The sequence below is a fragment of the Electrophorus electricus genome, chromosome 6, assembly GCF_013358815.1.
Source record: "Electrophorus electricus isolate fEleEle1 chromosome 6, fEleEle1.pri, whole genome shotgun sequence".
Classification (NCBI taxonomy): Eukaryota; Metazoa; Chordata; class Actinopteri; order Gymnotiformes; family Gymnotidae; genus Electrophorus; species Electrophorus electricus.
In genome coordinates, this window is record NC_049540.1 from 9,323,938 (window position 1) to 9,390,798 (window position 66,861).

Here is a 66,861-nt window from a genome sequence, read left to right on the forward strand (position 1 = left end):
CGGTGGCTCCCCCTAATCAGACATGTGGAACCTCACCTTTGATGTGTCTCGGAGAGGCTTGTGACCCTTCACAAATGTGGAGTTAGCTAGTCCTCACTACAACGCTGACTCGCTTGAGTGCACGATGAACTGCCCGCCTATAAACTCGCATAGCATGAGCAGTCGTAACGTACGAGCAGTCACTGCTGGTCATTTGTGGCAGATAAATTTTAAAAATACTGTACCCAGTTGCGTAGTGACACTCTGAAAGCAGAGATGTTTTCATTGTCATTTTTAGCACGATCGCACGCTCATAGTTGGCTATGTGCTTCCCTTGATGAAGCATGCTTTACAGCTTACACAGTTCTTCTCAACTTAAGGGGGTAGGGCCGGCTGATCCAGAAATCCTTTCATAGCTGTGAACATCTCTGCCCCAGCACTGGCAGCATTACCCTTCTCTCTCTCTCTCTCTCTCTCTCTCTCTCTCTCTCTCTCTCTCTCTCTCTCTCTCTCTCTCTCTCTCTCTCTCTCTCTCTCTCTCTCTCTCTCTCTCTCTCTCTCTCTCTCTCTCTCTCTCTCTCTCTCTCTCTCTCTCTCTCTCTCTCTCTCTCGTCCTTCTGGGGCTGTGCGTCTAGCTGCTGTCTCTGGCGGCGGGCTCCACCTCGGCCTGCTGCTCGGCTTGGTCCTGGCTGTCTGAGGGCAGCTGCACTCTCTGCTCGTCCATGCGCTTGGCCTGCACCCTCTGGATCAGGCTGAAGAAGTCCTCGTCCGGCACGGTGGGGGCCCGCGGACTCCCCTCAGGCGGAGAGCAACGCTGGTCGTCTATCCGGGAGGACTGCACCCAGATCGGGGACACAAACAGACGTTTTCAGCACGCTGGAGGTACTGGAGATGTTATTTATCGCAAAGTAATGTAAGATAATAGACAGTCAAAAGAATTCCTTAAAATTAACAAAATGACATAACTTGGAGCGTAATCACTGTCCCTCAGTTTTGGGAGATGCATTTTAAATAGTGTCCCAGGCCCAGCCCACTCAACTGTGAAACCCTGGGTCCCTGAAGTGCAACTAAAAGCCCAGAAGCAGCGTGTTCAGCTCATCAGAGCCCTCACCTGGCACCTGATCAGCATGTTGAAGAAGTCGTCGCCGGGCTCCTGCAGGTCGGGTTCGGCGCAGAGGTGGCCCAGATTATTCTGGGTGATCCTGAGGCCCGGCAGGTTGCTGACGCTGACCCGCTGGTCATCCAGTCGTCTGCTCTGAGAGCTCGCGATCAGATCAAACAACTCCTCTGTTTGGGGAGATGTGAGGAGGCTGGCATCTGCACACACCACACACGCGGAGCCTTAGTGCAGCGTTCACGGCTGAGCAAAGACTTCATTAGGAAGGCCGCCGTATGTTTACATACATATGTTACAGTTAACTGGAAGATATAAAATTGTGGATTGTAGTTCACCACTGCTGGCACCATTACTGCAGTTCACCAGTTGACGGACTGTACAAGAGTTCTGTACCGTGTGTGTGCCGTGTCAACCTTCACTGGCTTGTTTCATGAATGGCCTGGTTTTGACCAAAGGCCCTGGGTCAGATAGGTGTTTTTGATGCATATTTATACTATAAATGCGCTTGTAAATACTGTTCAGTTTAAATAGTGTTCATGCAAATACTTATGAATACTGGAATAAACTGAGATCATTTATGAATCAGGTCATTCATAAATGAGGCCACATAAAACATGGAACTATAGTGGAATATACAGTACAAGCTTCCTTCGGTGAGTGAACTCCTGAGTACACAACTGAGCGAAACAGGAGAGCAACCCGAAAGGTTCATCTGTAGAGCTGGTGTGGCTAATGAACTAGCAGCTTTAGCAATGGTAGTGATATCTTTTTACCAGTGCTAATCTGTCAGAATATCTCAAGAAAAGATTTACATTATATTTGAATGAATTCAAATTCACCCCAGCAATTTTATAGTCATTAATTATTTACATTGATTTGATAATGATTTTAATTGACAGCCTTGTGTGTGGCAGACTGACCGCTGAGCATGTCGCTGAGGGCGGGGTCTCCGGCGGCTCCATGCCCTTCCTGCCCACTGGCACCTTCATCCAGGTGGCACCGCTGGTCATCCATGCGACTGCTCTGAAACTTGCTGAGTAGGTCAAAGAAGCAGTCCTCATCTGAGGGGTCACGACCCAGCTTCTGCACACAGCGGGTGGGGAGGGGGGCGAAGTCGACAAACAAACGCGCAGGTTTAGTTTCCAAAAGAGCCTGCAACGCAAACATTCTTACACGGGCCCATGAGCGCACAGATGTGCCCAAATCCTTTAAATCCTTGAAGTCTGTGAGGCTAATTATAGATTACTATTTGCAGTGTAAAGTAAAACACGGATACCGCTTGCGTTCCCATCCTAGAAGTAGTAATGGCAGGCACAAAAATAAGTTCTTCTAAACATCTAACAAAGCCTGTGTGCAGCTCATGTCATCTCGCCGAGCCTGAGAGCAGGTCCTGCTGCACCTCTTCATTGCCCCTGACTGCAGGTGAGCTGCTGCCAAGACCCCAGACACACCTGTGTTCCACCAATGTATCACTGTGACCTTTGTGTGGTCAGCTGCTGTAGCTCATGTGAGTATGTAGACACACACACACACACACACACACGAGCAAACAGAGCTGAAAGGCAGAGGCTACCATATCAGTGGTGAGGTGTCACTAGCACGGGTTTCCCTCTATCATAAGGGAGGTGGAATGAATAGCTGTATTTATCTGTAATGATAGCGATTGATCCTCCGGTCCATCATTCAGTGGGATTATTAATCTGTGTGTACCCAGTACCATCAACGCCATTCCATTTGCAATCACATCAAAAGAAAGGCAAGACACTTTGAAACACAGCTGACACTCTTTCAGCAAACGGAAGACAAACAGTAACACAAAGGCTTCTCGAAGTGTACGGCGGGTTGCCTAAACACCCCGAGTTCTCTGTGTCTCTGCGGGGGCCATTGTGTTGGGTCATGGAGCTGCTTTGCTGATAGACCTTCCATTCTGTGAGAGCAACACAATCTTTTCAATCAGGGTGCCAGAGGGTGGGCTGATAGGAAACCGAGGATATCAAAGTCAGAGTGGCACCAAAAAAAAAAAAAAAAAAAAAAAAAAAAAAAATCAATAGAACCCACTGCGCTGAAATTAGCAGACAAGCTGCTGCCCTCATGCGGCATCGACAGCCCCACCTGAGCTGTTCCCCTCACACATGCCTCCAATAACGCCCCACCTGAGCTGTTCCCACAACACACGGCACCAACGGAGCCCCGTGGAGCTGTTCCCGTAACACACGGCACCGATGGAGCCCTGCGGAGCTGTTCCCATAACACACGGCACTGACGGAGCCCTGTGGAACTGTTCCCGTAACACCCTGCACCAACAGAGCCCTGTGGAGCTGTTCCCGTAACACCCAGCACCAACAGAGCCCTGTGGAGCTGTTCCCATAACACACGGCACTGACGGAGCCCCGTGGAACTGTTCCCGTAACACCCAGCACCAACAGAGCCCTGTAGAGCTGTTCCCGTAACACCCAGCACCAACAGAGCCCTGTGGAGCTGTTCCCGTAACACCCAGCACCAACAGAGCCCTGTGTAACACACGGCACCGACGGAGCCCCGCCTGAGTTGTTCCCCTCACACACGGCTCCAATAAAGCCCCACCTGTGCTGTTCCCCTAAAACTCGGCACTGATAGAGGCCGGCCCGAGCTGTTCCCCTCACTTGCGCCATTGGCAGAGCCCAGACGGAGCTGTTCTCCTCACATGCAGTATCGACAGAGCCCGGCCCGAGCTGTTCTTCTCACACATAGCCTCGACCTTTTCCCCTTGCACATGGCACTGACACAACCCATCACGGACTGTTCTCACTGCCCCGATAAGCACATTGTATGCTCCCTGTTATCAGCATCTCATGAGAGATTTTTTAAATAAACCGCTTCTTGCTTCTGATGACTTTCGAGCACATACAAGTCGATCAGCAAGCTCCCTGTGGTAGACAGAGGCTCTTAACCATAGATATTCTGAAGTAGTCAGTATTGTCAACTGCATTTTGGTACAGTGGCTATTCATCAAAAGCCCCTCTGAAAACAGAACTGCCTTTTTATAGGAAACATACAGCAATACTTTGTCTGTATAAAGCTGATAACAGCACAACCAAGCTACTGACCAAAGCACATCCAGCTAAACTACTGACCAAAGCGCATCCAGCTAAACTACTGACCAAAGCCAACTTCTGCCCTTCACACCTAAGGTCTCTTCCTTTGTTTCCTTCTTCCTCTCTTGCTCTCTTTTCTCCCTCTTTTTCTCTCCCTGTTTCCCTCGCTCCTGCAGGCCATCTTTGTGCTACTGTGGGAAAACAGCTCATTATAAAAAGGGGGGTCTCACTGTCCAAGGTCACACTGTAAATGGCGACAGAGATAGAGACGGAGGGAATAAGAGAGATGGGGATGGAAGCAGGGGAAGGGGGCAGGGGAAGGGGGCAGGAGAAGGGGGCAGGAGAAGGGGGCAGGAGAAGGGGGCAGGGGAAGTAGAGGATTCCATCACTAATCACCACCTTCACAACCATCCATTACAAACCACACTATCTGCACATAAGCTTCCTGCATTTGAAAATGAAAATAATTCAACTACAGATAAATCATAGTGGCTGTAAAAACTCACCCAATGTCCATATAAATTTAAATCTAAGAGATAAAGTTTTCTTTTTAAATTATATTTACCCACCACTCTATGCCAGCCAGTTGTCCTGAGCTCTTAATCTGTGTCCGCCGATATCCGTGTGATTGGCTTTTCCCCCACCTTTACTATGTATTACCTCTCTCTCTCTCCCCCCACTCTTTCTTACATCACTTACTCTGCCTAGCTCTTACAACTGCCAATGCATTTGGTTTCATTATTCAATTATGTGATGGGTGAGAACGAGGGTGGAAGAGAGAGAGAGAGAGAGAGAGAGAGAGAGAGAGAGAGAGAGAGAGAGAGAGAGAGAGAGAGAGAGAGAATGGGCGGTCCTTGTCTACATTACATCACAGTTGCTATAGAAACCTCGACCCCAATCTTAGAGCCTTCAGTCTGTGCATACACGTATATACAGACATGCACACACACCTAAACAACGAACTGGACAAAAACAATAGACACATAGTTTGTAGCTCTCCCTTGATGATCAGTGTGTGTGTGTGTGTGAGTGTGTGAGTGTGTGTGTGAGTGTGAGTGTGTGTGTGTGTGTGTGTGTGTGTGTGTGTGTGAGTGTTTGTGTGTGTGTGTATGTATGTGTGTGTGTGTGTGTGTGTGTGTGTGTGTGTGTGTGTGTGTGTGTGTGTGTGTGTGTGAGAGAGAGAGTGTGTGTGTTTGCATGCATAAAGGCAGGTCAAAGGATACAAAGAGAGACTTAGGTGGCTCCATTTTCCTGGCCATGTCAAATGACGTTCTAAAAATATCTATGCCGCTCACATGACCTCTCTGTCAATACCTGCTTTTATGCACCAGAATGAGGCCAGTGGTACCTTCCTGTGAGACTCCCAAGATAAGAACCACAGAGGAGAGAAGAACCTATTTTCTGTAGCCTCTGTTCACATTACTAATCTATGGTGTCGAAGAGGACACGGCCAGTTTGGCGTCCTCTTGTGCCGGTGCTAATGAAGTCATCCACATTTCAAACGTAGCCAGCAAGTGTGGGCATCAGCACCTGCCCAAAGGCCAAGGATAAACGTACGGGCCCGCGAGGCCGTGTCAGATGATGGGGAGACGGCTTCCCGATCATATGTGATCCTGCCAGATCCATTAGGCAACTCCCGCAGCTTCAGGGTATTGATTGCATTCCCTGGCCACACATGGAGCGAGCATATTGCCTCCAGCTCAGTCTTTCAGAGGAGTGCTTTTATACTCGCACAAAGCTGCAAGATTCAATTAACAGCTTAAAGAGAGACAAACCTTTCAGACTATATTATCCTCCTCAGCAAAAAAAAAAGAGTGTTTTTAATGCCATGTCTAAGTCTGCTGAAGCCATTAGTAGCCTACATGTCTGGATGAACTATAGTACATAAATGGTATGTCCTGTGTAATGCTGAATTATGAATTTCATACAGCACAGTCTGAGAACCAAGCTAGTGTTTCCTCAGAAAAAACAGTAAAACTTTGACAGCAAACCTTACCAAGCTAAATATATTCTGGAATGGAAGTGGTTCAAAAGTTGTTTTAGTCCACTTATAGCACCAGCATCATCAAATACTGTGCTGTAGATTCCCAGCCGAATGATCAAATTCAAAGTACTTAGCAGAGGTAGTTTTACTGAGCAAAATCATATAGCTTCATGTATTAACAGGGTCACTGAGGTGCTTACCGGGGGCGGGACTTGCACTGTGATGTCATCTGTGTCCACAGGTGAGTCCAACCACTGCCTGTCATCTGATGACTGGCTTTCTGCATAGGTCTTTCTCCTGCTTGACTGAGACAGCTGGTTCTTAGACCCCCTGGACATGCTGTTCACGTCATGTCCGTTTCCATTCTAAGTTACAAAACAGCAGGTTAATGTTCATTCCGCACTTAAATACATAGTGAACACTTGAAACTCTTGCTTATGTTGATGACGTTAAAAAGCTGCATCAGTAAGTACTAATCTTTACTGGAATGTTTACGTTTAACTGGACGAAAAGCAGTAACGTGTCAACAGCCTATGTGACCATATCAGCGATGTGTTTTGTATTATTGAATTAGTCACTTCATGTGTACAACACTCTGAAATCCACACAGGTTTCTCAAAAATATAAGAAATAGCCCTCTACTGCAAAACACAAAACAGGTCATATTCCAAATAATTATATGCCTTCCTGAGATTTTAGAGTACTGAAGAGAAGCTTGCTACACCTCCTGTTGATGTGCTCCTTTTGAAAGCCTTGTAGCTTCGTGATGCGTAGTTCACAGTTCACACATAAAACCACCAATGTGGCAGTGGCTAAAAACAAACGCTTCAAAAGCTAATACCTTTTCAGAACTGTACTTCCAAAGGTCAACGCTGTCCATGCTGTTCCTCTTTGTGAACTTTGGCCTGGCACCTGGGGGGGAACAAAAGACCCTTAGCACTTCACATCCAGTCAGTTTTGGTTTTGTCCGATTTTCATCCATCGGCAGAGAAACAGCACAGGCCTAAAAGGAGTAGCTAGTGGCCTAGTGGCCGATCCAACTAGAACACACTGGGTTTTTAGAATCTATAACTGCGGTACACTCTTCTACTGCCTTACTGAATGACAAATCTAAAAAACATTTTCTAATCCAAATTTTGGAAGGCAACTACAATGGAGCTTTCAGACAGCTGTAATTTTACAGTGTGGGGAGGAGAAAGAAGTGTAGAATATTATTCAAGGGATTGCAGATCTCATGTTTAAATCTTTTAGAGCTGTCAACACCCTATGTGACCATATCAACGATGTGTGTTGTATTATTGAATTAGTCACTTCATGTGTACAACACTCTGAAATCCACACAGGTTTCTCAAAAATATAAGAAATAGCCCTCTACTGCAAAACACAAAACAGGTCATATTCCAAATTATTATATGCCTTCAGTAAGCACCTTTCACGTGTACCTGGTCCTTAAACTGACCTGCTGACCTCAAGAAAATCATTTTTCTTTCAGAGTAGCCAAGCAGCAGGTCCTGAAGTAGAATGCAAGTAAAAGAGGCTTTCACATGGTCAGATGCCAGCTGAAGGAGCCAGCCACCATGCAGTCACCTCTGACCCAAACGAAAAACTTAAAAACATAAAAATGTCATTTTTGTGCTGCGGTTTGCATTGAAGGGGAGAGCTAAGGTTGCAACTGGACCTTTAGACTGCAGATAGCACAATCGCTTTCAAGGTGCCATCACATAGCCTATTAAACACAGATTTGAATTAATCCCATCTCTCCAAGGCTCCTGATAACTCTGACAGGGAGTATGTAAAATACCCAGCAGTACTGCTTCCTCACACACCCTTCCAGTTTCAAAGAAACAGCCTTTCAGACATGCTCGCTCTGTCTCTGTGTGTGTGTGTATGTATGTATGTGTGTGTGTGTGTGTGTGTGTGTGTGTGTGTGTGTGTGTGTGTGTGTGTGTGTGTGTGTGTGTGTGTGTGTGTGTGTGTGTGTGTGTTTTCTGACTCACTGTTTCCTCCTGGGCAAAAGGAAGACTGTTCTGAGGTCACCCACCTGGAGCACAGGGCTAAAACAGGGCAGCACGAAGCCAGCCTATGCTCAACTCAGACCAACCAAAGCACTTCTGTCTAAACAAACCAGGCAGCCAGGAGGAATTTTAGCAGGCTGCAGTGACATGGAATTTTCCACCTTCTCACGAGCCTGTTTTTTTAAAAAAACAAAAACAAACAAAAACAAAACAAAAAAAACAAAAAACACACACCCCACTTCGTCCCTTCAGTTGGAAAACCAGATCCATGAGCTTTAACAACATGATCTGCTGTGTGTTTTTTCTACAAGACCGAATATAGCATGCTCTTACTAATGGATTCACTTTTTTTCCCCTTTTCACCTACCACGTTTTATATCTAATTATACATAAAAGGTAATTATGCTAAAATTGTTTAATATCTAATCACTCTCCTGATGAGAATGAACCTGTTATGCATCGACAGTACAGAACTGACCTCTGCTGACAACATCAATTCTCTTCCAGTCATCGACAAGATCAACAGCACAGGGTCATTATCTAACGCCTGTATAATTCTTCCTGCTTTATAATCAGTGGCAATTATTAACAATTACTGGTCAAAGTACAAAAAATGCATTAAATGCGAAAAGAGAGCCAGCCATTAGCGTCCATAACGAGCCCGCTTTGATGTTGCCTCTCTTAAACAGACTCGACCCTGTGCTGTCCTCCAGCACGCGTGCTCCACACGAGGGAATTATCCCTGGGGAGCTGAGAACAGCAGGCCGGGAGGACAGCACCACCCTTTTAGAGGCGGCCAGTGCAGGAGTATGGGCGGGAGAGGGAGCCATCGGGCACAGCAGCCCAGCACGCACACCACTCCAACAGCTAGCATGCAAGCAGCCCAACTCTGACTCTCCCTCACAGCGCAAGCTGGGGTGTGAAATGGTGCGTGTGTGTGTGTGTGTGTGTGTGTGTGTGTGTGTGTGTGTGTGTGTGTGTGTGTGTGTGTGTGATTATGTGACAACAGAGTGGAAGAGTTGTGAAAAGCGGTGGGACAGTTAAAGTGGACACATGCACAGTTGCAGTGCAATCCATCAGGCAGTATCTAAGTGAGTAAGGGATGCTGGGGTGGTGGTTTTTTTCTTCCTCTCTTTCGCTCTTACCCTGCATCTCGAATTCTGAACTACATGGAGAGAGATCTCCCTCCTTCATCCCTAGAGCCTCCATCAACTGCTCCACATTCATTCTAGCCGTTAACTCCCCATTCCTGTCCCCAATCTGAAACACAGAGAGAGAGAGAGAGAGAGAGAGAGAGAGAGAGAGAACGCAGAAGACTGCTATCATGTTCTGACATCACTATTTTAACCTCCCATCATATACTTACCAGGACAGCTATTTATTTATTTTTTTAGTCTCTTCATTTTTTATTCATTTGTGTTGCTGCATTATTATTATTATTACTATTTTTTATTATTTACATTTATTTAGCGCCTTTCTGAAACGCAAGGACGCTTTACGAAGGTATCAGCTTTTACAATCACTCACACATCATTACATGGCGAAACTGTTGTGTCTAAACTGTTGTGTTATCAGCTTATTACATAGTTCTGATATAAACAAGCACTTCCCAAATCTCCATTCTGACCTCTCTTGAGATATCGAGGTGTTTGCGGACGTAGTGCAGGGCTTGGCGGTGGTTCCCTAAGGAGACGTAGGCGTTGCCCAGACTCCAGCAAGCACGGCCTTCTCCAACCCTATGGCGAAACAGCCCATATTCAGCCCGCGAACATACGGCCTTGGATACTGGGCAAGTCAGTCTGAACACAATGAAATTCCAGCTGTTGCCAAAACGAATTCGGTGCCGTTGTCGTTTTAAAGAGTTGTTGCTGGTGGAGCTGCACTCACGATAAAGTTAAGGAAAGTTCAACGTCCGAAAGAGAAGCAGCTAAAGCGCAGCTGACCTGTCGTTGAGCTCCTGGGCGATGAGCAGGTGTTTGAGGTGGTAGTCGATGGCGCGGTCATACTGCTGCAGTAGTGTGTACGTGTTTCCCAAACTGTAACACGCCTGGGCTTCCATTGCCTGGTCCTTCAACTGCCGAGACAACTGCAGCGTCTTCCTAACGAGACATGAAGTGTAAAGAGATGCCAGTGAAGATCAGAAGCATATTTTAGTATCCTTCAAAAAACGACCTATTGCTACTGTTTTTCATGAAATGTTAGAACATATCGTTTGAACATATCTAACACATATATGTTGGAACAAAATGTTAGGAACATATTTCTCTTCCCACAACGTTGTCAGCAAAATGCACATTGGCTAGTACAATTCATGTTTTAATCCGGTGGACAATTGCGAATATTCTGCACCCGAAAGCACCTGAAAAATTGCGGTGCATGTTATACCTTGGTAGTCCTGTAGATGTCAGTGAAGTCAAGGCTTACCTGTAATAGTCTGTTGCCGAGTGGAACTGGCCCAGGAAAATGAGAGCGTTGCCAAGGTTACTGTACGCTCTTCGCTCAGCGGCTTTGTCGCCGAATTCTTTAGCAATGGAAAGTCTCTGCAAAAGAAAAAAATATCGGTGGCTTTTCTTTCTACTGATTGTTTAGGAACTGCCTGCATTAGTGATAGTCAAACAGGGGCCTTAATTATTTTAAATGTAACAAACGTTTATAGATGTTTGAAGGCTGCGTTTAAATGTTCGTATGTATCCTAGTATTGTGTATTTAACAGAAAAATTATTTTTCTTTATGTAATAGAACTATTAAATAATAGGATTATAGTTATTATTCTTTGTGCATTTATTAATATAAGAATAGTTTACAAATATGATGTATTATATGAGATTTTAAGATACATTTGTGGTGTTTATTACCATGGCAACAACATCAAATTGGTAGTGGTAGCTCAGTGGTTAAGGTACTTGACTTGTAATTTGCTCGTTCAAGCCCCACCACTGCCAAGTTGCCTGTTTGGCTGCTGAGCAAGACCCTTAACCCTCAATTCCTCAAGTTGTACTCAGTCATAATTGTAAGTTGCTTTGGACAAAAGCGTCAGCTAAATGCTGTAAATGTAAATAAAATGATCTGGGTGGGTGATGTGATGTGAGGTAGTCAGGGTCTTACCTCCCTGTGGAACGTGATGGCCTCAATGAAATTACCCAGCAGGTAGTGGGTATTGCCAAGGTTACCAAAAGCCCGGCCCTGGGCTGCCCGGTCCCCTAATTCCTTAACCAGTGAGAGGTTCATTCTAAAATACAGAGTAGGGGAGATAATCACTCATAGTTTACTGAGTCCAAGGCCACTTACAGTATATGGCAATGTATGCTATATGTATATGGGTACCTCCGCCCTGCACAGTTTCAGGTTCTCCTTTCCTCCAGCACACATGGCTAAGAGTCAAGCCCCTTATTTGGAGCTGGTTCGGGTGTGTTCAGGTGAGGAAAACTTCAAACTGTGCCAGGCACTGAAGTCCACAGGAATGGAGCTAAACAATTTACTGCAGTGAATACAGAATTTCAATGCAGTGAATATATCCTATATTAAATCTTCGATGTCGTATGTAGAACTTTGAGACATTAGCACATAGGAATATATAATTTTTTAAAAATTAAAATAACCTATAACCTTATTTTAACCTATAACCCGAATACATCTTGTCTGTGTTTTTGTGGGGCTTCAGCATTTGTCATTGACATGTTTACTTCTGATAACACAGGTCAGCGTTCCCACAGAGCCCATATTGTTTGAGGCCCTGTTTTCTCTTGGTAGTGCTTTCACATCAAACACCACCTTGGTGGAAACTCCTGCATTGCCAATTGTTTGTGGTCAGTTTTTCTTCCATAATACACACTGCTACCTGTGTGGAAGCCTTGAAACCTCTGACAAATGTGTTTCAACATGTACAACCCAGTGAGGCTACAGTGCGTAAACAATGTACACAATGTACCCTTAGCATTTAGTGACTAACATAGCACAGGAGTAAACAATAAGACCATCACTGTGGATCTGGAGTTGTATTTGGCCACTCACTCATAGAAAGCTGTAGCTCTCTGCAGAGTGTCTCGGACATCAGCTGGCAGGTCTCCCGGCTCCTGTGGGCAGCCCCAGAGCTGTTGCTTACCCTTGGCATGGAAAACGTTGCCAATGTTGTACAGCGCCCTCGCCTCTCCGACCTAACACAGAGGAAGTGGATATATATACACGTGATTATAGCACCTGTGTACATTTGGGTCTATTTGAGATTATTATGAATTGCTGGTGGAACTTGTGTGTTGCTCTAGTTTCAGTTCAGCCAAAAACTGGAATGCTGTAATAACAGTTTTAGAACAGGGCTGTAGGCACTGTGTAGCATATTAGCTTGCTATGTCATAATACACAGTGACAGACTACTATGGTAAGTTTTCTTCCATGGCCATTTTGCTGTCTTCTGAGAATTTTATTGAGTATGGTGATTGAATTTACAGAGGGCTTTGCCACCTGCTAATGTGCTGACATTCTCATGTTGATTGTGTGATAACACCCCTGAGTGAAGGGAAGAACCCCACCAGTTCTCAGCAGGTCGTCTGTGGGGTCACCTTGGGGAGGTAGATGGCAGGAAGAGGAATGCAATCTGGGACTTTAGCATCCTTATTGGCTGGGCCAGGTCCCATCACAGGACCGATGTTTAGAGAAGTGATTCACCGAAATTGTTGACTGATATGTGCAGATGCTTCATTTGATTGGCTGATACCGATTGCTGGCCAACATATTTGTGCATCCCCGGTTTAGAGTGAGGGTGAACCAACCCTGAGGTCTTCCTACCTTGTCTCCTTGCTCCTGGGAGATGTCCAGATGCCTCTGGCAGCAAACAATTGCCTCATCATAGCGTCCCAGCACTTTGAGAGTGTTGCCCAGGTTCCCACTCGCTTTTCCCTCCCCTATCCTGTCCCCTATTGTCCTGCAGCCAGACAACAAAGACACGGTCATCTGTTTTTCTCTGGATCACCATGTGCATGCAGTAGATCCATATCCTACTGTAGTACATTGGTAAGCTGCATTGAATTAGTTTACTAGCCCACTAGATATTTGTCCAAAAACACAGTGGATTTCAAATGGGATCAGTCCATGGCTGATCTCCAACATATAGCCACACACGCTATTAGTAAACATCCGATGAAGAAATTTATCCATGTTTCTTCTAACACGGACTCTAAATGCAGGTCCTTGTGGTGACCATGACACTTTCTGCAGCTGCTGATACGTTGAATAATAATTAATTTCTCTAGCCTTGAAGCTGTTCGTTAGTACCAAGTATATCATTTCCAGTGTATAATGTCATATTGGCCCCACGTACCTGGCCAGCGTGAGATCGTGTCTATGGTACTCCAGAGCTTTGCCGTACTCCTTAAGGTAGAAGTATGAATTCCCCAACTGGCTGTAGATGGCACTAAGAGTCTTCAGGTCTTCTGTCCCAACCTGGACTGCAGCCTCGAAGAATGCTGTCCCTCCCTTGAAGTCTCCTGCTTTGCACAACCTCTCGCCTTCTAGAGCCAGTTCCAGGCAAGATGCCTCCATTCTGAGGAGACCAAGAGAGGGACAGAAATTCACTTTAACATCAATATGTGGAAAGGCTCAAGGATTTTGGGAACTACTCCAGAAGTAGACGCTATCCAACAACTGTTGGCATTCAGAAGTAAGATTTGGACATAGGCAACCACCCTAACCATCATTATTTTTAACCTGTGCTGTTAGGAATGGCTACTAGTGAACAGACAAAAATATCTGTTCTCTGAAGAAATATATCATGCTGGCTTGATAACACTGTTATCAAGAGTGAAACCACTTGAGGTGGGGGGTTGTCTAATAATCTTAACCAGACATTTATATCCACATCAGCAATTTACAGTGTTTAAAAAACTAGACCGCTATGGCAAAACTCAGACATGAAGACAAAACATGCAGCTGTGCTATGGTTTTGGTGGTAAAGCTTCTGAAGTGTTATGCTGAAGTCTTATGCCTTAAGTCAGTTTAGTCCATTCCATCAGGAAGCTCATAAATATCTGAGGTCAGTTTTGATTTTTTATTTTCATGGAAAAATAAAATCACAGAGAAAAATATAGCATTTAGGGAGGACAAACACCATAAGTCAAACAGCATTCATTGAGAGTACATAGACAGCAATTCTTAACCGCATTCACTGTTTTTCTTTCATTTTTTAAATACAAAACATAATGACTGTAAAGCCTTAATATAGCCTGAACGCTTGCCAGTTATAAGAAGTTTAAAACAGGGGATTTCCTGTTGTCTTCAAGGAATTGACAGTAGAGATCACGCAAGAAAATTCTGCCCGGACATCGCAACAGCCCCACTCACTTCTGCACTTAGACTAAAAAAAGTTCCTTACATTTAAAAAAAGAAAGAAAAAAACAGATCTCCTAACTCAACTCCTGACGTTCAACATTCTGTAGTTAATAGCTGTCAAGCCACATCTCGCTTAAGTGCTCAGATAAACACGGTTCAGTTCCTGCAGCTTTGTGGAGCTTTAACAGCTGATTAGCCTTTGTACCGCGGGCATATGTAGGTGTCACACATGTACCTGTTCTTCTGTTTGCCCTGGGTCTTTTCCACATAAATGCCCAACTCCATCTGCAAGGGTTTCAGAGTGGCCCGGGGTCTAGGACCATGATGGGCCAGCCTGCATAAAGCAATCTGAGCCCGACTCAGGGGGCAGGCTGCAGTTGACATCGAGTCATCCAGGTTCATATCTTGTGGTGGGTTTAAGATCGGCAAGGCAGACATCACAGTTGCTCCTTGCTCGATGGGTTGCCTAAAGAACCTGCATCTATTGAGGATGCACAATGATGGGTCAAGTCCTAATGAAACTATTAAACAGGGATTCCTCTGGGTCAGGCAAAAAAATAATAATTTAACACTGTCTGACCACCTACCACAGAGCAAACCTACCGAACAGCAAGACCACATCAGTCAAAAAATCTAATCTGTTGCATCAGTCGTTCATCCAACAGTCCATCTTACTGAGTCTCGGACAGACTGCTTTCGAGCCACATTACAACAGCTGGTGTCGTAGCCTGTCCTCTGTCTGCAGATCCGTGTGTTGCTGTCTCAATCGATGCATGAGGCAGTGGAGGCATGTTTCTGCATGAGGACAGATGACGAGTGTCACACCAGCTTCTCCCAGCAGGAAGGCTTGGGCAGCGAGAGGCACAAGCTGCCCTAATTCCCCCATGTGTTCTTCTTTGAAGGACATGCAGAGCCCTGGATGCATGGATAATCCAGCACCTGTTAATCCTCACAGATATTCATTCAATCAGAGCTCAGACATTGGAGAAGGCATCAGCCACAGTCCTGCAGTACAGGAGCAGCAGTGGAGCTGCAATCAAGACGTTCAGGAGGACAGAGACCCGTTTAGATTTGGGAAAAAGGCATTTGAGTCTCCCATGGAGACACTGCATAAAAAAGCCCTAAAAAAGCCCACCTGTTTCAGACACAGCTCACTTTACTATACAAAACATTTGAATAAAAGATGCTTCTTTTGCCCTTGATCTTTGATACATTGATTTCCAGTCTAAATCTTGTAGATGATAAGATATCTATTACGGATCACTTTCATTCCCATATAGCCAGGTTTATAAACGATTTTAAAGAGAAGCCATATCATTTGTGCTTGGCAGGGGGCATTTTCCTAAAGGTGTGATGAGAAACTACAGGAAGTGTTTCATGCTTCATAGTGTGTGTGCAGCAGGGAACTCTGGGGACATGGGCTGAAAATAGAAGAAAGGAAATCGCTCAGAACCTCACTGGAGCACTCTTGTGGCTTAGAAAACCACATCTGTGTTTGGTAATATTAGAAAACAGGAAAAAGTCACTTTTATTCCTTTTTTTAAGTCAAGAAAAAATGGTCATTGTCTCCTCAGCACTGCCAGCGTCAGGAGTGATCAGGGATGTCAGTCTCCAGTCCTGCAGAGACCGAGAACTGTCAAGTTTGCTGTTCATTCTGCTATGGCGCACTTAATTCACCTCAAATAATTATAATCCTGTTTATCAAGAATAAAATCAGGTTTATCAGCGCTGGGAATGTTGCACTCAACAGTGCTTTGGGCCATCACCACTTGAATTTAACCACGTTGGCTTAGACACAGCACAGCAGATTCCTAGAGCAGTGTCAGGGTCCCTTACGTTCACTTCCTCGCGGGCAGATGCAGCATTTTGACTTCTAACACAATTACCATTTCATTCAGCCCATGTTAACACTGCGTTTGACTCTTTCAACCCAAGTAGCCTCTTCATCCCCTTCTCTGCAGATTACAGACCAGCTACGCTAACTCTGACATTCATAGCGTTTGATCTCTGAACAAGACAGACCTGTGAGGCGGCCTGGTGAGTTGCTGAGATGATGGCCACCCTCCTGCTGTGTCTGAGCCTTTGTCTCTTAATTCAGTCCATGGTGAGACCCTGATTAATGTTTCAGAGATCATGGGAAGCACTTCAGGCCTGTGATCTAGGTTAGGAGTGCCAAGGTCCAGTAGGCATTTCAGAGAGACAAGTTGAGGTGGGTTAGCCATTAAACACATGCAAGTGGTGACGTGTGTAACAGCATGTATGCTGGTGATACAGTGGCTGCCGCCATTACGAGCTTTATGGAACCTTTATGGCATCATGTTCTGTGTATTTACTTAAGAACAATTTCAAATGCTATTTGTTGTGTGGAGCAAGATTACCTGGGAAATCCAGAATTAACGTTAAAGAGATTTAGTAGCCTACAAGATTACAGAATAGACAGCCAATCAGCTGAGAGTGCTGCAAACACCCCAGACAAGATGGCTACTTTAGTGTAAGTACAGATGGTGCAAGAATGCAAGTGCAACCAGTAAGAGACACAGAGCATAGTAGCAGTCTCACTGTGCTTACTGCATTATATACACACACGTGATATGCTATGTTATACAATTTATTAAAACAAACATTTGTGCGTGCGTGAGAGAGAGAGAGAGAGAGAGAGAGAGAGAGAGAGAGAGAGAGAGAGAGAGAGAGAAGATGATTCCAGGGAGCACTTTGATTGCATAGTTGATGAAGGACCTTTGTTAAAAATGCCGTTTCTCTAGAAATGTATTTTTCACTGTTATTTTGACTACCTCTACATCTTTAACTACAGTACACTGCAGTTACTCCCAGAAATGTTTCACACACACACACACACACACACACACACACGTCCAATTTCTCTGGCAGTATATAGTGTGTACTTACATTGTACATGTGTAGATATACATAGATATGTGAAGTGTTTATGTTGCTACGATTTTTAAGTTGCTGTTGAAGTTTTTAGGTCAGCTGTAAGGCAACACTTTTCACTTTCAGTGTTACCATTTACAGCACATAATCACACAGCAGTACAGTATGTAAACTCCCAGGTGAAGATAAAACCCCATCTGGTTGGAGCACTATGAACTGGCTGAGTGTAAAGCAGCTTGGTCTAGACTAGATCAAAGCCAAGGATATGAATTCCCCAGCAGATGCGTGCTAGCCAAATAAAACAATCCAATACTGTGCAAATAGCAGAAACAGCACACTGTAGCAAAAGTGAACAAAGGTTGAAAGCATGACCCATAAAAGAAGACTTCAACTCTCAAGGTCTAGGAACTTCTACCTGATAACTCTGCATCAAGCATTCAGGTTTCCACACAGTGACTGTAAGATAAAAGTGCATTTAAATGGAACTTGTCCCTGTCAGGGTTCTGTGACCACTTCAAGACCGGGTTCACTGAACTGAAGAGATGCTTAAGGCTTAAGTTCCCTGACCTCTTGAGAGACAAGTATACAACTTTCTAATGAGTTTAATGAGACTACAACACAAACAACAATTAATGAAACAATAAACAGAAGCAGGTTGCAGAAATTACCTATTCAAGTTGTAAATCAGCCCAGTTTCAACCTAGAATGGTATGCGAGAAAGAAACTGCGGGGAGATGTGATCCAAATGCAGCAAATATGAATAATGTTGCAAGAAAAGATTCCTAACAGGTGTTCTTGGTTTTTAACTTCATTTCAATAACTACAGGCCTACTGGTTCAATTCCAAAGCAGTGTGCCAACATTCTTGTAGGAGATAGAGGTCTAGATACTGATATTTCAGAGCTTCCACTGTACCTAATCACTGCAGACACTTGAAATATGAAAAGCACCATTTCCTTTGAGAAAAGGCCTTAAGCACACGTGCTGTGAAGATCAATCTCACAGCTAATCCCATATCTGGTTGCATTATTCAAACTTTATCATCAATTTCACTTGTTTAAAAAGGCAAAACGTTTGAAAAGCCCTTTCTTTCCATAGAAATCCATTTAAAATAGTGGCAGTTCAGACCACAGTGCTGTTTTACTATGATTTTAGTAAGGGGTGGGACAAAAAGAATATAGTAACCAATGGTAGAAAACCTGTGGGCTTTGACTCCTTGGCTGGCCCCACGAGTAGAGCAGAGATGTGCCTGTGGTTGGGCTTGCCATGGGCGAATGAGAAGAGCACGCTGTTAACTGGCAAGCTCACAGACAATTGCAGCATAATTATACGTCTGTGGTTTCACTGGCTCAAATGCATCGTCATAGCAGCTGCGAAAACTGTAGCCTTTTTGACAGTTTTGCATGATGGCAATTTCATATTGGTGACTGTAGACTGAGTGGCTATTCTCCGAGTCCGTTTTCCCTGAATCTGGACGTTAATTCAAACTGCGGTCAAACTGTTTTACTATGCTGTGCTTCATACTGTATTAAACATGTAGGAACACTGTTTATAAAATAAAACTTATAGAAATATGTGGACTTGATATAGCCTCAGTGTTGATTTCTAGAGAATACCAGCCTACTGGAAATTATTGTATTTCCTGTAGCGAGCTAAGCTACAGCAAATCAGAAATGACTGAAGGAAGGACATCCTGTTTGGCAGCTAAGCCGTCAACATGAAAGTGTAGATAAGAAATCCTTTCAAGGTTCAGACGATTGGTTATTTGTGATACAGTTGTAACAGGAAAGGTTTTTAAACAGACCTTTGAATATTGAACCATTGATTGTGTGAACCCATATGCATAGGGTCTGTAAAAATGATCAATTATCACAAGTTTACATACATGGATTATTACTATTATTATAAAACACATTTCTGCCCCTTTATATTCTGTAACAAATCTGAGATATCTGCTGTTTCAAACACTTGTCACTTTGACACATACAGACATTTTTCAGTATAAATATATTTTATGAACCAGTTGTGTTAAGGAACATGTATTATTTTAGCATGAAATGTGCATGCTAGTTTTATTGTATATATGTATCTTTTTAAGCATTGTATAATGTATAATGCATATGTGATTCTTTTTTACTGACCTTTCACATCTATCAAGGTGTGTTAAGATGCTGACTTATCCTGCAGCAGAAATGTGGGCTTCAGGTCAGAGAGTATTAATCCCAACCTAATTGGAGGCAACCAAGTCCAGTTGCCAAGGAAACCAAAGGGTAACTCTAGGAATTCTTTTTCTTTTTTTCTTCTTTTTTCCCCTCTGTCAGCGACCACAGAAAATCCGGCAGTACCTAAGATATCTTTCATTGGAGAATTTCAGTCCTGAGATTTTTAATGCCCCTTCAGGCCTTCATTATGATCATTATTATTATGGAATCATGGACTGATTGTCTGGCCAACGAAAACAATATCAGCATGTGCCAGCACAGAAATATGAAAACCATTTTTCCCCTCTGGTCATTCAAACCGAAGTCCTTCTTCTACCCTACATTAAACACTTTTTTTCACCTCAGCTTCCCCCATGTTATCGTCCACACAGCACCGTTTCATTCCCTTTCCGAAATACGTCGGAGTTTGGTCGATTTCATAAGTCACCCATTGTATCGTGAATGGTGTAGATTTCGAGGGGGGCCTTTCACAAGCTGTCTCCTGGTCCTGCCATTGTTTTCACCAGCTAAAGGCATCGGCTCATGTGTATGGATAGCGTGTCGCCTCTGATATCAGCATAAGAGAGGCTCCAGATGAAAGCCAAACACACACAGTTGAGACAAAAGACCCCACTGGTGAGTGCTATGCTGGCTTGACATCACACACATGTATACACGCACACATGCACATACACAGCAGCATGGCGCAGTGAAAGTCCACTCTGTCAAATCACCTAATAAAAGGAGGTGTCAGCTCTGCCCAACACATCTCTTGGAGCTACTGCATAAGTTATCTAGCTGCAATTTGTTCAAATGTACATTGAACACAACGAACAATATCACTAACAGTTCTGGTTCCGTTTTAATTTTAAAAGTGCACATTTACTCTTAGAAGGTTCATACAGCAGTTTTTCAGTTCTTCAGATCTGGAACTTAATTGACATGGTGTAAAAGGTCAAAGATTCCAATTTGGTAATATTTTACTCAGCATGTCCAGTCAGTTATGGAACTGGAGTGTGCTACTGGAGCTTGTTAGAAATCTATTGGATTGAAATTGACTCAGGTAATCCTAGATCAAAACTGGCCCCTATTCCCTGAAAACATGGAGAATGTGAGGCACATTTTTCGCCTGGCTAAGCAGCTAGTTCATTGCACCCATGTGCGCGACGTGCTGACTGGCTTCGAAGGCCCCTCTGAGCGTCGGTTTGCGCCTTTCATGCCATTAGCATTCCTTCTGCCATCGCAGAATCACAGTGACAGCCAAAGCCGGTGCCAATCATGTTGTCACTATGCCCCCTGGTGTCATGACAACAAACAGCAGTACAAAAAAAAAAACAAACAAACCAAAAAAAAACAACCCACTGTTAGCCCCATTCGCCTACTTGTCAGTCAACAAGCAAGTAGAAACAGTCAAGGCAAGGCTCAGGCTGAAGGAACACATCTTTTTTAGATGGAGCATTACATTGTTTGTTACATTATATGATGCACACGCAGTGCTCAGAAAGCACCATTCTGCTCGTAGGACTCAGATACTCAAGAGACATAACCAGGCAGCTGTCCTGTCTTGAAGTGCATGAATTAGTAGTATGCGTTCACTCACTAACACTGACTCAGTGATTTCAGAAACCTCACACTACTGATGTGATAAACATAAAGTATCTAAAGCTGAATTTTTCCGTATTCAAATTCTTATTCAAATTATTTTCAGAGCTTGGTGATCTGCCGCTGCCAGGAGGAAGGAAAGACCAAAAGGCTGATGAGGAAATGGCTCGCAGACAGCAGCATGAAACGATGAGGGTGAGAGGCAGAGGCGGCCAGAGGCAGAAAACGCAGCTGCTGAACGGTTACTTACACAAACTCCAGCACCGCAAGGCCATAGCCTCCATGCTGTGTGCCACCTCAGCCACCCCCAACCCCCCATCCCTCGGGTCCGTGAGCACGCCTGTGCGCTGTAGACGTGGGAGTTTCTGCAAGAGCTGCTCCCAGCCTGTGTCAGGAGCCCGGTTGAAGCGAGAGCGGTCTGGGAGTGAGAGCCAGGCACAGAGCCTCTCTGCAGTGGAGAGACAGCCGAGTGGGGCTCCCCTCCCCGCTCAAGCGCTTCCTCCAGCCGGCAGACCCCGCTGCCCTGGAGCTTCCTCCCTCCCCACCCAAGAGCATGAGCCTCCAAGCGTGCACTCACGCGGCCGCTGGGCCACCCATCCCCCGAGCGTGCGCTCCTCCTACCTTGAGTGGAGCCTCTTGCTCGCCAGGTCCTGCTCCATGTCAGAAGCCAACAGAGCTGCGGGCTCCACTAGCCCTCACCGAGATTTCCAGCTGCTCACGTTTTCACCCTTTCCACTGGGGCTCTGAGTGTGTGTGTGTTCCAATATCTGTATCCCTCTTTCTCTCTCTCTCTCTCTCTGACTCTCTCTCTCACACACACTCACACACACACACGCACACACACACACGCACACACACTCTCAGACACAGTACCTCCCTCCTCTCTGCAATGGCAGCTACTGAGGAAGTGAGGTATTTGGCAAATAGACCATAAAAAGCAAAGCCCCTCCCTGCTGAGTGACATCAGAAAGCAGGAAGTACAATATGTGTGCACTGCTCTGCCTGTAGGATTGGCAAATATGTGTCCACATTGATTTTCAAAAATATTTGTGTGCACTTACATTCTTAGATGTACAGACACGAACACACTTTTACTTCACGCACAAAGCTCCCCAGTGAATCTTTCGCACCAGTCCGAACACGATGTCTGATACGTCTGTGTCCACGTGCGTAGTCACTCTTTCACATTTGAGTCCCTTTCATTTCTCCTCCCCTCGTGTCTCACCCTCAATGTTACCATTCTTTCACGACTAGCCCCTCCCCCTCCCTCTCGCCATCTGCCCTGGGCCCTATGTAACCCCCCACCTCATCAGCCAGCAAAGTCGCCCATTTACACACTCATTTAAATGTGCCAACCAAATTAGTCTCACTGACTTATAAGAGCAGTAGAGAGGCACGCCTGAGATAAGAAGGGAGAGGCGAGTGTGAGGAGTTCATTTGAAAGTGTGAAACGACATGATTATCAGCCGCCTGATAAGAGTAACAGAACCCATGACTAGTGCCACATGCAGGATTATCACCAGACCCCCAGTGACTTCATATTGTTCCAGTGCCAGTAGCCTGAATTCTGGCCAAAAAAAAAAGTGTAATGATTCTCAGTCATCTCATGACAGACTCGAGAACTCGGATTCCTCTCATTTATAGTGTTTACAAAAATCTTTTATTCTAGACCACAGTTTGTATTCTGAGATGCTGTGTAAATGATTATCTGATCTTTGAGTGTAGTTTGATGCAACCATTGCTTATAAATATAGGACTTTGTATTACCCACATTGCCTCTGTTTCCAAAACTGATTTTTTGCTGATAGTTAGGGAAGCCCTGGCTGAAATTTGATGACAGATAATTCCATCAACCAATACTGAGTTCCTCTTTTCTCTTTTTCTCTGTCTTTTATCAAGAGGCTTATGGTCAATGACTGTGGTGTACTCTTCTTGAATGTATTTTGAAACCACATGCAGAGTTTTCAGTAAGAGGAAATTCCTAAAAAACATTAATGAAAGTATTATGAAAAAAATAATACCTTGTTTTTTTTGTAGCTAAAACATTTCTAAAAATCTGTTTCAATACTTTCGACAGTGTCAGTATTTGTGGGTAGTGACACGATTCATTTAAGATGATTAAACATTAAACACATTTTCTTTGTGTAGGAAATTATAGAAGGAAAGAGCACAGTGAAATCTGAACAGGCTGGACATCACTGCAGTCGGCAGCGTAAACTGTTCAAGCCACGTCAAAGTCCACGTTATTGTCATTTCTTCTCACTAGACCTGCTGAGGAACAAAATATAGCTTCTCCAGGATATGATACTACATTGACATGAACAGCTGACAGTGCAAACAGACCGTAAATGCAATACATATATGAAGTAAACTATCCAAAACATTATACAGCAGTTTAAACAATCACAATGGACTGGAGAGGGCAGGACAATAGATGGCTGACAGTGCATAATGAGATGGATGGATTGTTATTTTATATATTCTACATATTATACAGTAAACATTGATGAAACATATTATTATCTTAAACATTGCCAGAGGAGCAGGTTATGGGTAAAGATTAAAGTGAGCAAAGTTTAATCTCAAGCATAAAGTGACAGCACACAGTATGTAGTGCTACTACCTATCACTCTGTGAACTATGAACTGTATAAAGATTAAACTGGAATTGTATAATTATCATTTCAAGTAACTGACTTGGCCGCACTTTAACTCTACTTATGGTTCAACTTCATTGTTTTCAGTGTTGGAGTCCCAGTTTGCAGCTTCTATGGATCATCCCTGCACGGTGCAGTGTCCTGCACCCACTGTCAATGTCTCTCAGAGCCACTCCTCTGTATGGACCGCAGGACAGGTTCATAGTACGTGCTGTTGTCCTAACTGTTACTATTCCAGCCCCTGTCCTGCAACCCAGTAAAGCCGGTTGCACTGTGCTAATCACCCCCCACCACCGCTCAAAGGCACTCGGGTCTCGTAGTTGGCCGTAGTAGTCATGGCTGGTTGCTGTGTTGCTGTTCAGAGCATTTCTTTGGTCAGAGATGTGTGCTGTAGTGGAGTTTGGCCCTGAAGTGGTTATCTCATACTGCGTGGTATGCTTCCCGCTTCATGGAATTTGCTATTTGTGTTCTGTTAGGTTGGAGCCTGTGGCGTACCAGTGTCCACTGGGAAAGCTGAGGAACAACACAAGCTTTTGTCTGAGATTTGCAGAATAGAACATTTGCTTCTTGTGGAAGAAAAATGGTTATGACAGTTCGAATGTTACTGAATACTGGTGGCTGAATACTGAAATTAATTTCAACAACACTAATGACTAATAAAATGTAGTGATTTAAAAAAAACTGTCAGTAACAATGTTCTGTGGCCTACATTACAAATCATAAATACCTTTTTACCTGTCTAAATTACTTTTTTATTATACTTAGGGATTCTCCTGTGTAATCAACCTGTCTATCTGTCTAGCTGTTTATTTGTTAAAATCATTACAGTGAGGTGTGTGTGTGTGTGTGTGTGTGTGTGTGTGTGTGTGTGTGTGTGTGTGCGCGCGCGCGCGCGCGCGTGCGCTTTATTGCTGTCTTAGCTGAATGACCGGTATATATGTAAAGGTTTCCACACTCTGCTTCCCTCTGGTGGACATACATACACTCCCACGTTTGTAAAATAACAAGAAATTCTACAGCAGCCCATGAAAAAAGTAAACTGACTTTTTGTGTGTGTGTTTTGCTTTGTTTTGTGTTTTGCTTTTTCTAGGGACAAATGTTTCCATCTCTCCATGACACGAAGAAAACGTCGTGTGTGTGTGTGTGTGTGTGTGTGTGTGTGTGTGTGTGTGTGTGTGTGTGTGTGTGTGTGTGTGTGTGTGTGTGTGTTCGACCTAGAAGACGTTCATTTGATCAGATTTCTTGTATTAAATTAACCGTAAAGAAGGAAGGTATCGTCTTTATTTCTTTACGACCAGACTCAACAAGGCTGAGAAGGCTTGGCGCGCTCTTATTTTTCATTTTTATATAATCGCTAGGGGGTGCTCTGATTCCGTCCAGCCCACTGACCGAAAGCGGAATGGTAAATTAGGCGATAATAAAAACATTCATGTTCATGAGCTTGTGATTTGTTACCCTTGTTGGTGAACACAGAGCCAATCTTCTGGGCGTTTCTGGGCGCTGTGTAGGTAATTCTTTCTTGCCCGTTTTACGAACAGTACAATGAAACGTCCATTTTGGATCTGATCTATTTTATAGCTATTTTAGCTATTATTTAGCTTGTTATATATTTTATCTATATTTTAATAGCTATTTTATATATTTAAGTAACTTAACGGGAGGCATTAAATATGGTTACATTTTCAGTTAGCAATCAAGTGCTTTTTAAATTTAGTGTGTAATCAAATTCAGCGAAATTTTTATCTTAGTCTGAAAACAGGTGTACGTCCATGTTGCCCTCTTTTGTCGTAGACCGTTTAGCTGTGTATGTGTTTTGGTTACACGAATTCTCCAGCAAACCCACGAGTTGTTGTACGTGCCAGAACAAGTGGTTCTCATCTTCTCCGCAGGCTCCCCGCAGCACTTGTGTGTGGAATGAAGGTGCTGGAAGGTGTGGTTCTCACTGGCGAAATCACGATGATTTTACGTGAGAGCTGGGGTCATACCGTCGTTTTCTGGCGTGTGTATATGGGGTGCCAGTGATTTCTCTCCCCTTGCTGTTTGAGAAGGTTCTAACATGCGCCTGCTTCACCTCACCACGATCCCTACCTGATTGAAAGTAAATAGCTTTTGTAATAGCTTTTGTAATCTGCCTTAGGGTGCTTCATCATTTTTCATATAACACTGTGTATAAAATTACTTATATCTCGTTTACCACGTTTTCTAGCTTTATTATTATTATTATTATTATTATTATTATTATTATTATTATTAGCTGCTTCTGTTATAAGAAGCCTTACTTTCATAAGAATCTAAATAACCTATTTTTTCTTAATTCAGAAAAAGGCATTTTTAAAAAGTAATAACGTCATTTGACATGTAAGTATTTGCAGTAAATATATTGACCACTCGAGGGCACTATGAGATCTTTTGCGATTGTGCTAGTGTGTGAGGTTCCTTTCTGTTTTACTAGCCCAAGAGCCCTTAGCTGTCTGTGGAGTGTAGGGTCTCTGGGGTTAAGAAACAGCAAGAAGGACATCAAAAAGAAAACAAATAAATGTTTGGATGCAAGCCCTGCAAAGCATATCTTTCCCAAAACAAAACAGTCCATTCCTAATAGTGTTTTTATTTCTTTATTCTTTTTGTCTTTATTTTGTTTTCTTCTCTCTGTTTTTGTTGTTTAGTCAGATGTTCTAATTTCACTGAAACCAAATAGGCATTAAGGTTGTGAGTGTTTTTTAAATAAATATGTAGGAAATGTTTTATATATATATAAAATGGCATTGTGTGTAATGTGTTATGTAATCCAAGACTAGGTAAAAGTAGTAAAAGTGATATATTTAATACTGTATTGTAGCATCAGTGTACAAGAAGACAGGCTGTTAATTTAAGCAGGGGAGATAAACGACTCTTGATGCGGGCAATGCAGAGGTAAAGAAAAGACATCCACAACACAGAGACTGTATAACATTCTTTTTAACACTACACTAACTAAAGGGCATGATTTAACAAAAGCAAGTTATAACACAACTACACTATAATAACAACATTTAGAACAATACATTTCTGAACTAATAAAGGTGAGCAGAGAGGCACGCAGCATGCTGCAAATCCTTGCCGTGCTCCTCTCCTCCCACCCATAGGGCCACAGCCCACGTCTGTGTCAGACACCTCCCAGCCCAGAAACCCAGACAGCCTATACAACTTCCTCCAAGCGCACAGGTGCAAGCTGCTCACACCATGACTTCACTGCAGACGAAACCCTTGTTTGCTCACTGTCTTCACCGCAGACGAAACCCTGGCTTGTTCACTTGGCCAGCTCAAGTGTCATATGTGCCAGACCTCAGCAGGTCCAAAATTGACACCCCCAGTGTCCACTGGTGCGATGGCATTTCTGGCTTTGCAAGGTTGCACTTTCATGGGGCTAGTAGCCGGTCCCTATGGACCAAAACAGTCCTTTGATAGTCCACACAGAAGAGCCAGCTATTAACATTTTTATTCACCAAGAACACTAGTGCTGCCAAAAGACTTTTGTCTTTTTCACTTCCAGTTCCACAGCCTCGTTCTTGGCCTGTGGGGACAGAACTGAATCGGTGTTGCATCACCAGGGTCGATGCCGTGCTGCACTGGATCGATTTGTGTATGCTATAATGACACAGAAGCTGCCGCTGTCATGGCCATGTTCCTGGTCCTCTGTAAAGTCTGACCTGCTTTGCTTCTGCAGTTCATGCATTGTGTCACTCAAAGCTCCTCTTGACTTGCTGCTGGTGCCCCCATGCTTTCCGTTGGCCCTGTCGGTGATGTGGACGAGGGAGCTGCTCATGTGGTCTGCCTGAACCGAGAGGCAGAACTCGGGCCCTCCGCTTAGACATCCCACGACCAGAAACCTCTTCCTACCCTCTCATATCGACTCGGCTGCTGGTGATGAGCTCGGGTTGTATGGTCATCACTTCCCTGCCATCCAATGTGCTGTTCGTAGTGTGAAGGAGCACGCCTGGTTGCAGCAGTAACACCGACGAGCCTGTGTCAATGAGGGCACCGACCTGTTACCGGCCTACGCTACTGTCCGCAGCGACGGCCTGGCTTCCTGGCTGTAGTATGGTTGTCTGAGGGTTGTCTGAGGGTTGTCTGAGGGTTGTCTGACGGTTGTCTGAGGGTTGTCTGACGGTTGTCTGAGGGTTGTCTGAGGGTTGTCTGCTGCCCACCCCTCATCCCTCTCTTCCTCAGCAGAAGTCGCTTGTAGGCTGGCTGGAGCTGGGAGTTGCACATGCAGTCCCTGCAGCAAAGCCTTCAGGAGGTGTTCTGATGCTAACTCCTTCTGCACAGCCTTCTCAAACGTTGGGTATGCCTGCCGAGCCTTCACGATCAGTTCCACCACCAACACATTTATACACCCTCCCTGTAGGCTCTGTCTCTCCATCAACACCCACCTGACTGATATCTGCCCAGAACCTCGTAGGAAATCTGTGGCCAACGCAGATAGGTCATCATTTTGCTCCAGTGGCAAAGGCAGCAGAGGGCTTTCCCCTGCGTCGCAGTAATGTGGTTTACCACATGTTGTGTTACTGAAGTGCATGTAAATATAACGGTCAAATTACCGAGGGGTTTTTTGGGGGGGGTTTTTTGGTATTATTATTTTTAAATGATCCATGATCATTAATTAATTGTTCTTTGGTTTGTCCTTTTTCTCTTCAGAGAAAGTTCCAATACTGACCTTTATAGGAGTGTAAGGATCTTTAAATATCTGAGGAATCAGTTTGACTAAGTCAAGATATATTTCTTTATATGTATATTTGTTATATATATATATATATATATATATATATACGTACATATATATATATGTATATATATGTGTGTGTGTGTGTGTGTGTGTTTTAGATAATAACTAAACAATTTGTAACAACAATGTAATAAGAAAGTGTAATAATGTTTTAAATATAACATGTCTAATCATGTATTATAATGTAATATCAACGTGCAGTAATTATGTAATAACATGGAATAATGTGTAATAACAAGCGGTAATAATGATGTGTAATAACAATGTCTAATAACTATGTAATAAGAGTGTAATAAAACTGTCATAGCAATGTAATAATTATATAATAGCAAGTAGTAATTATTACTTAACAATAGTAATTGTTATTTATTACACATTTAAATACTATTGCTCAAAGATAGCAAAGAAAAAACAAAAAAGCATAGCTCCTTACAGAATTATTCAAAATATTCCATACTACATAACTGTGTAACCCGAACATAATGCTCTGTGTATTGCACATGCTAAGAAATGCTCTTGGAATTGAGCACATTATTAAACATTTATATCAAGCACAAAAACATCATACTCGTTGTTTTAAATTTGTGCTCATAAATGTTTTAAATTCCTGTTCATAATGTTTTCAATAATTGTAGTTCTTATGCTGATTTCAGTAGGGTATAAGGAACTGCATCCCAATAAGGTGACAGCCAGTCTTACAACAGTAAAATCAATCACCTTGATCACTATGCAATAGGAGTAGGGTAACATAGACAGATGGTTGTTGTTTCAGAGGATACAGTTTTTAAAAAAGTCAAAAATTAATTTGCCAATCGGTAAATGTCCAAGCAACTTATTTAATTTAATTTAGTCTTAGACCCAATAATAAGCTGTCATGTTCTGATGTGACATCATAAAACGCTCTGGCTGAATCTGAGGATTGGCGTGAATGGTTCGCACTTCACTGCTTTAGACTTTAAAAACACAGAACTCGATTTCTGAAAGCACTCCGGTGTCAGTCAAAGCAGAAGCTGCTTGTTTTTAACTGTGCTCTTTTCTAAAAGGTTTTTTTTTTTTAAGCAAAAACTTAATACACATTTGAGGATGGTCATTTTCTTTTTAAAATCTATTTTAATACAATATTATTGAACTACTGAAAACACTATGTTTTTATATGGTCATATATTGTAGCATACAGTTTATAGCTTCTATAGAGATATAACTACTATAGAGTAATTTGTTTGAGCGAATTTAGCATTGCATCATTGTAATCATTTATCTTTTTTTTCTTGACTGTTGACTGTCACAGAAAAGCCACCTCATCAGCAGCCATATGTGCAGTGCACTTCAGTGTCTCTCGCTGGGGTTTTTTGTTATGTCATAGCACTGAGCTTTAGACTTATCATGACTTTCTATCAATGTAATTGAGACAGAATCCAATTAGACTGTCAAATTTTGCAGTCGTAAAAAAAAAAATTAAATTCACCCGCAAAAAAATTGACTATGCAAGAGAAGTCACAGAGATACCAACAGTTCCCTTGGGCATTTATTACCCAGTGCAGAGTCTGGTTTTAATATGGCTGGTGCAGGCCTAGGCGATAGCAGTCCTAACATGACACGGATCAAAATCTGCAGATGTTAATCTCTGGTTACAGAAGAGGAAGGTCAACTGGAGGTAACTGTAACAGAGCACAGAGCACTAGATCATCTGTTACCAAAACCAGATGAAGATAATGCTACACCCTTCTTGGGAAGCAGACAGAAGTCTTTTAAGGTGTTTGAGCGCTCATTTATAATGCAGGCTGTGGATTTAGTTCTCACCCATTGTTGGTATCAGAGAACCCTGGTGTCGCTTAAACAAAAAAAATTAAATTATATAAATCAATATTTAGTGTTAACCCTTTGTTAAGCACTTAGCTCACACACCAGTGTGTTTAGAATACATCATACAGCCATGTGTAATTGCACTGTGAAACATATAAGCAATAAGGGCAAATATAGTGGAGAAGTTATACATTAGATAAAAACTAAAATGAACACTAAATACTCTGGGACAAAAAAATGTGGTGCCATTATGACCAACCACAGGCCTGATGTTAAAGTATCTACTTAAGGTTCTCAGCTGTATCTATACAGCTGTCTAGTAGGGGTTGAAGTTTTCCAGTTCTCTCCTAAAACTTCTTAAATCTCATCACTCAGATTCACAATGCCAAGACCACACTCCTTAACCTGCCAAGCTGCATAGTCTCGTGGATGCTCTGCCTTTTTTCTGCGTGTTTTGGTTGTGATATAATTCCTGTTGTTCTCTTTTCCTTTCTCCATTAAGATGGCAAGAGCAGCTCTTAGTTTAGAACAAGCCCAGAGATGAGGGCCCACCTGATGCGCTATCCCTGTAGAATGGCATTTTGATTTGCATCTTAAGATAACAGCATGTTTTCAGTTTACTAAAGCCTAGTGTCATTGTTTGTCATCCCTGTCGTTTTTGTTGTTTCTGATTACTGGAGAGCAATTGAGCATCAGAAGAAAACATTAGGACATTAGGGACATTTCTTGTGAAAATCATAACTTGAGGGTGATTCTTTATGTTCCTGAGGGACAAATCAAGGTAATAGCAAACTCAGGGTCACAATCATTTGATCCCAAGCTCTAAAGTATTTTGATGGTTGATTGTTTTAGAATAAAGAATTGAATGCTGCCTTAAAGTAAGGGATTGGCAGAAGTGGGAAAATACCATTATTTTACCAGCTTTGGAAACTTCAATATCACTGTACAATGTACTGTAGCTGCCAGCAGGGGGCAGTGTTCTGTTGGACTGCACAGGTGCTTGTTCATGTAGGCAAGGTCATTTCCCTCACAATGAAAGATCAATTGTCTTTCCCCAGAGTATGCTGAGTTATCTAACTGATACTTAATTAAAAATCTAATCTAATGCCCTGTTCTTTTTTTTCTTCTTTTTTTTTGGGGGGGGGGGGGGGGGGGGTTAAGCGCAAATAACAGAACATGACCAGTATTATTAATGTGCTTAATGAAACTGCATTTGTTATTCACGTCACTCTAACCGCACAACTGTGAAAATCACTCTAATGGAAAAAGTCATTTATCTATACTAAAAGTCTAGAATGCTTATGGAATGAACGCTTATCTGAACTTTAAGTTACAGTTGCACATGTTGCGCTGTACGTGCAGGTGCTCTTGCGTTACTTTGTGAGTGCTGCAAAGTTAGCAGAGAGCAGATGCTTGAGGGAGCTCTGCTGGATTGGGTTACCCACGTTGCCAGGGTAGCCATCCACAGTTGCCGAAGTAGCCCTCCCCACACACTCAGGTTTCAGCAGATGGAGCTCTAACGACACTGGCCATGTCGAACCCATTGCCTGTCTACCCGACCCAAACAGCAAACCGCCTTTCTCTCAGAAGCACTGAGAGGGCAAAAGGCTGTGGATGTGAAGAGGTCCTCACACTGAAGACACATGCTGGAGTTTGGTTGGTGTCACAGTTGGTGTTATATTTGGTGTCATGATATGTAACACAGTTGGTGTCACAGTTGGTGTTATATTTGGTGTCATGATATGTAACACAGTTGGTGTCACAGTTGGTGTTATATTTGGTGTCATGATATGTAACACAGTTGGTGTCACAGCTGGTGTTATATTTGGTGTCATGATATGTAACACAGTTGGTGTCATAGCTGGTGTTATATTTGGTGTCATGATATGTAACACAGTTGGTGTCACAGTTGGTGTTATATTTGGTGTCATGATATGTAACACAGTTGGTGTCACAGTTGGTGTTATATTTGGTGTCATGATATGTAACACAGTTGGTGTCACAGCTGGTGTTATATTTGGTGTCATGATATGTAACACAGTTGGTGTCATAGCTGGTGTTATATTTGGTGTCATGATATGTAACACAGTTGGTGTCACAGTTGGTGTTATATTTGGTGTCATGATATGTAACACAGTTGGTGTCACAGTTGGTGTTATATTTGGTGTCATGATATGTAACACAGTTGGTGTCATAGCTGGTGTTATATTTGGTGTCATGATATGTAACACAGTTGGTGTCACAGTTGGTGTTATATTTGGTGTCATGATATGTAACACAGTTGGTGTCACAGTTGGTGTTATATTTGGTGTCATGATATGTAATACAGTTGGTGTCACAGCTGGTGTTATATTTGGTGTCATGATATGTAACACAGTTGGTGTCATAGCTGGTGTTATATTTGGTGTCATGATATGTAACACAGTTGGTGTCATAGCTGGTGTTATATTTGGTGTCATGATATGTAACACAGTTGGTGTCACAGTTGGTGTTATATTTGGTGTCATGATATGTAACACAGTTGGTGTCATAGCTGGTGTTATATTTGGTGTCATGATATGTAACACAGTTGGTGTCATAGCTGGTGTTATATTTGGTGTCATGATATGTAACACAGTTGGTGTCATAGCTGGTGTTATATTTGGTGTCATGATATGTAACACAGTTGGTGTCATAGCTGGTGTTATATTTGGTGTCATGATATGTAACACAGTTGGTGTCATAGCTGGTGACAGTGTTGGTTTCATATTGGGTCTAGAGTGCATCTAGATTGAGACCAATGACAACTTGGCCCTCAGAATGTTGAAGCAGTGCTGCTCTCCAAGGACCTTCACCAGTGCACCAAACACTAACCTTTCAAAGATTGTCAGAAAAAAAGGAAAACAAACCAGCACAAGTGGGGACTTCTAGAGACACATATGACTGATGACACATAGTTATGATACATGGTTAGATCTTTGTTCTATGTTTGTTTTGTTTTGTGAGAATGCTGCGTCATTGTGTCATGAGATCAAGAAGCTTCACTACGTGTTAACACCCCCCACTTCCCTCTTGGTCCTTGGCCTACTTTGGTTCGAGGTGAATTGAGCACAGTCTGGAGTCAAGGGCTAAAAGGATTAAGGGAACCCAGTCGCTCCTCACCAGTTTGGGATTTTAGCCCCCAACACTTAAAGTCTGCCTTGGACTAGGAAAAAGAGTGATGCAGGAGTGCACCTCGCTCAAGGAGGTCATCTCTGCCACGATGGAAAGGGGAAAAACACATCCCAGTAAGATGAGCTAATGCTGAGGAGGAAGGCCAAGATAGTGAAGGGGGAGTGGCAAGAGTTTCTCTACTGGTAGGAGTGGATGATCTGCGCTTAATGCAGTTTGGTAATAAAAAATAAATTGGGGATCCTCCCTCTGTGTGGAGCAGAGCTAGCGGGTGAAACCGCCTCCTACAGTTCAGCCATCTTAAGCTTCGTTTCTGTACTGGTTTAATAAACAACTAGAGAGCTCAAGTCACAAGAACAAGAACAGAAATTTTGCTGAATCCATACAGCAAAGACAAAATCGAAGCTTATATACTGCCATTCTTGTAATGTCGTTACTGGTACATCCAGATGGGCAATCCAGACACACTGCCATCATATAAATATATAAGGAAAGCCACATGGTCTTGGCACCTCAAAGACTCTTATGCTAGAATGCACATGCAGAGAGCTGAGTCATGGCTTTGTCCTCTTCCATTTTGGCTGGAAGAGGCCCCTGGTGAATAGGAGTCTGTCCTCTTTTTGTCTGGCCCCTCTGCCTCCTCACCACCCCTCGATCCCTAACCCCCTTCTGCAGGCTACGCAGGAGCTGATATACCCCAGTGAGGGGCTGCTTGGTTCAGCTGCTGGGTTCAGCTCCTCCAAGAAAGTAGGTCATAAGTCTTAGCCTGGAGGATTATGGGCCAGGAGTCATGCGAGCTCTCCGTTATCCATAATTTCTAAATCCTGCCAGCACTGGAGGGAAAGAAAGAGAGAGAACAATAACACCACCACATACCCCCACCTGACACAGACCGACCCTTCCAACAATCCCACCCCTCAAAACACAGGACTACTCATTTTTCTTCGACTGTCTTGACTTACTCAGCTTCTTCCCCTCCTAATTCTAAGGTCTTCCAAAGGCGCTGAAAGGATAATGGTTATAACTCCATGATGAAAACAATCTGAGGGAGTGGTGGTCACGAGGGCAGGGGGGGATGACAAATGTCATCTCCGTGATGGCAAGTTGCGCTTACACCTGTATGATTTGCAGAAAGCTCAATGAATTGTTTTCTAATCAAGACTACCTCAGCAGTAATGACATGTAATAATGACACCATGATAAATGCAAGCTTTTAAACACCTGACCTCTTTGGTCTTCATGACAGCCCATTTGTCCGAGGCACACTGACACCAAGTGTGATTAATATGTGGATAAATTACAAATAATAAATACATTAATTTCACAGCCGAGTCATTACATCCATCATTAGAGGAGTTTGCTGTGCTATGTACTGATTCAAATGATTCTCTGGAAAGGACACAACATAGACATCAAAGATAATGGGCTCTCATGAAAATGTGAATATCATCCTTAGCAAAATTTCTAATAGAGATGTTTAAAAATGGGCAAATCCTACTAAAAGTTCACAATCCATATACTATAAATAACATATAATATAAAGTTCTGTGTGGATATGCTTCTTTAACCATTTTGTTATCAGTGACTTGTTTAATTTAAATTTTTCTGAGCAGATTCTAGAATACAAATAATCAAATATATGATGTGTTTCCACATAAAACATCAAATAGGAAACAGCAGTGTGGTATAATGAAGTTTGACTTTCATTCTTGAACTGTCAGCATTTCTCTCCAGCTCTGAGTTATTTTGTGTGGCCTTAATTCATTACAGTTTATAATAATTCATTCATACATTTTTCATGCCTTTGTTTTTTAAAGAAACTTTCATCCATTTTGATTTTCAGAATATTACAAACCAGCATGCCAATATTTAGCAGCATGTAGCAGCTTAGATATGATCCAAAAGGTTCAGGCCTCAAGTGCTTTGCTCTTTGTCTGCAGGGAGAGCAGGGACCACCTAGGAGTCAGACGGTGTCTCGGACATGTCGGCTTCCCTGAAACCACGGCTGGCTGAGGGTTATCCTCACTTAAGTGGTTTGAACTTTGACCCCTCTCTCTGCGTCTGTCTTGGGGCAAGTTGTTTGTTGTGTTTAAGGTCCAGCATGCCACTTTTGAAAAACAAAGCATAACAAAGCAGCCATACTAAAGTAGGGGCCCTTGAGGTCACCAGAAGTGCTGTGACACACAGAGGCCCTGCCAAAAAAAAAAAAAAATAAGAACAACAAAAAAAACCAAACAGGCCCAGTGAGTGTTGAGATTCCACAAGGGAGGAACAGTTGTCGGTGCCCATTGTCTGAAGCTGAAACAAGCGACACATGTTGGGCTGTAAAAGTGTCAAGGCCCCGGCTAAGGGCCATTGTGGCCCTGTCCAGTGGAGGCGTTTGTCCTTTTGTCACAATAGCTGCACATCATTAGCATGTCAATATTCCGAGGCTGATGCTCTTTGAGACGCAGCGTCACCCTCTGAACCAAAGCACACTTACTCCAGGCACGAGGCCACAGCTGGGGATCCCACTGCTGCACACAGGCATGTTTTAGAGGAACATTAGCAACTATCTGCAGAGGACATGTGTTAAATGAATACTATAACATCCCATTGTCTTAATGCTTCAATCTCTCTCTCTCTCTCTCTCTCTCTCTCTCTCTCTCACTCTCTCTCTCTGAATGAATTGTTCAACATCATATTTAAATGTTTAACATGATGTTAGTTTGGATTCAGGATGGAGAAGCCGGCAGTGCTGTTACAGTAGTCGCCTGTAAGTACAGACAGGCTGTAATCACTGTTTGCTTCCACAGTCATGCTTGCCCCTCAACAGCGTTTATTTGGGCAGATACACTTGGGCACCAGCTCACCGTGAGACTTCAACAGTGCAACACAAAGGGGCGCAATGGTGTCACCCGTCCAGGGCGGATCTGGCACGCTGACCCCCAGCAGGCGCGGTGGGCTTGTGGAGGCAGTTGGATGCTGAGAGTAAGTTTGCCTGTTGTGGTGAAGGGGGGTTTGCAGGGTTAGGGTTATAGGGGGCAGTTTTGGACAGTTTTGCCACCTGCTGAGGAAGCCATCGCTGGCCAGTAAAAACTGCCAGATGGAGCCTCTGGGCTAGAACAATGAAAGCCTTGGCTGGGCAGCCGGGCTCACGCTCTGAGTCGGTGCGGGCTAATGATCAGCTAGCGCTAAAAGGCTAGCCTTGACCGCAAGCAGGCTGGGCTTCACAAACTGGGCAGGTTTGAAAACCCGGACTATGAAGGTGACGTAAAAAGGCACGGATGTTGGTGTTGTTGCTCTTGCTGTTACTGTTGTTATTGTCCAGTGGTCATGGCACCATGTCATTTCATTATCTCTCCATAGCCTAGCCATTATTCGCTGTATTTGTGATCAGAAAAAAACAAAACATAACTCTATCCTACCGCAATCATATGGTGCTTGTCAGTTTGTACTGCCCTTTCTGGCTCAGTTAAATCCGGTAAGACTGGACTCCGGCTCGCGTGCAGCAGTGCAACAGTGGGACGGTGGCTGGTGGCAGCAGCAGGAACACTGCCCCTCCTGCGTGGGGCAAACACGCGTGCCTGATGAGGCGTGTGATTGCTGCCCTCCTTCCCAGCACAGGGCAGCCCATTCAGCACCGTGATTGATTGTGACAGTCACACAATGAAGGCCTAGTGTGTGTGTTTGTGTCTGTGGTTGGGGGGGGGCGCTCCATCAGACTTCCCCACTTCTCTGAAGAGTCCTGTATTCTCTGGGATGAACACAAGGCTCCGGCGAGGATACTGCTGACTACGGTGGGCTTCAGCATGATTCCTGGGTAGATGGTTTTCATATGCATGTGAATGACCCCTTTCCCATGTTCAGCACAGTATCCTCTAAAAGTGCACTCGGATCAGACATATTATAAATAGGGCTGGGTCGATGACCATGTTCGATTTATAAAAATTGTTAGTCCTGTTTTGTTCTGATGTGGTTTCTTTCATAACCGTTCTCCACAGCATCTGATTATTGTCATTTAGGAGAGCTTGTTAGTACTGGGCCAGCTGGGTGAAACTCCTGCACTCTCCGCTTCTCATTTACAGCTGAAACTGACTGCATGTTCCAGCTTGATGGGCAGAGCACATTCAAACTACATTTCAGTACCATGAATGTGAGTTGATATACAGTATATAAAATTTTACTATGCCATGCAAATGCAAACCATTTCAATAACATTGTGTTTTAGCATGTCTAAAGTGGCAGGTTTCTAACTGCACATTGAATACCGTTGCTGTTCTGGCAGGATGTGTTAGCAGACCGCCGTGTGTGAGGGCTATCGGGACGGTCCACTGATCCCTATCGTCATCCCGCTGTGCTTTTTCACAATTAACTTTACTAACTCTCTGCACTTGGTCACCTTTGAGTGCTCATTCGTGTTAAGGGCGTAAGCCTCCAGAGTGTTGATAAACCTAATGGAGCTGTTCAAAATTAATTTAATACTTTATAAAGACAGCGATGTGAGAAGTGATTCTAAAGTGCTCCCACTGCAGGGCGAAACTGCTGATCTGGCAGTTCTGGGCTCTGCCCACCAGCACCAAGGGGGCAGAGTGGGCAAACAGACAGGGATGGATCTGCCATCAAACCCGGTGCGCCACCAGAGTGAGAAAATAACCCGTAAGGTCATCCAGCATTCCCCACAGGATATGACAGTGGCAGAGCCTCCTTTTACGGATGTTCATCTTGGCTGTACAGGATTTTGGTCTTTTACACTTGGAATTATTCCCCTTCCCTGATATGCAAATCCTAACCATTATAAGGCAGTTGTAAAACTCTCTCAGATCAGCACATGGGAGCATCTTCCACTGCCAAAATGGACACTATTAGAAGGTGATGGTCTTACTGAATATTTTTTCTATCCCTATTGGGAAACTATGACTCAAGGATGGTAGGCTAGTGCTCTTATATTGTGACCCATCTTTTTGATTACAGAGCAATAACGTGTAACCAATGGATCGAAATTCATGCAGTTACTTGGAGGTGAGTAACAGCGTAGTGTTCACTTATATGTGTGTTCCAAAATCATTTAATGACAGCCATCTCATATGTTTTACATGTTTTGACTACTGCACACACAGAAACCACTCGTGATGCTTCCCTGTGACACTGCCGGTATCACTCCAGCTTGTTCATGGAGTTGTGCATCAGGCTCCACTGGCCTGTAAATCTGATCCCCAGTGCAATGATGTGACATTTGGGTGTACTGACGGGCCTAATGTTTTAACTGTGCAAAGATATGTTGCACATCAGTGGGGTGAGAAAATAAAAACCATATTTCATACTGGCTTTTCAGTGGTTACAGGTCATCATTACAGATTGTTAAACTGATTTGTGGAAAATGTCTAGTGGGCACCTGCAAAATGGTAATACCAAACCTGGCAAAGCATAATCTGAAGGAGTCATATATTTGATAGGGTTATGATGTATTTAGTGATGCTCTGCTTCAGTGATATAAAATGCAGAATGCATCACTTTCCATTTTTGGTTCTTGGCTTTTTTAGGACAGAGAATCAGTGGTGATAGCAGTGGTAAAGCAGAGCGAGAGAGATAGAGAGAGAGATAGAGAGAGAGAGAGAGAGAGAGAGAGAGAGAGAGAAGGAGAGAGAAGTGCAGTGTTAGGGTCTTGCTTACTTAGTGTCTCTAAAAGTGTACTGCCAGCTTTATGCAAATCATTACAGTTTTTATTGTTTATGATTCACATAAACATGCTCTTGCTCTGGAATACATGAACATAAAACTATGATCACATGCCTTTAGGAAAGCAGCGACTAAAAGCATCAAGGCATCCTTCGAAGCATCTCCATTTCTTCCAATCCCCCCTCCGGCTCCCCCCACCAACCCCACCCCTACCCCTTGGCCAAAAAAAAAAAGATAGAGAAAAAGGAAAAATTGTATTCTCAGGCATTAATATTCATAGGCCGTAAATGCACAATCATTTAAAAAAGGTGGAAACTCTATCTCAGGATAATGCCGTGGTTTGATCTGCTGGGCCCTCTGAACAAAAGAAGTAAGTATGAAGGGTCTCTTGGCTGTGTGAAGATGTGTGCTGTTGTGCTGTGTGCTCTGTGCATGCACTTGGCTGTAGGGCTGCATGGCTGTAGAGCTGGTCTCTGGCACACAGGGGCTTTGGATGCAAGGTCTAAATGCCTCTGGCTTTGTGGAGGGCCATTAAGGCCTGATTGAGATGGCTTGGTGGAGTGGGGCCCAGGTGCATTAACACTTCAGCAATCTTCTAAAATGAGGGACACAGAACGGAGAGAGCCACAGGATCAGAGAGAGAGAGAGAGAGAGAGAGAGAGAGAGAGAGAGAGAGAGAGATGGGAAGAAGGGGGAGAGAGGATGATGGAGAAAGAGAGGGAGATGCAGAAAGAGGTAGAGAAAATGGAAACAAGAGAAAGAGAGTTTGGAGAGAGAAAGAGGGAGTGGGAGAAAAGTGAGAGAAGGAGTGAGAACATGTATTTGAGAGCACAAAAAGAAGAGAGAGAAAGGGAGAGAAATCATTTAAATTGCTGGGTAGATGTTAAGGACTGTAAAGATTGTGAATAAGTAGGTGTGCTTTTGCTTTGCATGATAAAAGTTTATCAGTGATGAGGAAGAGGATGTTGTTGCATGTATTTCTAAGAATGAGTAGTAGAGTAAATAAAAATGGTAATACTGTGTGAATAGTAATAATATGCTAGACTTAGAAAACTATTAATAATTGTTTTAATGCACAAATCATGTTTTTATTATAAATTATATAACAGTATCAAAATACTGTGAACCCAGGTAGCAGGAAGATGATAGAGAGAGAGCGAATAAAAAAACTCCCGTATAGTCGTCTAGAAGCCAACTACTACCCTCGACTAAGATCCCTTAAGAGTCTTGGGCGCTTGCACTGCTGGTTATAATACATGACTACCGCAGATCTCCCTGTTATCTAAATACAGACATCAGAGTGACTTGACGACGTGAGATTACGCGAAACAGTAATTAGCAGAAATGAAAACAAAAAATAGATATACGGAAGGACGGATAGATAGATAGATAGATAGATAGATAGATAGATAGATAGATAGATAGATAGATAGATAGATAGATAGATAGATAGATAGATAGATAGATAGATAGATAGATAGATAGATAGATAGATAGATAGATAGATATTACAAGTGAATCATAAATTATATATATTTTTTCCCCGTTTAGGCCTACTTATTCTAATCAACAACGCTACTACTATTCAACACTTGGTTGGTTTTATTCTGTTGACAGACTGAAACGTTTCATCCCGGTTGGTCAGTTTTACTCTTATTGCCTAAACCAACCAACACTGAATAGAGCAAACGCAGGACAGAGCAAATGTTACACTATCAACAGCCTACACGAGGAATGAAGGACACGTGTGGGCTCATGACGCGAGGCGGGTGGTGGGAAGGGGCGTGTGCACACGCCTCCGACCCCCCGTGTCTACAAACTGCCTTTCAGGACCGTGGACAGAGCACAGCCTTCTAACGTGCGCAACGCGCAAGTTCCACTATTTTACATTTGTTATGCAAAAGAGTCGCGGTTGGAGATCAGCTGACTAATAGCCTGAAATTTCTCCTCCCTCAGCACCTTGCCACTGGCACAAGCAAACAAACAAGTCATCGCATTTGAAAACTTTCAGCATACCGCAAGCGCCGAGGGCAGGTTGCTTGGAGCTCCCTCAAATTGCTTTAGCCTGTTCCCGGAATTGGATTTTTGTACTTGTACATCGAAAAGGTATATGGTGTGCGCGCTATAAATTGGCGTGTATTTTGTTATACGTATAGCCCTAAACAGCTCTGAGTAGTGCATGATTTGAGGTGACGTGCGATTCGGCCAGAATGTTGCTTGAACATCCAGGATCGAGTTGTCAAAATTCAGGAAATTACTCCAGATACAGCTCGGGTCAAGGTAAGGGTGCAGTTTTCTTTCTTTCTTTCGTAAAATGGTTTTCAGTGTTAAATATATTAGTAAACAGATATTGTATTACACAGTATCCAATAGGTTAATTAGTAGAAATGACAACAAATTATAACTCAAATGCGGTAGGATAACATTAAAAGCATCGCGTGAGTGCATCGGAAGAATTCGTAAAAACGGTTAGGCTGTCATACCGTATAACACGCTGTGCCCGGCGGTGTAATATACAAGTTACTCATAAGTTGGAATTCCTGCTTTTATTTTGCAGGTTTATTTTGTCAGTTCCTGCTACAGAAAATTCAAATACTGTACGAATAACTACATTTGAGTAATCGTTTATCAGCTGCAGTTATTTTAAAACGAATGACGTGCAGTTATTCTAAACCACTTTGCTGGCGGTAGGTAACAACAAGAAGGAAAAAACGAAATGTTAAAGCACAACAAGATAAAAATGTTTTTTTGTTTTTTCAATTTAGCTACACGGAGATTCTATTCTACATTATTTCCTCTCAGTGTGCTCGTGGAATACGTTATGAATATGTAATGAGCGACATTGTTAGCGCGTGGAACAGATGTTAAGCGCGTGCTGTCATTTCACACCATCGCTCATGGTTGTCATGAGAGCGCAAGGGCGTTTTTGGTTGTCGCACCAGCAGAAGCAGAGGGGGCCGTATGTCCGCACCAGAGTCGGTTCCACGTAGCCCCGCTTTTTTGGTGACTGAGACCGCTCCTCGGGTATCGAGTTGCCGTGGACAGGTGCAGCACCTGTCGCTAACCGGCAGAGAGGGCGCACGAAGCCAGCACGAAGCCAGCACTTTGGCCAACCACTATCAAATATAGAATGCCTTGTTTGTTTTACAAAATTGTCCATGAAGGCTGATTGCGAAGTAATAATACTATGTCTTAAGGTATAGGCCTATGGCCCTACACGCTACGTGAGCTCTTGAGGAATTAAACACGACAATAAGATGAAAACATACGATGTTGGGCCTACGTCAGAGGTGACACGGTGGACATACAGAAGAAAATTAATATTTCATTACTATAAACTCAAAAAACATAAAATTCTATTTTATGTATACAGAAAGTCTTACATCCTGTATCGCATTGTTCCCATGGCTGTCCTCACCAGGGTCATAAGTATCACGCATGAGCGCACCATTACTGTCGCCCTTCCAAAGTGAGCGGTCAATAGAACATAAAAATTATAAAGTTGAAAGTAAGAGGCAAACACTGAGGCATTCCACACCTACCGCCAAAATACGTTTCATAAACTCTGGAAATACAGGCAAATAGGGCATTGATTTTGAATTCATCATGCACACGGCCAGCAATGGCACTAAGTCTGATTTCCCCCGGGCGCTCTTTTGCACGACAGATCAGTGTCAATAAAATTCATCCCGGTGTTGACTCGATCAGCATTTTATAACACTGCTCATTCTTCTCCAAAGCAAACAGTCGTCTCAGTCAAGTCTTCGTCGAGACATGAAATTATCTGTGCATGAGTGTTTATGTACAGTGTGTGTGTTTGTGTGTGTGTGAGAGAGAGAGCGAGAGAGAGAGAGAGAGAGAGAGAGAGAGAGAGAGAGAGAGCGGGGGAGACTATAGCCTCTATGTACGCAATTTATTCTACTCTCAGATCGCTGAGGCATTGCTATGAGGCATTAGTATGAATTCGACAATTTAAATATTGTTTATATTTTGGTTTTTGTTTGCAAATATAAGTCTAATTTATAATATTCTTTATTTGCATTTTGGCAGCACCAAATCAACTCTATAAAACAGAGAGACACTGGAAGATAAGTGAAGAATTTTTAAAGCGGGGAAAAGACATCTGTTTAAGATAAACTATATATACAATAACTTAGAATATAAAACATGAGGGTGTACAAAATAATGTGTTCTAAAATATGCATACCATTTGAAACCATTAAAACCGAGTTAATATTATGAATTGTTACTGTTACCTTAACATTTCTTATTGTGTAAACTCAAAATAAAGTTTCTACATTTTCTAATTATTTTCTATCAAAATAAAAATGTAAAAAGCAAAAGACAAAACCCCATGCCGTTTAAAGAAATCAGGTGAGATCACGTTTTTTAAATAATAATATGATACTTTTGTTGTTATTATGCCTACATTAAATTCCAGTAGTCATTTAGACATACTCGCGCGTTTACTGAAGTAGGCACGGTTTGGCATTAAGGTTACTTCAGTTTTTAAGATTTAATAAGTATAAGTGAATCGTGGTTATATAGTAGAATAGCTGCATTAAAACAGCATATTGTGTGTATTAACCAATAAATGTTGATAATTCACTATATAATCTATCTAACTATATTTCTTCTTTTTCGCAAAGAAACATTTTATTCAACAGGCTACAGCCTAAAACAACAACAAAATACCTTGCTTTCTTGTTATCAGTAAGAAGGAAAAAGAAAACAGTATTTATAATGTTTCGGTCATAATATGTCTACGTATGCTCCAAAGAAAATCGTCCTGATCGCCTTTAAATAAATAAATGAACTTCCTGCTGCAGTGATCCTTTCCTGGTTGTATCTAGGTGATGTTAATCTGTCCCGTTCTGTTTTAACCATGTAGTCGCCAGGGTAACTGGGCGGCGTAATCTATTGCGCAGCACTCTCCACAAGGTGTAGTGACTGAACAGAGTGAGAGCGGAATTCTACTCCCTCGGTCTTGACGGTCACACTTTCAACATGTGCGCATCCTATAGCACCAGGGCAGTAATACATTAAGGTGTTTTCACCATCCATTCCAGAGAATAATGAAAAATGGATCAGAATAACGAACGGAATTCGCCAAAAGACCCACCAAACAACACAGAGATGCTATTTGCTTTGCTGACTCAGAGCGAGGAATTACGCAGAGGTATACAGTGAAGCGCCTTGGAATGAATGGAATTTACTTTTCCTATTGTATTTCGTTTTATTTTTTATATATTAGTTTAATTTTGGCTACTATAACTCAAAGATGAATTTGTAAGTTTCAGCATTATGTCTTTAAATATTGTTGGCATGTCTACTTTAATGCTTTGCAGAGCATAAACAAGATCATTTTTTAACATTTCACATTTTTAGAAAAAGGTATATAAGAATTAGGCTATTTGAATATGTCTATTGGAATATGTTTATTTCAGCTGATTAATGTGCTCTCCCCCATAGGCCAATTGTAAAATATATCTGTGAGGTTATTAAATGAATAGCCCAGCATATGTAATCGCGTCTTCGCAGGGTTGCTTTCTCTGCTGGTTTACCCTCTCAGATTTCATCTCTGTGATGCTTTCCGTGCCGCTGTTTTGGATTACGACTGAATCTGTACTTGGAAGGATTTAAGGCTAAAGGCAGTAGATCTACGGAAAACATATGTCTTTTCTTTGGCAACGTAAAAATCAACTTTTGTCTTTTTGGAACCCGTTTCTCTTCTGAGATGGAAAATAGCTGGGCCTGTGGAGTGAAGTTATATGGTTGCAATTGCTTAGCCGAATGCAATTGCAATTGCTATCCCCGAATTTAAATTCGTGGAGTCTTATTTTCTTTATTATTATTATAAAACAATACGCAAGTTCTTCTGCGAACATAACAGGCTTTGAATGTACTTGATTTACTTGACATGGTTGCTATGTGTTATTCTAGTGTCCTGCCTTTATATCCAGCGATTTACATGAGCAATGCCGAGTTCTGTCATCTGTATTATGGTCGGCTGTTGCTCAGAAGCCTTCTTGGGCCACTGAATAATTAATAACTATTTGTGCACCTGTTCATGACGCGTCTTGCTTGCTGATTTGGGTGCCAGAAAGGACCGACGCATTAATTTTGCATTGAAATCCTACAAATGAACAGAAGAAATGCGAGTCTTTCGTTAGAGGAAATGTGACGTGTCCCCACTTTTTAAATAATGACAGCAACAGATAAGCAATGTCAGTAGTCGCGCATGATTCTCCCACAATCGCGTGATTACATACAGGTACAACTGACTTGTGCATGGCAGCATAAGCAAGATCCGATTTGTTTGTTTTTGGGCCTCATGTAAGACTATGTTCAATATTATGAGGCATCATTAAAATTCTGCAAGATTTGTTTGGTTGGTTGGTTGGTTGGTTGTTTTTTGTTTGTTTGTTTGCTTGCACTGTCGTATGAGTGATAGGGCTAAAGAAAGACGAGCTTGCTCCGTTATTTCCTAAACGTGAGCCCAGCTGACACCACTCAATTAGAAACTGGGACCACAACAACAAGATACACGTGTTAACAACAGGCACACTGTATTGTAATGGGTACGGAGTAAATAGATGCGCTTCATTGTCACATTTGACTGTCACCAGTGAGCCTATTCTTTTATCCAATTAAAAGCCTACACTGTGCTTGTAGCAGGGCATATACGTTTCTGCGTTGCTCGTTTTGTTGTGTTTATCCTTTGTTGTTGTTTTGTTATGTGTTTGTGCAAATGTGTCATTTTTAACGCATTTTGATGTTTTGTATTTGGATTGTGTCGTGTCCAACATCAGAAAGGAAAGAGTTGTACGCGTCCACTGAGTAGGTTTTGTTGATTTTCGTGTATATCACCAATTGATCAGAAGTCACTCAAGCGTGGTACTAACTTTCTCTCCGATTCAATCTCTCGCGTTTGGAATAGCGTTTCTAAAAGTCAGACAGTGTGACATAAAATATCATCAGATAAAAGAGCTGCATTTATGCACTCAAGCCATTGAAAGATAGACCAAACGATAGCCTATGTGATGTTACTGTTTGTTTATTTATGCTGCTGCTACTACTACATCTACTACTACTACTACTGCTACTGCTACGTATGTACTACAAGATGTGCAGAAATAAGCAGTGACATAATTCGCTACCTGTTTTAAGTTAGTACATTTCTTCATGCTAATGGATTCATTTCAGTAATTCCAAAGCCATCTTTTGTATTATCACACTTTCGATCTTTTATTCTTTTCATTGCCATTTAATGTTTTTTTGTCACGATAAGGAATGTTTTGTTTTATCGGGGTAGTCAGCGCTATTAAACTCAAGATGAACATTTGAAAATGATCTCAGCCTACGCAAATGTATCCCAATTAGACTGTAGATTTACCAGGATTAGCTCATGCGAAGAGTAAATTTTGTTTTGCTATTTAAATGTTTAAAAGCCCATATGTCAAAATAGCCCTATATCGGACCTTGGATTTAGGTTCCAAACAGAATTAGCCATATTTAAAGAACTAAAACATAAATTCTGATATAATCTTTTTAATCTAAGATTGCATTTTTGCGTTCATAGGCCACAAATGTTTACACGTTCCCAGAAAAAAAAACAAAATATAGAACGTTTCTTGATTTAGGCTACTAATATCACGAGCATAAATCCCAAATTCTCATTTTAACAACGTTTAAATTGTGGGAAAGAGATAATGTTGCGTTGCTGTTCTAATATCAGGCTAATTTGAAATTCTCTCTATCTCGTTTTCAGATATTCCCGTTTGTGCGGGCTGCAGTCAACACATAGTGGACCGCTTCATACTGAAGGTGTTGGACCGTCACTGGCACAGCAAGTGTCTAAAATGTAGTGACTGTCAGTCCCAGCTCGCGGACAAGTGCTTCACCCGAGGCGACAGCGTCTACTGTAAAGAGGACTTTTTCAAGTAAGCCCGTCTACCATTCGATCTGCATATTTTTCAGTCCTTTTGTCGTACTTACACTTCTGGTAGTGTTTGCGTATAAGCACGAATATCTGACGCGAGTCTGGCCTTGTTTCTGCAAAAAGGAGGTTCGGGACAAAGTGCGCAGCCTGCCAGCAAGGTATTCCGCCGACCCAGGTGGTGCGGAGGGCGCAGGATTTCGTCTATCACCTGCATTGTTTCGCATGCATTGTGTGCAAAAGACAGCTGGCCACGGGCGACGAATATTATTTGATGGAGGACAGTCGACTTGTTTGTAAAGTCGACTATGAGACTGCCAAGCAGAGAGGTGAGTTTAAAACATTTAAAGTTATAATCTTAAACGAAAGAATGATAGATTCATCGATTAGCCTACGTTCAAAAGTCATGATAACGTCATCCGCTTGAAGTCTATTTTGTTTGACATCAAGACGAGTTCCAACCAAGGCGTTTAATTGTTTTACTTCTTTAATTCAATGACCCCGTATAGATTGGCCGCTTTTAACTGTGAACTTCATCTTCCCGGTCATGAGGTCATCTATAAACATTTGACCCACCTGAGCTAATTGCACACTGCCAGCCTCCGAATCGATAACCGCCAACGCAATAAATACGCACTTCTAAGACCAGTACAAATGGTGTTTCGGAAAACGATGAGGCTTGTAGACCAGAACTTACTTGATATATAGTGACTGCAGGACCAGATTAATGAATCAGCATTTAGCTGATTCTATGCGTGCTGCAATTCTTGGAGCAGTCTGCGCCAAACTCCAACAAATTCGGCACGGGGATAATCTATCTGAAAGTAGTCTACAGAAACAAAACACCCAGAGGAAATGTTTTGCATTTTAAGAGCTTTAGTCCATAACCTACAGCGAAGCTTGTATTCCACATAGAATGCATTTCTTGTTAAAACTGCATTTGAAAAGAAAAGCGATGGTAGGGTAACTCCTTCGTATATGCCTATATCTGGTTGTTTCTTAATACTGGATTGTATGGCAGATGTACGAAAGCAAAAATATTTTCCTGATTTTAAATGGTCGAACAAAATGAATCAATATGAAAAGGCCGAGTTTGAATAAACATTATGCGTACTTTTAATGCAGAGGCTGATTCCACGGCTAAAAGACCACGCACAACCATTACCGCCAAACAGCTGGAGACCTTGAAAAACGCCTACAATAATTCACCCAAACCAGCTCGTCACGTACGGGAGCAGCTATCTTCAGAAACCGGCCTTGACATGAGAGTGGTACAGGTTCGTGAACTGTCTTATCTTCACTGTATTCTTTATCGTTTTGAACTGACCGTAAGAAGGCAGGCCTACCGAACAAGAAAGTAGCAAAAGTAAGAGCGCTAGGGTGAAAACCCGAGGGAAGGGTTGGGGACATGACTACAGGTAGATTACTCTAATTTACGAGTAAATGGAGCTCAGTGCAGCGCGAAGATCTGAGAATAAGCTCGTTAAGAATTCTAAAAGGGAATCTTGCATATTGTCCAAGAGCAAAGCAGACCGCGGTCATATATATTATTTTATGTATTTTGCAAGGACACTTAGGCCTGAAGTGGAAGTGCTTCTACTGTCCATTACTCACTTAAGAGACTTGAGGTGAAAAGTTGTTATATCGCCCTGCATGTAATTGCGAAACCTTTGCGTAAGCAACAAGCCTTAACTTGCCTTAGGCAGTAAGAAGCAGGTTTAATGTAAACGTTAATTAAACGTTGATAAGACCCTTTTTAAAGATCGCCTTCATATTACAGATTTTTAAAGCGGACGACTGCTTGTATGAATTGTCTGTCTATGTAATGTCCGATCACTGGAATTCTACTAATCATTAAGCGTAGTGCAAACGGAACTGTTGTGTTTAACCCGTCTGCTCCTAGGGTTAAGGACAACTTGTAGCTGTCTGGAAGTTAATTACAACCTCGATAAATCTTTACAGGGGCACAGGAGCTTCCGCGTTATATTCTTAACACTGCCTCAGTCTACCGCTTGGCTTTAAAAGACCGCTGACAGACCTTGAAAATTAATTTATTCTTGACGTTAATGACGTCTATTTAGCACTTGAAAATAGTTATTCAGAGATGTACGAGGCGGGGGTAGAATTAGGCTACATGATTTTAGCACTATAATTTTGTTTAGGGTCTAAGAGGTCAATGAAAACATTTCAAAAGCCGACTTCATCTATTTTTAATTCATTTAATTTTATTGGCCTATTTTAAATTGGCCAACTTAAATTATTCAAATATAATTACACAATTGTAGTTTTGGGGTTGGTAGCTACACTTAAAGTACGTGGTAGCAATGCACGTGTACATTTTATCTGCCCCTGTACGAACAATGCATAACAATGCGCTTTTATGACAGGTTTGGTTCCAAAACAGAAGAGCAAAGGAGAAAAGACTAAAAAAGGACGCGGGAAGACAGAGGTGGGGACAGTACTTTCGTAACATGAAGAGATCAAGGGGGAGCTCCAAATCTGACAAGGACAGCATCCAAGAGGAGGGCGTGGACAGCGACGCTGAGGTGTCTTTTACTGGTATGGGATCGCTAATGAATCACCAAAGGCTGAAAATGGCACAGCGTGCTTGAGCCCCTCTACGTCTTTATACTGATGTCAGGCTTGAATATAGACTGGTCTGTGTCCTTTCAGTCTATGGCACACATTACATTTCAGATTATGTTCACATTATTAACTGACCAAATTTGAAATTATACTATTAAGTTTTGAACAGAATATGTGAGAATATTAAGTAATTAATAATTATGTTTATGCAAACATTCAAAAACATGAGTACGCAGAAGTCTTGCAAGGACTCATTAACTAAAAACAAAAGCTTTGCTTCATTAATTGTTTATTTGGCTTTGTACACATGTACAAAGCATGTACAAGCCAACAGAGGAGTCTGTTAATTATACAACTAATTGTCCTTCTCTCTAATCTTGTCTGAGCAGATGAGCCACCCATGTCTGATCTAGGCCACTCTAATGGCCTCTACAGCAGCCTGAGTGAGAGCTCCCCAGCACTGGGCAGGCAGGGAGGAGCTCACCCTCCCTTTCCACTGGAGCACAGCGCCATGTTGCCTTCACAAGAGCAGTACCACGACCTCCGGGCCAGCAGCCCCTACGGCCTTCCCCAGTCCCCTGGCTCGCTTCAGGCCGTGCCCAGGCAGCAACCCCTCATCTCTGGCCTAGTCTACCCTGATTCTGGTCTGTCGGTGGTGAGTCAGGGCGGAGCCCCTGGAATGGGTCCCGGTGTGCGGATGGTGGGTGGAGGAAATGGCCCCAGTTCAGACCTGTCGACAGGAAGCAGCGGTGGCTACCCAGACTTCCCTGCCAGTCCAGCGTCCTGGCTGGAAGAAGTTGACCATAACCAGTTTTGATGACTGTGGAACAGGACTGCCCAGGAACAACGGAGTGCTGATTTGGCTGCTGAGGCACACGAGGAAAGCAGTCAGCTTCCAAGCATGACTGCTGGGGGAATCGTCGCTTCAATGTAAAGTCAAACTCATTTTTATTGTCGTCTGCATGGAATGAAGCAAAGGAGTTTTAGACTTGTGGATGCACCTAAGGCTCAGACTGAGCAATCCTCTCCATTTGGTGTGGTTTAACAAAAATGCGATAATGTCAAGAATGATTTTTACATCCTAAAGACTGGACTGGGTTTATGTCTGTCTTTTCAGATAATATGATAGGTCTGTCATAACTAAAGCAATGATGTAGAGATCACTCATTGTGGATTACCCAGAGCCTAAAAAGACAAGATAAACAAACAAAAACAATGAACACTATTTCCAAGTTGCCAAGATGCCTGAAATAAAACGTGTATCGCGTCATTTTCATTAGATGGCATCTTTAGAACTTGTTTGGTGCATAGAAGAGAATACTGTATACATTCATATCGAGGCATAGCCCAATTACCATGACGTAGCTGTCTGACTCACGTAAAGCAGACTCTTTTGAAACTGGACTTTCACAAATCTTCACCTTTCATGTCTCTTCTTGGTGTCTAATTGTACGTACCATCACCCATTTTGGTCAAAGTATCTGGTCGTTGCCAAATGTTTCAATCCAGCATATCGCAGCTCAGCGTTGTGGAGTATTTATTTTTATACACCTCCTTGGACATCATGAACAAGGACTTTGTACATTTCAAAACAGGGATAGACAAGTTGTAGTTGTTGACTCTTGTTACTCAATAGGACTATACTTCTATGCATTTGTGTGTTTTCAGATGTATCTTGGTCGTTTCACTTAGGTGCCTAGGTGATCTGGCCCTAGGGTCCCATAAGTGTTTGTTTATGTGAAAGATGTTTTATGTCTTATTTATTCTCTCTGATGATGATGAATAAGTGATACAGGTCTTTAATAAATTTGTCAGTGAAACTCAGCTCTGCTGCTTTTTTGGTTTGGATCTTGATATTATCGTCATTTGCTTTTCACATTTTCTGTTTGCTAAAAAGCTGCAGAATTCTGTTATCTTCATTTTCTTTCGATTTGTTATGAATGGCCTAAAGACAGAGTGGCAGACAGAATGTGATATCCTGCCAGGTTTCTCTTATTCCGTGTTGGTGAAGGGTGGGTTTGGCTGGTCTTTTTATTTTTGTTTATTTCTTATTTTCTAAGATTAATCAGATTGATGTTATATAATGGCACTGATAATGGAACGGGAGCAATTAAAAGGTTTGGCTGAATCAACAATTCTCTGGTCTGGCACGTCACCAAGGCCATATCATCAAGAGTTCAGTGCCTGTTTAGTGCAGAAATTTGATGCAGATGGCAATGCAACATGTCGATTCAGAGATAAGCGCGCTATGTTTGCTCAGATGCCACAGTGGGGGAGAAATGTTCAATCCATTAGCATGGCCTGGATGAGATGCCTCTTGTGAATTTCCTCATTTGTTTACTTATTCAAACTCAAGTTCAATTAAAGAGATTAAATAGTTTCTGTGTGTGTGTGTGTGTGTGTGTGTGTGTGTGTGTGTGTGTGTGTGTGTGTGTGTGTGTGTGTGTGTGTGTGTGTGTGTGTGTGTGTGTGTGTAAAGGTTTCATCTAGGTAGCAGTGAATATTTGCAGTTGTCATGGTAATCAGTTTACATCTAATGTCTCTTAAGTTTCTTATACACAAGTTTAAAAGCACTGATTTATTCTAACCAATATCAGCCAATTTCTAATATATAGAAAGAACAAAACAAGATATTTTTTATGTTATAAATTAGTAAAAAGTGTAGATTTGAAATTAATAAATATATAAAGTTTTTGTTTTTTTATTATTTTAATTTTATTTAAATTTAAATCAATTTAAATAGGCATTTTATAAATTTGATTTAAATAGGCAGATAGAAAGCTAGATACGTTTTCTATAAATGTATGGACCTAAAAATATCATAGCAATAGTAATGAATCTCTTTTGCTTGACACACTGCAATGACCAAGATTTTCAATATGTCACTGTGCTTATGGGGAAAAATCAAAGGTAGGTTTTGTATAGAAATATAGGGTCTGGAACAACTAGGAGAGACTCTGAGAGGGTCCTATTTCAGGTGTATTTACCACTGATGTGTGAACATTAGTTACTATCAAATGGAATTATTCCTCATGGATAGTCACTGTTTGTTCAGTGAGAAGCAGCTTCCTTCCCAGGTGCTGGACTAGGACACTTTTCCACCTTCCCAAATACTGCTAATAACCTAAACAACAGGGCCAGGCTTAGCATGCAGCAACATCTAGAAATAACATCCAGGTATTTGTGTAATTTGGCACATGGGAAAGTCAGCAAGAGAGCACTGACAAAAAAAAGTCTAATCTGTGTAGATCCCAAGTGTGGTCACCTTACCGGCCTTTTTCAATGTGTGGCTGTGGCGGATTTATCACAGCGAGTCCAGTTCACCCTTGTAAGGCCCACAAACAGGAATCTCTAATCTGGTCTTCCTCCTCATCTTTCTCCACATTGAGTGCTGTGAATAAGCCATGTAGACAAAGCACAGAGTTCAACTCCACTTGCCCGCTGAGTGAACTGTCTGATGGTAAACAGGAAAGATTATCCTACCCACTCTTTCAGATTAACCTGGACACTCCTGGGCCTCACATGATGTAGGTGGCCCTTTCCCTTAGAGCAAATGTTCTTCTTTCTTTATGCAATATTAATTCATTCGTTTTAGTTTTTTATGGGTGTGTACAATCAGACAGTGCTTTCTGATCAATCTGTCTGGGGCTTGTGGTGTGTTTCAACTGGCCTGGTTTCTCATCAGGAAAACAAGGCTTTGTTGTTCCGCTAATAAAGAACTCGGAGCGTATGCAGTGTTTGACATCACTGCTGATGGACAGGCGCTTTATAATTAACAGTGGGCTGATCCTTCAATAACTCCGGTAGGCTTTAACTAAGACTGTGTGTAGCATTTGAAAAGTAAGGCAGCACTGGTTTTTTATTTTTATTGCAAACACGCAGTGCATTACAGAGAATGTTTGTTTCCGTTCCTTGAGAAATATTCGCATACCCATGATATCGGTTTAAAAAATGAACATGGACAAACATGAATAATTCTAATTTTCTGACCATATTTTATTCTAATAATACTAATATTGTAATACTAGGATATTATTATTATTATCATCATCATCATCATAATCTAACAATTTCAAATGCTAAGTAATTGTTAAGTGCTATTACGAAAATTAGTTCCTTGTGGAAGCTCTCAGTTAAATCATATTCAACTAAATGTACTTGTCTCAACAACGACGATCATCCTGCATACCTTTTTTTTTTTACTATCTCATATTAAATTTTTTTTTTATTTTTTACTATCGCATATTAAAGACACAGGCTAAATGCGGCGTCTTTTTTCGGAAGGACGCAACAACTCTTTCCACCGGTTGCCTGTGCATGCTTGGTGTCAGATGGCTGGAGTAAATCAGGCCTGACGATAACACGTCCCACGGGTCCTACACGTCACGGCCACAATTCAAACCTAATGGAGCAGCCCTAAAGGAGGCTGAAGGGGATCTGGGTGGGCTGGAGAAGACAGGCCGACTTGTGGGCACTTAACGACTGGTTCAGGGGGGATGCAGAGGATTACCCGGACGCTGCGATGAATAAACAATCAATTAACATGAGCCGTTAATGAATCAGATCCTCTGGCGCGCTGTGGCGTTTTCTGTGTGGAGAGGAAAGCAGATGAACTATATACCGGTAAAGTCAAAATTGGGCTGCCTTGTCACTGAAAGGAAGGCGTCAAGAAGAAAGTTAAGATGTACATTTCAGTTAGGCCTAAGAGTAAATAAATAAATGCTCTGACAGTCGTCACTGTACGGTTTAGTTATATTACGACCGGCGAACACCAAATAAATTAGGTACGAATTACAGTGACACTAAATAATGCGGGAAAAACATATCTCAATCATATCATGGTAGATCTCCAAACGTGTGCTTAAACGTGTCTTCCTTTAATCCAGGGATAATAGCCAATGTGAAATGCAATACTGCCCAAGCTCACTATGCCGTTTTTATATATGGTGCAGCTGGAGTTTTTTTCATTGGAGGATGCACTTTACCTCGTATGTCCCTCTGTGCACACGTCTTTACATTGGGAGACTATTTGACGTAAACTCCTTAATCGTTTAATGTAGCCTTTAGTTAACTATAAAGGCCTCTACAAGGTGTTGTTGTTGATTTTAGTCTTATTTTCGTATTTTGGTAATAGCTTATCACGTAGCTATCTATGAATTTATCTGCCATCGTATCTCGAGTGTGACAGCGGGCTTTGCTCTGAATGTCTGTAATTACCTCCTTGCTGCTAATGCTGCAGGAACAACTGAACCGTTCCAAAAAACATTGCGTCATTAAGAGTCATAATCGCGCTGGTTTATTTTCCGAAGGTGAAATAATCACCAACTATCTCATTAGGCTTCCTATCGCTGAGCAGTGGTCCCTCCGGGCCTCTTGTGTATATGAGGTTAACAGCTCCCTCGGGCCGCCTGTCTGGCCTATATAGACCCGCACTGCACCCGGTCGCAGATGGTCCCACCAGCCGCCACACTTTTCAATTATTGCCCAGTAGAGAGAGGCTATTTCTCATCACTGCCACATACCAAGGTTGTGTGTGTGTGTGTGTGTGTGTGTGTGTGTGTGTGTGTGTGTGTGTGTGTGTCTGTGAAAAGGGGATTCAGCATAAAGGAAATACCCTCAATAAGTGCGTAGTACCGCGCCCGTTCACATGCCTCCTGAATATTAGTACTTCTTCGTTCATTTTGTAGCATTGCTTCCTTTTACAAGTAAACAGCTATATTGTTTCATAAAACTAAACCTCAAGCAAGTCTCTATGGGGTTTCTGCTGCTGATTGGGTTTTTTGACCTGCTGTGCGGCCGAGACTGGTAATAAATCACCGAGTATGTTATGAGGCTCAGGCCCGGATGCAGCAGCCCACGCACGTCTGTTTGAGAATGAAGGAGAGAGGCTGCGCGCGCGAAAGGTCTGGGGGCACTCGTGAAGGCGACTGCCTGGCGCGCGCTCGTTAGCGTTCCATTTGAATATGGCGTAATCTTAGCTGGGTGTGACGAGAGGGTCAATGTAGTCTAACTGTTTCTCCTTTCTCTCTGACCCACCGATTTTAAGGTAACTAGAAACATAATACGTGTAATTCGTAAATTTGCATTTAGCCTAGATTGACGGCACTTAGCAGAAAGTCTTATCCAGAGAGACTTAGATTTGTACGTAGTTGTCTGCTAAGAAAAGTATACTTAGCTAGTCTGAACAAAGTGCGAAAATAAAAATAGGTTACAAATATCCAGAAATACCGTGATACAGCAAGAAAAGAATCAGTTCTGAAATCGAAACTACATTGCTATAAAATGCTACAGAAATGTTGTAAATAAATACCCTAAAATAAGTTTATATAAATATAATATAAAAATATAATAAATATGTTCCTGAATATTCCTAAATTTTGTCTATTATTTTGTCTTCTTTAAGTGTTAAAAAGAATGCGTTCAGGGAATATTAAATATGTAAATATACATAATTCTACATCTTTTAAAATAAACTCCGTTTTAAGACAACAGTGATGATGGTGATGATGATGGTGATGATGATGATGATGATGATGATGATTATTATTATTATTATTATTATTCATTCATTTATTCATTCATTCATTCATTCATTCATTCATCTTTTAACCCACTTAATCTAATTCGGGGTCGCGAGGGAGCCGGAACCAGCACAAATGAAGAACAATTCCTGGACATGGTATCTTTTTTTCGGTCCTACTGCATCTGTCTGCATTATGCAATGACTGGAAGGTGTTGTGCTATATGCCTGAAATTTCTTTCAGAGTTTTCATATGAAAGCGTCTCTTTTTATGTTTACTTTTTTTATCACTTGAAACATTTCTGCGAAGAACATTACCTGACGCACGGACCAATTGGTCCACTGTTATTCGGAATAAAATATCGTGGGTCCACTGGCAGTTAAGACCGTTTTTTCTCCTCCTATAAAGTCCAACTTTCTCAAATTTAATGTTGTTTTACCATGATATGGTAAATTGAGCAACGATATGTTAAAATTAGGTTGAAATGTATGTTTGTTTCCTTTCTTTTCTTTAATTTAGAACTACATAATATTTATTTTTAAAAAAACGTCGTATCTAATGTGTACTACTGCACATTTTCACAGTCACGACCCTATATTCTGTCTACAAGTTGCCAGTAAGAGACCTGTTGTCGCGTTCTCTCTCGTTTTGATTTGCGCTCTGCCTTGTGTTACGGCTCTCCTTTGCGCAGCCAGCGCATTAATTTGTGGCTGTGTTGTGCTTAGGCTGACAACAAATCAATCAGGTGGCAAGTTGCAGTCAGGGTCCTGCACTGCTTTCATTACGGAGGAACAGACAGCGGGGCGTCATTAACATGCTGGATGAAAGCGCAGCGGATCACTCTGTCATTCGTTTCACATGGACTTAGAGGTTTTTTTTATTTGTTAATTTTTTTAACCTACTCATGATTCTCTTGGGGGTAATCTGAAATCACGTGCTTGGGAAATACTCCATGCAGAGACAGGTTGCTTCACAGCCAGGGGTACAGCCGTTAAAGGGAACTTTTGTCTTGCTGTAGAAGATTTGGTTCGATAAAGGTGCACCTGTAGGGTATCATATATCTTTTTTTATCAGGAGCCTTTTTTTTTAGTTCTATAAAAATCTTAGACTCATGTATGGAATTCTCCAAAAACACATTTTATTTGCCTTCAACCAAGAACTTTCATTTTGTCAAAACAAGGCTACACAGAGTCTGGGAATATAAATCTCATTCCTGTATAAGGAGCCACTATGAGAAATAGATATTAAGAAGAATATTTCTGAGAAACATTGAAGAGAAGCTTGCTTAAATTCTGAAAATGTTACTGTCTTAAAACTTTTATTGTAAAATGGATTAGTAGGGTTTTTCATAAATTCTAAATGTTTTTATTAAGTACCCCATCTACATCAGTGGTCAACATAACAGGAATCCACTTGTCTATTCAAGTGTGAAACACTGATCTTAAACTATTGGATCTGATCTGTCAAATTTCCAAGAAAGTATCCCAAATGAAGCCTCCATAATATATGTCCATTAGTGTTCTTAGTCCATAAGAAGTTGAATAGGTATAGGTAGGACATGTAAGAGAGAAGAAGGTCACATCACCGCATTTGAATGCAATAACCAATGTGAATGGAATTGTTCTCACTTTAGCAAACACGAAGTCTTACTAAGGAAAAGTGATCAGATGTAGGGAGATTTGGGATACATGCTAAAGCCCTTTGAGGAAGCAGAAGGATGTTAGTATGACTTAGAGTAAAGGAGTACTGGGATGGCCGAACTAGTTGGGTACATATTTAAGGCTGAGATATCATTTAATTTAAAGGACACTGAGGAATAACAGGTTATGTCAATTGTTAGGATTATTGTTATTTTTGTATTTTGTTTATTTATTTAATTCTTTGGAACACCAGTAAAAACAACATTTAAAAAGAAGGAAGCTATGAAGCACATCTTGTAGATGTAGAAATGATGTATGAATATGAAGTACTCAAGAATAAGGGTTAATGGAGCCCCCCCCCCCCCCCCACTGCGCCCACCCCAACCATAATTCTGCTTTATGTTGGGGGTTTTTTGTCCTTTTTATAATTCTTGCCTGTAAGATGGTCTTATCTAAAGGAGCCTGGCTGGGTCATGCACATAATCCCCAGGTCAAGATATATTTATTGAAGATTAATAATAGAGGAGCATTCTCATCATGCCATCTATGATTTTATCATTTTGTCCTGCAGGGATCAGGGCAGTAACAGACTGCGGGACAAATCTTTAATGTTGCAAGACAAGTGGGGCATGTGCTTGCTGCTTTTGGAGGTGTGAGGATCATTCTGATCAGGACCGTTTATCAATCACTCACATCCATCCAATAAACAAAAGAGACTCTTTGGTGCCTTATAGAAATTTTGTTTAATATAAGTTATTTATACTGTTAATATTTTTCTTTTTAATTCCATTTTTTTTCTAATACGGTGGACAAATAAATAAGAGATTCTGTAATACTTAAATAAATGAAATTCACTTAGCTGTTGTTTGTTTTAATAAAATTTGACTCCGAACAAAGTTCTCCAAATCTGGTGACAGTTTAAAAGAGGTCAAATATTACATAGAGATTTTAGTTTCTTCATTTTAAGGTGATTGTTTACCAAATGTAAGCAATGCCACAGTAGTTCTACAATTTTTCTACCAAGAGAAATCATACATTATACACAAATATATCAGAGAGACACACAAGCATTACAGTCTACACTCTTCTCCACCTCTTTGTGTTTTTGGGTACCATAAGAATGAACCCTTCTTTCTGGGAGTAGCCATATGTTAATACACTCATCACGGGGTGGGGGGTATAGTTCCTCTTCATATCAAAATTGTTAAATTGTATCCTGGACTATTGCATATGCAGAGTGGTAATATCTCATTGTACTAATGGATCACTCACTAGTCCAGAGAGAAAGAGGTATTCAGAGAGCAAGGAGGGAGAGAGGGGAAATAAGATCAATTTCTCTTGGGGTAACAGTTCAAAGTTCAAGGTTCAGTCCTGATCCAAATTATTTATATTCCTAATAAGTGAGTGGTTTGAATAGATTGGTTGTGTCTGACCTTGGTGTTCATGGAAACCTCTTCCCCCTATATCAGACCAGGCAGGCAGGAGAACTGCTCGCAGGACACAGCAGAAGAGGAGAGTCACGGTGAAGTGTTGACGATCTTGAGGAGGAAGAGTGTGTGCGCGTGTGTGAGTGTGTGTCGGCAAGAGGAGGGAGGCGGGGCAGTGAGGTGATAGGGCAGGTTGTTTGCATCTCATATGGAAATGAGGTGGAGCTGAAGGGTGTGTGAAGGACAGTGATGCACTACGAGGCAGGTAGCGAGCAACTACACATCTCCTCTGGAGCTTTGGAATTTGCTTTAAAATGCATTCTAAATTAAATCTCTACATCAAAATATTAAGTATTACAAACCAAAATGCTTCTTAATGATACTAGGAATTGACCTGCCTACCTGCTTGTTGAACTCTGTGTTTGTCTTTTCTACAGTCGACAAGTGATATTTGTTATTTCATTATAGCTGTGCAGTTAATATTACATTAGTAGTTATTGCAATTCCTGTGTCTGCAATTACATTGCTATAGGGTCACAATTAATTAATTTATTGATGCACTCTGTGCATATTCTAGTCCAAAACCAAAGAGGTATTTGTTATAAACAATGCTAATTAGAAAGTTCACACACCTATGGTCCAGAGGCATTCCTTTGGAATGCTGAAATGTTCGGCCTAATTATTAGCAACGACTGCAATATTAAATTAATACAATTATTGATTTATAGTTGTGTTGTCCATCTGATCAGCAGTGACACGATAGTGTGTGTAAATCCTAAATGAAATAGAAAAATGTTATGGAACTGTGTCTCCAGCTGAAGAGTTTCACTGGCAAGAGCAGTCTGAAGAAGTACGTGTTTAACATCATTGCACTTTAACCGCATTTAGATTGCAGTAAGCACTCCCAGGTGATTCCTTTATTTCATAAAGCCGCATGTATGGAAGGGGAGAGCAAAGAAGTGGGAGTGGGGTGAATTTATGGAGAATAAATGCAGAGGTTGGGAGTGTGGCAGTGATATTGATCACATAGGCCTGCACAGCTTCCCAGGCTCGATCCCTGACCCTTAAATAGCGAGTGAATCTCAATCCAATAGACTGAAGTGTCTGGGCTGTGTGACTTGTGCCAGCCCCCCATCACACACATGCAAGCACACGCACCCACCCACACACACACATACACACACACACACACACACACACACACACACACACACACTCACACTCACTTACTCACATGCAGACACACATGCTCTCACACCACCCCCACCGATCGATACTGCCCGCCATGATTTCCACATTATGGATTGGCAGCCTGTTTTAATAGAATGGGGATATGTGTGTGTGTGGGGGGGGGGGGGGGGGGGGGGGGTTGTGTGTGTGTGTTTTGGGGTTGTGTGTGTAAAAATTCTCACATGCACTTGTATTCCCCCAAGTGTTTTGTGTGTTGTATTTTCAAATGTATTTGCAACTATAGCAGACTCTACAGACACAAGCTCTAAAAGCACTACAAAAAATCCTTTAGTGCACTGAAATTTAAGACTTTAGCTTGTGTAAAGGAAATACTAGTTATTAATTAATCCTTAGTACTTTGTATAGCGTAGAAAGTATTAGATCATAGTACATTTTTATTTATAATTACATATTTCAGATAAACTGAATTATAATTATGTCTTATTAAATAACACTTTCCTCATTTACTTTCCCAAATATTATTACATTTGTTGAGGGTAAACACCAGTGCCCATCATCAGTTTGAAAGCTTCGTCATGAATAATCTGCACTGATTTTTCTAGGTACTTAAAGAGGCTTAAGTAATACCTGTTAATCTTGATATAATACGCTTTTCTTTTCAAAGCCAATACCATGGCTGAGCCTTATTGCATGAAATTAAAGTACCTGCAGAACTCATTTTTTTAAGGTCATATCTGCAGCAATTCTGTTCGCAGCACACAGAGCTTTCGCTGTCTAAGGAAGGTGTTAGTTAAGTTATTTAGTTATGTTGAAGTGAGTGGCAGTTATATTCTTTGAGGGCGCTATCTGATCTCTGCACAGAGCATTTCAAAGGCCTGTCTCAAGGGAGAGCTCCAGGTTCAGAAGAGCAGATGGAACAAGCTCTCGTTCAGTGAGCAGCATCAAACAGCTTTACGTTTGAGCAAGCGATTAATTTTCCTAATAGAGTAAGAGCATCTCACCACCACAGAGAGACCTACAGAGAAAGAGAGAGTGAGAGAGTGAGAGCGAGAAAGAGAGATGTCCACTGTAGTTTTCAATATATGTATGGCAAAATTTGATAATAATTAAGTAAACAAGTAATTTAACAAATAATTGTCACAGAAAATCTAAAATTAGCATTAAAAGTTTGACCGGTTGACCATCTTACCTGTGTGTGCGTGTGTGTGTGTGCGTGTGTGCATGTGTGCATATTCATTCAGTGTGACTGTTTTTATTAAGGTTGATTAGAGATCAGAGCAGTGGTACAAACTCCCTTTTATGTCTTATAATACTGTTATTATCAGACTGCTTCATTTTCCTGAGCCTTCTCCACCTGCAGAAGTAATATATTTTAAATCTGAGCTACGGGTAGTGTGGATTATTTTAATGTCTTTAAGAGGCTCTACTGCTTATTTAATGTTTGTGTGTGTGTGTATGTGTGTGTGTGTGGCCTAGATGCCCCCTGCTTATGTATCTCTCAAAGACACACCCCACTCACACACACACACACACACACGCAAATAAAACCGAAGGTTCTTTTAATACCACCCCTCCTCCTCCTCACTTTCTTATCCCGCAACAAACATACAACCTTTTTATGTAATGAAATTACAAGGACTCATATGCTCCATCATGTCTTAGAGTTATGGGGGGACGTTTTACATAAAATTCATATTGGGGGGCATTGTCCGGGATGCATGTGTGCATACGGATTTACATTTTCAGGGGTATTAAAGAAATGAGGAAGGTCCACTAAAAATAAAAACAGGGTTGGGGGAAAAATGAGGGCTGTTTGCTGGTCCCATCATCTCCCATCCTGGCAGCCATAAATTGTGGCAACCCTCCACCCCTTGTCTCCGTGCTAGCAGCCCATAGATTCCCTTGGCTGTCAACACAAAAGGACCCATTTGTTTGCATGCTTTACATGTTGAGGTGACATGAAAAATGAATTTTTAAAAAAGGTGACGATTAAACAAAGGCATTTAAATGGAGGCAGTAGAGATGTCCTCCATGTCAATACTGTTTCATTCAAAATAGCCATGGCCAAGTGAGCTGTTGCGAGTCAAAAAACAGGCATATCTATTTTATTCTGGTTCATAAATAGATAATGTCAAAGTTTCAATGTCATTTTCATTGTATTAAATACTAAACTAAACTAAATCTTGCTCGATTGGACAAAGAAAAAAATGTCTTGATTAACGATGTCCATCGTTGCACATATTGTGTCTTCACTATGTGTGCTGTGTGGAGAATATGGCTAACTATGTAAAAAACAACCACTTCCTATATGCAGAGTTAACTGCAAACTTGGCATCACACCCACGAGAAAAGAAACATTATTACGGATCCTTAGAAGTTGACAGTTTTAATATGCTTCTTGTATGACTTATGTGCATTATTTATATGACCTATATTAGTTATGTAAGTTTAGGCCATCTGTTACTGTTCAAGAAATACTGGTTGTGCAAAATATGGTAAATCAGAAGATCCATGTGCAGTAATGAGCCTGTGTGCAGAAATTAGTCTGTGTGTGATATTGAGTTTGTGTGCAGTTACTGAATTTGTGCATGGTAATGAGTCTGTGCGTGGTACTGCGTCTGTGTACAGTAATGAGCCTGTATGCAGTAATGACTGTGTGCGGTACTGACTCTGTGTGCAGTAATGAGTCTCTGCGTGTTGTACTAAGGTTGTGTGAAGCTCTGGTGTGGCACACAGAAAGGAAAAAACACTTCCCACAGCATGTGTCTCATACGGAAGCAAGGATGAAGTCGATACCTTTGAATTCTTCCAACGGTCCTATGGTCAATCCTAATCCAGCATTCATTGGTCCCAACAAAGTAAATCTCATATTCTGAAACAGTGGATTATGCATTTCTTTTATTGCAACTGAGCAGGAGCCTCAGTCCACTGCCCAGATTATGAAAGTTGCTGACGGACTTGAATTTCGAAGGGTAAAGAGTGAAGGGTTGAAAGGGCTCTGGGGAGTTGGGGGCTCTGTAGAATTCTGAACCTAATAACAACACCAGGGTATGTTGGAATGTGTTAATCTGGTTAAATTTGGGGGTTTCAGTTAAGCGATTAACCTGATGTGATGTGCCTCTGATGTGTCTATGATTCCTAAAGATTGAAAGTCACATGCAATAAGATGTTTTTGACACCCTCAGCAACAGAGCAAACTGTTAGGACAATACCAACCACTAAATTCAGTTATGCAGTAATAGCTGAGCTCTTATTGCAAGATTTGCATCTTACAAAGGCAAGTGTGCCATTATATCTGTTCCAGGTGTTACATTCGGATTTATATTCTACTCATCACAGCACATCTTATATAACTGTTAGGAAGCCATCAAAACTGACTGTTTGCATCCATTTGTGTAACCTGAGTGTGTTTCTGGAGAGAGATGGCCGAGTGTATCATCTCCACACTATCTCCATGCTATAAACACCAAGGCTCCCTAAAGCCAGCAACGGACAGGCAAATGGCCAAAGGGGTGGGGTGGGGGGTGCATGAATGGGGGGGGGGGGTGAAGTGACCTTGAACAAAACAACAACAGTCCACCGTAATGCGCCGGATTACAAGATATGTTATAAAACACTTTTATGGGCGAGCAGTAAAAGGTGTGATAGCAATCCGCAGTGCCGCTCACCAGGCAGGGTTTCCATTTGAGGGCCATGTTCGGAAGCGGGTCAGCAACCACTGGCCTGGGGGGCTGTCACGTCTGACTCATATGCAGGTTTCACCTTGGTCAGGCTTTCATGAACACCGTGACCCCTTCACCATCACGCCGCCTATTTGTCCTCAATAAAATCTTTTGAGCTTTTGTACATAAGTGCACATTAAGAATCTGGTGTTGCCTTAATCTTTTTCTCTTTACTCTATTTGTTTGTTTATATATTTTTGACCACTGGGTGGTGCTTTTGGAAATGCGGTGCATCGGGTGAATTCATGTTTTGTTATTTGTCGGACTTTCTTAGGCAATTAATGGATGGGAGTTACAGGAGGGAAAAAATGTATGTTGCCCTCTAATGTTAAGAGACAGAACTGCAGGATGTTGTCATTAATAGTTTGGCAGTGATCTCATGCGTGTCCCTTTGTGGGTAATTGTTTGTTTTTGGGTTTGTTGGGGGGGGGGGGGGGGTTGGTTTAGTTTGTTTTGTTTTTTTCTACTGTTTTGTTACTGAAAGGACACTAAGTTCTTTGTCCAATTTAGTGCTTGGGATAACACCACCACTAGGTTTGGTAATTAGTACAGCCATAAGGTCTTAAGAGCCTTCTGTAATTACAGAACAGACTAAAAGAGTTAATTAATTTTCAGTACTATATTTACTGTTGCTAAATTTTACTCTAAGACTACTCTTAGATAGAGCGTGCAGGTCAACAATGCAGAATATTCACTTTCCTACTTCCACCCACAGTGCCACGCCACAGCGCATGCTGCTGGAAAACGTATATCCCTCAGATTAGCAATAATCCTATTCTGTCTGCTCATTCATCTTTTTTCCAACTTCCTCCATCCTCTCTTTTCTATTTTCATGTGCCTCAGCCTCTGCTGGCTTTGTGGCTCCTGACATCCCTCCCTGCCTCTTTAATTCACGCGATGCTTGCTTGGCCAGCACTTATTGATTAAACCATAAATTACTCAGGAGTCCCTGCTGGATGCCCGGTGCAAGGGTCTCAGAAAAGCAGGAAAATAAGAGAGTTTTCCATGCAGCCACTCCAAATTGTTAATTAAACACGAATCAATCGGCCCGGTTTTAGCATCTCGCTCACCTTTGTGGTCGGACAAAAGGGTCGATAAGGTGGGCCAGGGGAGGAACGGATGCTTCAGGTATGTAACAAAACCATCACACACACATGCACGCACACACAAACACACTCAAATGCTGAACATTAGGTGGAAGTGTTATATACTCGGTAAGCAGCTTCCTTTCCTTGAATGTGGCTGTTGGGTGTGTCAACAGTCTGTGTCACCTGGGAACATCAGTCACAGCTGGATTAATTATTTTATGATTTTCAGCCTTCTCACACCTGAGGTTTGCTTTTCATGGACATTGTCTGTCCCAGGCTTTGGCTAGCTTTGTTCTGGAAACCTGCCCGTGTTCAAAGATACACATCAAAGTTTTCACTTTTCTATGAGTGGAGAAAACTTATCCAAACTCCCTCTGCTTCTTGGATCCATTTCATGGTTATTAATTACGTTCCTCGGATTTATTAGTCTAATTGCCCCCTGTGAGCCACTGTAGCAAATCATGGGTGTAATTATACCAGTCATGCCCTTCCAAACAGACTGCCCAAAATCCATAAATCTACCAGCATGGAAAATAACAAGGAGTTTGACCTCTAACTATAAATCTGAGAGAGACGATAAAAGTTAGCGGAGAGGCTGATTTCTCCCTGATCACACAGTTTGTTCAATTACTGTTTACTGAAGACATGCTGGTGTCATAATTAAGGTGTCTCCTCTGAGTTAACAGATGCATCTAATTTGTCCTCAGGATGCTTACTCCTGTAAAATTACAAGGCTAAGTGCTCCATTTAATTGTCAAATACACTGAGGTCTGTTACTCTGCAGAAGAAATCGTTCTGTAAGCAAATTCCTTTATTATGACTGCCATCATATAATCCAACTTGGTGCAGGTAAGATATTCCTCAGTGTTAATATGGCAGATAAGTCACGTGGTAAACAAGGCACATGGCAGACAAGTCACATAGTCGCGTATTTACGCACACAGAGAAAGAGGGGGGCAGGGTGAAGAGAGAGGGGGGGGGAGTGCATTGTGAGTGTAGCGCACCCCGTGCTGCTGTACACCAGCTATGCTGAGAAGAGCTCCAGCTACGTGGGTGGTGCAAGGATGTTGGTGTAGAGATGGGCCTTGTTGGAGCATAGCAGTGCCTTCTCCAGCAGTTCACTGGACTAAACTGTGAGTTTGTGTGTGTCATACCGTGCGTGTCTGATAGCTGTCACGGGCAAAGAACATGCGAAACAAGGGAGGCAGCAAACGCGAGTCTCCAGCTGAAGCCTTTAATGACAATGAATGAGAATGAAACCGAACATAAAAGTGGAATGACGGGAATAGAAGAAGACGATGTAACATCGATGACTGACAAACGGTCACGCAAACTAGACTTAAATAAGGCACCACATCGTGACATAATCACCCCCCCAGGAGGTGTGCCTACTGAGAGGCAGCACACACAACCTGGGAGAGGCGTGGACTAACATAAACAGAAGCCACAGATAACATAGACATAGCATAAACAAAAGTCCATGTGCTCACCACCGCTGCATGCCAAGAACTACCAGCAGCAGGACGGCACTGTG

The 66,861-nt window shown here is 42.1% G+C and overlaps 2 protein-coding genes and 1 long non-coding RNA gene across 5 annotated transcripts; 2 read left to right on the forward strand and 1 right to left on the reverse strand.

Moving 5' to 3' along the window:
* Positions 1-519: 519 nt before the first annotated feature.
* Positions 520-22,407, reverse strand: gpsm1b (G protein signaling modulator 1b). Of its 2 annotated transcripts, none has more exons than XM_035527603.1 (14): positions 22,246-22,407; positions 13,484-13,705; positions 12,952-13,087; positions 12,181-12,323; positions 11,275-11,398; positions 10,594-10,709; positions 10,113-10,268; positions 9,797-9,905; positions 9,315-9,429; positions 6,996-7,066; positions 6,355-6,519; positions 2,017-2,179; positions 1,091-1,296; positions 520-814 (listed from the first exon to the last, which is right to left on the reverse strand). In XM_035527603.1, the coding sequence occupies exons 2-14, from the start codon at positions 13,702-13,704 to the stop codon at positions 611-613; spliced, it is 1,929 nt and encodes a 642-aa protein (XP_035383496.1). In that variant the 5' UTR covers position 13,705; positions 22,246-22,407; the 3' UTR covers positions 520-610. The 2 variants fall into 2 exon arrangements, with proteins under 2 accessions (XP_035383496.1, XP_035383495.1); XM_035527602.1 differs by lacking the exon at positions 22,246-22,407 and adding an exon at positions 21,806-22,001.
* Positions 22,408-25,260: 2,853 nt separating this feature from the next.
* Positions 25,261-28,579, forward strand: LOC113587448. Its single transcript, XR_003411741.2, has 3 exons — positions 25,261-25,348; positions 25,730-25,938; positions 27,370-28,579. It is a non-coding gene; the product is annotated as an uncharacterized LOC113587448 (long non-coding RNA).
* A 12,506-nt stretch (positions 28,580-41,085) lies between these two features.
* On the forward strand, positions 41,086-51,562 carry lhx3 (LIM homeobox 3). Of its 2 annotated transcripts, none has more exons than XM_027025950.2 (6): positions 41,086-41,493; positions 46,985-47,156; positions 47,279-47,481; positions 48,278-48,429; positions 49,540-49,711; positions 50,128-51,562. In XM_027025950.2, exons 1-6 carry the CDS (start codon positions 41,424-41,426, stop codon positions 50,553-50,555), a joined length of 1,197 nt encoding a protein of 398 aa, XP_026881751.2. In that variant the 5' UTR covers positions 41,086-41,423; the 3' UTR covers positions 50,556-51,562. The 2 variants fall into 2 exon arrangements, with proteins under 2 accessions (XP_026881751.2, XP_026881743.2); XM_027025942.2 differs by lacking the exon at positions 41,086-41,493 and adding an exon at positions 44,296-44,392.
* The last annotated feature ends 15,299 nt before the right edge of the window (positions 51,563-66,861 follow it).

Bases quoted from the DNA above. Each gene is read 5' to 3' on its own strand.
- gpsm1b (XM_035527602.1), bottom strand. From the start codon at position 21,843: ATGGAGCAGGACCTGGCGAGCAAGAGGCTCCACTCAAG. The intron at 12,324-12,951 runs GTAGGAAGACCT...CCTCTGTGTTAG, and splicing joins CCCAGGAGCAAGGAGACAAG to GTCGGAGAGGCGAGGGCGCT. The intron at 10,269-10,593 runs GTAAGCCTTGAC...ATGTCTCGTTAG, and splicing joins TCGGCAACAGACTATTACAG to GAAGACGCTGCAGTTGTCTC.
- lhx3 (XM_027025942.2), top strand. From the start codon at position 44,296: ATGGATCAGAATAACGAACGGAATTCGCCAAAAGACCCACCAAACAAC. The intron at 47,482-48,277 runs GTGAGTTTAAAA...CTTTTAATGCAG, and splicing joins TGAGACTGCCAAGCAGAGAG to AGGCTGATTCCACGGCTAAA. The intron at 48,430-49,539 runs GTTCGTGAACTG...CTTTTATGACAG, and splicing joins TTGACATGAGAGTGGTACAG to GTTTGGTTCCAAAACAGAAG.